The sequence below is a fragment of the Suncus etruscus genome, chromosome 7 (genome assembly GCF_024139225.1).
Source record: "Suncus etruscus isolate mSunEtr1 chromosome 7, mSunEtr1.pri.cur, whole genome shotgun sequence".
Lineage (NCBI taxonomy): Eukaryota > Metazoa > Chordata > Mammalia > Eulipotyphla > Soricidae > Suncus > Suncus etruscus.
In genome coordinates, this window is record NC_064854.1 from 43,843,923 (window position 1) to 43,916,011 (window position 72,089).

At 43.1% G+C, this 72,089-nt stretch overlaps 2 pseudogenes; both read right to left on the reverse strand.

Annotated features, from left to right (window-relative positions):
- Positions 1-26,555: 26,555 nt before the first annotated feature.
- LOC126014243 (uncharacterized) lies at positions 26,556-33,541 on the reverse strand (annotated as a pseudogene).
- A 2,161-nt stretch (positions 33,542-35,702) lies between these two features.
- On the reverse strand, positions 35,703-37,165 carry LOC126013552 (ferritin heavy chain-like; annotated as a pseudogene).
- Between the last annotated feature and the right edge of the window lie 34,924 nt (positions 37,166-72,089).

Sequence of the window (72,089 nt, forward strand, 5' to 3'; positions counted from 1 at the left end):
TTGTTGGACATCTAGATTGATTTGAAGTCTTAGCTATTGTACTTTGCAATAAATTGCAGTATAAATTAATTTTTTTGGATGAATGTTTTTCTGTCTTGGAGATAGATTGTTGGATCATATGGCAGATTATTATTATTATTTTGAATTTAGTGAGAACCCTCCATACTGTTTTTCATAGGGATTGGACAAGAAAGCATTCCTACCAGCAGGGAATGAAAGTTTTTCTCACCACATCCCTGCCAATAGAGATTGTTCCCAGAATTTTTGATATGTGCCATCATCACTGGTGTTAGATGATATCTCATTGTCTTGATTTGGATTTCCCTAATAAGGAGGTGGGATTTGAATAAGTTACTCTGTCAATAACCATAAGACTGCCAGGACTCACCTTGTGGATACTGGAAGGAAGTCTGATAAGCTATTTATCTTGTACCACTGCTGGCCCAGAGAAGGTTGGACAAAGACAAGAGACACTCCAGCAGGAAAAAGGCCAGGTATGGTTTCTCAAAGAAGACCATCAACTGCTCCCAACTCTTCCCCTGACAACCATACTAACAATGGACTCTTACATACGTAGAAAGCCCCAGGTGGGCAACTTGAGAGAAATCATATAAAAGCCAACTTGGAACAAAGAAGGTATATGTATGTGCAGTCAAGTGCATGTGTTGCCTGAGTTCACGGTGCCCGAGCACTTAAGGCCCTCATTTCCTAGCCCAGGATGTGTACTTATATATATATATATATATTTTTTTTTTTTTTTTGGGGTTTTGGGTCAGACCCGGGGGTGCTCAGGTGTTACTCCTGGCTGTCTGCTCAGAAGTAGCTCCTGGCAGGCCCGGGGGACCATATGGGACACCGGGATTCGAAACAACCACCTTTGGTCCTGGATCGGCTGCTTGCAAGGCAAACGCCCCTGTGCTATCTCTCTGGGCCCTGTACTTTCATATTTTAAAACAGAGATGTGTACTGGGAGTCTCTGTCCATCCTAGAGAAGCCAGTATTCTCTCTTGAGCATGATTGTCTCTCCCTTTTCCCTCTACTTCAGAACTTTCAACTTTATTACTTCACTGCTTGCCTCCTCCTGAAATTCTTCTCTGAGAGGGAAAGGTGAGGACCCAAAAGACTGAGGTCAGTTCTAGGGCTGACATTTTTGCAAAGAAAAAAAAAAGGCTCTTTGCAAGATGACCTTGCAAAGACCTTATCAATCCTAGATTTCTCCAGCTACTTTCCCAGGAGGCAGAAATGAATAGAAAGTGGTAGATTTCCTTCTCAAGATAGTCCCCTCTCTCCTCATTTCATCTAAGTCGTCCAGGGACCTCCACCGACATCACCTGTATTATCTCTCTGGCCCCAATTCAATTCTATTTTAAGAAAAGCAAGTTTGGGAAGTTCAAAGGTTTCTCCCTAATGCCTCTGGAATCTAAATTACTTTTAGTCAGTCAGTCCATTTAATTAGGTGCCAGTGGAAATAGAGTTGCACCAAAATCTGAAGCCAATGACAAGATAGTTGAAAATGGGGGCTGGAGAGATAACATAAAGGTAAGGCATTTGCCTCGCATGCAGAAGGTCGGTGGTTCGAATGCCAGCATCCCATATGGTTCCCTGAGCCTGCCAGGAGCGATTTCTGAGCATAGAGCCAGGAATAACCCTGAGCGCGGCCAGGTATGACCCGAAAACAAAAACAAAACAAAAAAGATAGTTAAAAATGATCAGTCTGGTGGACAAAACTGTGTGCTGAAAGGAGATAAAGTGATATTCCTGATACCCCTTCAATAACAATATTGCAAACCACAGTGTCTAGAGAGAGCAGAGAGCAAGTGAGAAAGAGAAAGAGAAAGAGAGATAAATAGAGAAAAAGAGAGAAAAAAATGTTTCGCAGAGGCAGGCAGGAAGGAAACTGGGGACATTGGTGCCAGGAAATAAGCACTGGTGAACAGGGTTATACATTGTATGACTGAAACTTTGTAACTGTGTGTATCTCATAGTGATCCATTTAAATAATTTATTAAAAAATAACTTGGGGGCCAGAGATATAGCACAGTGGTAGGGCGCTTGCCTTGCACAAAGTAGACCAGGACAGACCTAGGTTCGATTTCCGGCATCCCATATGGTCCCCCAAGCATGCCAGGAGTGATTGAGCACAGATCCAGGAGTAACCCCTGAGCGCTGCAGAGTGTGGCCTAAAAACCAAAAATAAAAACAAAACCCAAAACCCAATAACAACAACGTGAAGTTGGAGGGTTCTTCAAGGAATTATGTCCTGAGAATACTTTAGCTCCATCTCATTTCAATAATGGGAATTTTATTAAGGATGTCCAACATAGTCTGTTTATAGGTGATCTGTAGAGGTCCAGGCCAACTTGAGTTTCTTAGAACAATACATATCTGAGTCTGAACACATCGTTAGAAAAATCAGGCCCAAGTACAAACCAAACAAAAATGCAAAGGAAGTTCTTTCTCTGTTTAGTGCTTGTGTTCAATTTCTATGCATGTAAGTAAATGGCACAATTTCAGGCAAAGAATTCATCTCAAATAAATTGGATTGAAGACCATCACTGCTCTATAAAGACCTGGTGGTGCTCAGGGCAGTGCTTGGGTAAGCACATGAAGTGTTGAAGATTGAATCAATTTCAGTTGCATGTTGGGTAAGAACCCTACCCACTATACTATCTCTCTAGAACACACCTAGATATAAAAATTGTAGAAAAAACTAAAGAGTATATCTGGCCTGGAAGATAACTCAAAGAGCTAGTGCATGCTTACATGCTTTCCATGTGGGGGCCTGAGTTTCATCCTGGTATCTTTTTTTTTTGTTTGTTTGTTTCTGGGCCACACACAGTGACGCTCAAGGGTTACTCCTGACTATGCACTCAGAAATCACTCCTGGCTTGGGGGACCATATAGGATGCCAGTGGATGGAACCAAAGTCCATCCTAGGCTATTGCACACAAGGCAGACGCCTCATGCCCTGAGCCACTGCTCCAGCCCCTCATCCTGGTACATTTTTGGTCTCTTGAGCATCCCAACTGCAACTCCTGAGCATTGGATGGATTTTGTCTTTTTTTTTTTTTTTTAACCAACTGCATAGCTCCATCAAGTCTATATACTACAGCGTCTCTCCAGTCTTTTCTTGATAGATATTTAGGTTAATCACATGTTGCATTTATTGTTTTTAAGTTTCGTTTTTGAACCATACCTGCCAGTTTGGGGGATTGTCCCAGCTTGGTACTCAGGGTTTACTCCTGGCACTGCTCAAGGACTATGGAACTGGGATGGAATCTGGGCTTCCCACACACCAAGCATGTGTGTTAGTCCTCTGAGATCCCTCTTGGTCTGGGTTTTTACTTTTGTTTTAGTTGTTTCTATTTTTGTTGTTGTTGTTGTTGTTGTTGTCGTAGGTGCTCAGGGGTTATTCCTGGCTCTGTGCTCAGAAATCGCTCCTGGCTAGCTTGGGGGACCTTATGGAATGCCGGGATTTGAACCACCATCTGTCCTGGATCAGCTGTGTGCAAGGCAAATGCCCTATCACTGTGCTATCTCTCTGGTCCCTAGTTGTTTCTATTTTTGAACCCTATCATGTTGTGCTTAGGAGTTACTTCCTGTGCAGTACTTGGGGTTGCTATGGGAGCTTCTCAAGGATTGGAATCAAAGCTTCCATTTGCAAAGCAGTGCTCTAACTCTATGGGCTATCTCCCTGGCCCCTGATTCCATGATTTGGCAATTGTGAATGGTACAACTATGGACAGAGAGTTAGAAATTTTCTTTTGCATTATGTTTTTATGTCCTTTGAATAAATGCCAAGAAGTAGAATTGTAGGATCAGATGCAATCTCCGCTTTCATTTTATTTTTTAAGGAATTTTAGACCATTTTCTGTAGAGGTGATACTAATTTATGCTTTACCAGCTATGCACCAGGTTCCTTTCTCTCAATATACTTGCCAACATTTGTGTTTCAACACCTGTTCCCCACCCATCTTGGCATGACTGGGAGTTTATCTCTGGTTATCCATATGGGCCAGGAAGTATGTGCCAACATATTTTGTATATGTTTAAGTCACAAAGAAAAGCAATCAGTAATTTGAGCAACAAAATGGGTTTACTCAAAAACAAACAAGAGATGAAAGGACAGATTGGAAAGTATTCTGTGAGACTGAGGCACACTTTTTGTGACCCAAGTCTAACACCCCCAACCAAGCCTCTGGGAAATTTCTCATCCTTCCTCCAGATGGAGGACCTGCTTCATCTCCCAAGGGAGATGTGACACATATGGGCTTCCCTAGTTTGCAGATATGTGTTGTTGCATTTTTGTTTTTTTGGGCCACACCTGCAGTGTTCAGGAATATTCCTGCCTCTTCACTCAGAATATTCCTGGAGCAAACCTTCATATTGGGGATTAAACTTAGGTCATCCCTGTACAAGACAAGTGCCCTACTTGGGTTCTCTCCCCAGCCCCAATGAAAATGTGTATGTGTGGGCAGACATTTGCTAGCCTCCTGATCTCACTTAAATTGGGCTTTAAAATAAGGCTTTCATATACTACTGAAATCAGGTTATGTACTCAATCTCCATATTGGGCTTGACCAGGGCTTGAGGGTTTCATTCCATGGCCTGGAAATGAGTTGTGTTACTGTCCACTAGATGGAGTGCAACACACACGTGCCCACGCATCATTGGAGGCATGTAACTGGCTCTGATGTGAGTGATAGGATGTGGTGCCTGTTTGGTCTGGTTTCTGGCAGTTATCTAACAACATGGAGATGTGCAGGAGAGGATGGGTCTTTGTACAGACCACTAGCTGCACCATGGAGAAGAGGGATGTTTACAGGACTGGAGGCAGAGACAGTTCTGATGGGGGGATCATTTAAGAGGTAAAGGGGCCTATTTCTGGGGGTTAGTGAAGGAGAGAATGGGATAGATGCATGAGGCAGAAAAGCTAGACTGATAACTAACTTTGAGGATTTTGAATTTACTCATTTCAGTCTTGTCCTTTGCCAGCCACATCCAAGTGGATGAAGAAGCAGGCATCTCGGTAGCACCACATCCTGAAGTGCAGAGCCTCTCTGGACACCTTTTGCTAATGCTGAATAAAATAACTGATAATCATTGAGTGCTTATGTGAACCCATTGAAACTAGTTTTCTTGTTTTTTTGGGTCACACCCAGCAGTGCTCAGGGGTTACTCCTGGCTCTGCCCTCAGAAATCACTCCTGGCAGAGTCAGGGGACCAAATGAAATGCCGGGATTCAAATCACTGTCTGTCCTCGATCAGCTGCATGCAAGGCAAATGCTGTGCTATCTCTCCTGCCCAGAAACCTAGTTTTCTTAATTTTTGTTCAAAATAAACATCATGCTTTGCTTGCTCAGATAAAAATCTTTGGTAGAGAAGGGGCTGAGCCAATATTTGGAGAGGCCCCTTTTTCCCCCTAAAGGAGGACCAATGTGGCTTGGGCAGGTTATCTGTGAGGAATCTGGGATGCTACTGCTTCTGGTTTTAGGGCCATACCTGGAGGTGTTCAGGGCTTACTGCTGGCTCTGCACTCAAGAATTACTCCTGATGGGCTCAGGGGACCATATGGGAAGTCGTGGATGAACCCCAGATTGGCCACATGCAAAGCAAGAGCCTTACCTGCTGTACTATCGAGAGAGGCCTGCTTCTTGTCTCTTGAGACCTCTTAAAGACCTCATCTTGTTTTTTTCCCTACTTTTTTTTTTTTTTTTGGTTTTTGGGCCACACCTGGCGATGCTCAGGGGTTACTCCTGGCTGTCTGCTCAGAAATAGCTCCTGGCAGGCACGGGGGACCATATGGGACACCGGGATTCGAACCAACCACCTTTGGTCCTGGATCAGCTGCTTGCAAGGCAAACGCCTGCTGTGCTATCTCTCTGGGCCCCTTTTTCCTACTCTTATCTTCTTGTCATTTCATCCTGCCAATGTGTGCTCTTTTCCTTTCTTGTTTTCTCTTGATAAAACTGCCCAGACCCCAGACCCAGTGAGTTCCTTGCTCCTTATCTCTCCTGTAATTTTGCATAGCCCTGTGGCATCATCTACCAATGCTCCTCAAACTACGGCCCGCAGGCCACATATAGTATTTATTCCCATTTTGTTTCTTCACTTCTAAATAAGATATATGCAGTGTGCATAGAAACTTGTTCATAATTTTTGTTTTTACTATAATCTGGCCCTCCAACAGTCTGAAGGACAGTGAACTGGCCCCCTGTTTAAAAAGTTTGAGGACCCCTGATAGACCCTCATGTTTGAACTCTATTTGTTGTCCTCTGAGGGGTTGTCCTTGCCCCTTGGCTTCTGGCCCTCCGTGTGTGTGTGTGTGTGTGTGTGTGTGTGTGTGTGTGTGTGTGTTTTGAATCTCCCTTTTCTTCAGGACCTCAGGTTCCCTTCCTAGCCTTCCTCATTCCTGGGAGCAGGGAGCCTTTGCTCTGTATCCACCCTGTCCTCTTGTTTGCTGGTGTAGGACTTTTGCAATATGGATAGTCTAACACCCAAGTCCATACTTTCTGGTCCCCTACTCCCAGTAGACTTTTATGAGCCTCTGGACATTGTCTCTGGGTAATCTTTAGAGTCAGCAGAAGAAGCTTTTGCAAACTCCTGCTAATATTTTATTTCATAGGTCTGTGCTGGGGCCCAGGCATGACAGGGCTCCTGGCAAATCTCCTGTAAGGCCAACTGGCCTTACAGAGCTAGGCCTCAGCTGGGCCACATGGCCCTTTCCCTGGCTTCTTTATGCTGCTTTGATATCTCCAGGCTGCCTTCTCAGTAGTTTCCCTAAGTGGTACATCTTAGCCCCTTCTGTACTAAAGGCTGTACACATCTTTGCAGAGAGTTGCCATGAGAATGACTGAGGCCAGAGTTGTCAAGACATCGTCTGGCAAATAAATAAAAGCAGTCAATAATTCACCTCAGAGCCATGGCAAGAGACTCTAGGTCCCTAGAGAGAAAGATGATGAGGGGGAAGGAGTAGGGAGGGCTTTCAGGGTACTGAGCTCAGGATGGGGGAGATGTGATAACGGGGGAGAGCTAGCTTGCATGGGCTGCTTCTCTGAGATGCAGGGAGGCCCATGATGGAGGATGCCCTTTCTTGGAAAGAGGTTGTCATGAGAGGCATATGTGTTGGCAGGGATGGATGGGGAGCTGAAGGTTGGCTTAGATTGCAGGGTGGGAGATGAGCTGTAGCCAGGTAATACTAGGGTGTTTGAATGTCACCTTCTGTAGCAGTTCTTTAGGAAATCACCTTTCCCTGGGAACAGAAATTCTGCCCTTCAGCTTTATGGACATGTACAGCAGTTTTTTTTTGTTTGTTTGTTTGTTTTCTTTGGTTTTTGATTTTGAGACCACACCCAATGACACTCAAGGTTTACTCCTGGCTATGTGCTCAAAAATCACTCCTGGCTTGGGGGACCATATGGGACACTGGGGATCGAACCTAGGTCTTTCCTGGGTCAGTTGCATGCAAGGCAAATACCCTACTGCTGTGCTATTGCTCTGGCCCCTACAGTGGGTTTTTTAATTTATTATTTTATTAATTTATATGGGGGGCACAGGTTAGGCCACAACTGGCTTTCAGGGCTTACTCTCGGCTCTGTGGTCAAAGACCACTCCTAGTGTTACTTGGGGGACATTAACATGAGACAGTTCAGCTGGGTACTGAACTGAGGTTGGCCATCTGTAAGACAAGCACCCTAACTCCTGAACTTTCTCTCCATATCAAGTGTCACAAAATATCTTATTGTCATCATATGAGTCACAATTGACTACAGGTAATTGAAATGGCAAAGCCAGCCATTGATTATGGGTGACCAGTATATATTACTGATTAATTTCCCCAAAGCAGCTCTAGCTTTGGGTTGAAGACAGGGACTTGATGTGGAAGAACTCAGTACCCAAGTGGTGGGGGTCTCAGTGTTTTCCACTGAGTCACAAGCTCATGACAGAGATGAAGAGGTTCTTGCAAGAAAGAGGGTGAGTAGTAGGGGTGGGACATTGGGTTTGCACAAACCAGGTCACATCTTTAGGAATGGTTCATCTTTAGGAATGGTTCTTTCTCCAAAACTAAGTGCTTGGGCCTTTGTCCAAAATTGCCTGTGGGGACACCAGCTCTTGGCCATAGTTCCTATCAAGTGGGCACTCCTGCCTTGGCATCTCCCAGATGAGAGAGCTGTTCCTTGACCATGGATGGTCAGTGATGGGCCTGGACCCTCAGTCAGGCCTTTTCCACTTCCCAGGTAATCAGATGCCTAAATGCCATGTTTCAAGCCAGCAGTGTTACTGCACTCCCAGGCTAGCCTTTTTTTTTTAAAATTATCTTTATTTAAACACCGTGATTACAAATATGATTGTAGTTGTATGATTACAGTCATGTAAAGAACACCCCCCTTCACCAGTGTAAGATTCCCACCACCAATTTCCCAGATCTCCCTCCTCCCCACCCCACCCACACCTGTACTCAAGACAGGCTTTCTATTTAACTCATTCATTCACATTGTTATGATAGTTTTCAGTGTAGTTATTTCTCTAACTGCACTCATCACTCTATGTGGTGAGCTTCATGTCATGAGCTGCACCTACATGGGTAAATGGGGAGAAATAAGGGTTGGGACTGAGGCAGTAAAAGATTAGAAATGAGCTTTGTAGGGCAGTATCAAGGTCACAATACAAGATGGATATTATGCATATATAAACTATATGCATACAATACTATCAATATATTTTGTATGAGTGGGGGCACTAGCCCCCACATGGTTTTTGGAATGGAGACCAAGGAGAATAAATTTCCAGTGACTGTCCCAACATAAACCAGTGCTAGAATGGCCTGCCCTTCTCCCAAAGCGCATTCCCATTAGTGTAGGGAGAGGTAGGGGGAAAGCCTGATGACCCCTATAGAGTCCACCTGGACTGAAGCCCAGGGAAAGCCTGGAATCCAGGGGAGAAAGAGGGAGATGGCTGGGGGCCTGCCAAGCCTCCCAGCACTCCCCAGGCTAGGGAGAAGGCCTCTGGCACGGGGCCCTCCCTAAATCCCATACGTGGTAAGAGCTGGTCTCCAGAATTAAAGGGGAAACCAGTAGCCAGATATCTGCCTGCCCTCCTCCTCATGTACCTCCCCCCAGGAGTATGGAGGGATGGGGGAAGCCTGAGGACCCCTAAGAGTCCATCTGAACCCACTTCTGGCCATCTGAGCTGGCACTCAGGGAGGGCCTGGAGTCCAGGGGGGAAAAGGGGATGTCTGGGGGCCTGCCAAGCCTCCCAGCACTCCCCAGGCTAGGGAGAAGGCCTCTGGCATGGGGCCTCCCCAAACCCCATACCTGGCAAGAGCTGGCCTCAAGAATCAAAGGGGAAACAGGAAGCCAGATATCTGCCCGCCCTCCTCTCCATGCACCTCCCCTCTAGAGTACGGAGGGAGGGGGGAAACCTGAGGACCCCTCAGAGTTCACCTGAACCCACTTCTGGCCATCTGAGCTGGCATCCAGGGAGGGCCTGGAGTCAGGGGAGTAAGAGGGGGATAGCTGGGAGCCTGCCAAGCCTCCCAGCACTCCCCAGGCTAGGGAGAAGGCCTCTGGCATGGGTCCTCCCCAACCCAGGCTAGCCCTTTGAGGATCCTCAGCTCTGCTTCTGGGTGGTCCTGAGAGGCAGTGATAATGCAGATACAAAACAATATTGCATTTTTTTCTTTCTTTTCTTTTTTTTTTTTTTTTTGGTTTTTCAGCCCACACCCATTTGATGCTCAGGGGTTATGCCTGGCTAAGCACTCAGAAATTGCCCCTGGCTTGGGGGGACCATATGGGACGCCAGGGGATCGAACTGCAGTCCTTCCTACGCTAGCGCTTGCATGGCAGACACCTTACCTCTAGCACTACCTCGCCGGCCCCACAATATTGCATCTTGACAGCAGGACTACCATGGTGCCCATGGAAAGATGGCTTGGTTAAAGTACTGTTGCAGCACACTCAATGTCTCACAGCACACATGCCAAAGTTTTGTAATTGTGGAATTGCATTTCTCCACTAATTACACCTTATGTAAGAAGTTCTTAAAAAGCAAGAACTTCTTACATAAGTGAAAGGAAGACATAGAAATCTAACTGTAAATGGGGGCCGGAGAGATAGCATGGAGGTAAGGCGTTTGCCTTTTATGCAGAAGGTCATCGGTTCGAATCCCAGCGTCCATATGGTCCCCCATGCCTGCCAGGAGCATGGAGCATTTCTGAGCATGGAGCCAGGAGTAACCCCTGAGCACTGCCGGATGTGACCCAGAAACAAAAACCACAAAAAAAAAAAAAAAAAGAAAGAAAGAAAGAAAGAAACACACAAAGAAAGAAAGAAAGAAAGAAGAAAGAAAGAAAAAGAAATCTAACTGTATATGGAGAAACAGACTGTTCAAAGCCTCTGGCTGAGAAATTCAACAAAGTCAAGGTAAACAGTTCATTGAACCAGCACACATGGGAGGCCTGGATTCTAGCATTGTTTGGTTCCTGAGCTCCAAGTATGACTCTGAGAACCTCCAGTGTGGTCCCAATCGCATCCATATTCTCTCTCTCTCTCTCTCTCTCTCTCTCTCTGTATTTTTTGTTTTTTTGTTTTTTGGGCCACACCTGGTGGTGCTCAGAGGTTACTCCTGACTGTCTGCTCAGAAATAGCTCCTGGCAGGCATGGGGGACCATATGGGACACCGGGATTAGAACCAATCACCTTAGGTCCTGGATCGGCTGCTTGCAAGGCAAATGAGCCCACATCCATATTCTCTTACCCAAAATAATTTGAACAGAGGGCTGGGGATATGGCTCAGATATTGAACATTGCTCTTTCTGTCTGTCTGTCTGTCTGTGGTCCTGGATTTGATCCATGCAAAAGTAAACATTTAAAAGTGTAAAAGTTTAAAAGGCAGTAACAGTAAAATAGAAGGAAGATAAAAATTTAGCCACAACGTCTCAAGATTAGTACATTTGGTAAGAAGCTTGCATGTAACTGGCCCTAGTTCTATTCTTAGCACCATGTGTAGTTCCTGAGCAGCACCAAAAATGATCCCTGAGCGGAGTTAGGAGTAAGTTTTGAACACTGTCAGGCATGGCCTAAACCCTGCACACACCTTCCCAATACCTTGGAATTGAACTGGGGTCATGACTTCACAGTTAGTGCAAAGCTAAGATTGGACCCTCCCCAAACTCAAAGACCACAGAGGCTTCAGGAGTACCTGGAACTTGGGAAGGGAAGTTATCAGAGCTTTCTCTCTGGCAGCCATATTTGTTCTGCATCTGCTCTATAAGGACACCCAGTAGCCACATACTCAGAAAAAAAGAAAAAAGTGGAGGCTCACCTCCTTCCGTGTATGAATGGGATTGTCTTCTAGTCACAAAGGCTGGTTTCTCTGAGTTTTGCCTTCCTCAGGGTTTAGGGCTGTGTCCATCCAGAGACATTGGGCAGTATTCTGCAGGCTTGAATCTTGGAAACCAGTTGGTTTGAGGAAACACTGAAAGAAAAAAGCTACTGGGCTACCAGCTTAGGTGCACAGTTGCTGGAATAGGCCCAGGGGTTTTTATTTGGTGATACCTGTTTTAGAATTGTGGGACCTGGCAAAGGAAATGGTTGGGGTTGCTTCTCATCTGGAAGCATTGACCAATGCTGCTTCTATCCAAAGCAGTTGCAGAAGACGATCATAGAGCCTATGATGGTGCAGAGCTGGGGACACAGCCCAGGGTGAGGAGTTCTCTGCTGCCCGCAGTGTCTATTCATTAATCCTGCTGGAGGCTGCCATCAATTCTCAATTAGCTGGAGGCTTGGCAAGCAGCTGCAGCCTCCAGACTTCCCCACATTAATGAAGGCAGCAGCCCTGCTGGAGACAGTACGGAAAGAGAAGGGCAGTCAAATTAGGTTATCCCTAGAGAGACATCCAGGCAAGGGTTTGGGGCTGCTGGTTTAACTCTGCATTCTATGGGTATTTCTCTGGACTCAGGGAGATATGTTGAGTTCTCTCTGCTCAACATCATCCTCTGGTTTGGGTGCTGGAAGTGAGGGATTTTCACCCCTGATAAGACCCCTGGATCTTCCTTCTGAGGAGCAAACAGAAGCTGTGGAGAGAGCTGAAGGGGGTCTTTTTAGACTTGTAGTTAAAGAACACAGGGTTCTCAGAGGTTGAACCTGGAGCCTGGGTATGTATGGCAGGACTGAGGGGGGCAGGGGAAATGAGGTACCTGTCTCTCTAGTGCAGATACTGCATGGGCACAGAAGAGGCTGCTACTCCTTCCTGCAGAGCAATGAAGGCAGCTCTGAATCCATGATGTATGAGCCCAAGCCTCAGGTTCCAAGTAGACAGGGGCCTGCACACAGGAAGAAGAGAAGAGTGGGAACTGTTGTCTCTGCACTCCAACATGGATGGTGGCAGCAGATCCTGGGCCTGGAGCAGTTGCCTGTGCTCCTTGGCGGGAAGCCCAAGCTCCATCAGAGGTGAAGTTGCTGAGGGGATCTGCTTCCCTTATCTTTTAGGGGCAAAGAAGTTTTCATAGACAGTAATTTAATGGACAATATTGTGTTCTTGTGGAGATCTTCCAGATAGTTTCATTCATCTTCCTCTTCATTATCTGCTTAGAGAGGGCTGAGATACCAGAGAGACTAACCTGGGTCCTACAGACTCCAAGGAGCAGGCCCCATTTTCCTTAGAAAATTGTTTCCTGGGCCCGGAGAGATAGCACAGCGGTGTTTGCCTTGCAAGCAGCCGATCCAGGACCAAAGGTGGTTGGTTCAAATCCCGGTGTCCCATATGGTCCCCCGTGCCTGCCAGGAGCTATTTCTGAGCAGACAGCCAGGAGTAACCCCTGAGCATCGCCGGGTGTGGCCCAAAAACCAAAAAAAAAAAAAAAAAAAAAAAAAAAAAAAAGAAAATTGTTTCCTTCCAGTTTGGCTCTTCCTAAGTTCACTGGCAGAATGGGGTGGCCTAACATGGGCTTAACTTTATAAATTGTCCCTTTTACTGAAACAGAGACATCAAGAAAGGTAGAAAAGGAATGATATAGTCAAAACACTTCCTCAGTGAAGACTTGAGACTATAGAGCCTAGACTTAGGCTTCATTCAGGGTGGCCTCTGGTACCACGTCCCCAAGACTTGAGCAAGGAAGATTCTAAGAGAAGCTTGGTGGCTCACAGACACAGAGAGATGGGTTTCTATACCCAGATACCATGTGTCCTGCAAAAAAGGCCTCTAAACTGATCAGTCATCCTTTCTGTCAGTGGGTTCCAGCTAAGTGAAGTTCACAGCAGGACAGGTATGGTGATGTTGGGGTCATCATTCTGTATGCAAGGACAAATTGTATTCTTTTTTTTTTTTTTTTTTTTTGGTTTTTGGGCCACACCCGGTAACGCTCAGGGGTTACTCCTGGCTATGTGCTCAGAAGTTGCTCCTGGCTTGGGGGACCATATGGGACACCGGGGGATCGAACCGTGGTCCGTCCAAGGTCCAAGCGCAGGCAAGGCAGGCACCTTACCTTTAGCGCCACCGCCCGGCCCCACAAATTGTATTCTTATGGTGCTTAGAACGTAGGAGAACCTTGAGGGTGAAGACTAATAGTGACAACCAGCAGGCCTTACATCTAGAACATCTAACAATATAAGGGAACAGGGGCCCGCTAGTGTTCATTTGCCAGTCAGCTAAAGATGCAATGGATGGATCTCCTGGTTACCCATTGTGAGTCCAGTCTGAGGTTTGGCCTTTGGATTTTCACCAGTTCTGTTCTTCATGGACCAAGGATTAAGATGAGAAAAGAGCAATAGTCACTAAAAATCTCTATTCTGTGTGACAAACTAAAATATCTTAATTTCTCAAGATAGAAACAACTCAAAATATCCTGAACAGGGGCTGGAGAAATAGTATAAGGGTTACCTTTTACTCAGGAGTGATCCCTGAGCACAGAGCCAGGAGTAAGCCATGAACCCTGTTGGGTGTGGCCCCCAAACAAAACAGAAACATATCCTCCCCCCAAAAGCCCACCCCAAAACCAAGCTTTAGGCTCTCAGGGGCATAGCTTTAATCTCAGATATGTCGCAAAAAATTCCTCAGACTTCAAAGAGACCCCTCTGCCCATCCCTCCACTTCTCGCCCATTTCCCTATGGTGCCCACTCTACATTTACTGATATACAATATTTAGCATTATTTAATATTTCAATATTTAATGCCATTTCTTTACTTAGTAATATTTCATAAAATATTTAGTATTTATGTCCTAAGGTCCACACTAATTGGGCTCTGGGGTGGGTGGATTTCAGGGTTCTTATCAGCCCTTACTGTGCTGGCCTCACTGCAGGCAGCTCCCAATATGACATCTGGGATGAAATTCTAGGCTCTGGATTAGCCAGTTCACCTGCAGGGACTAGGGGGTCAGCTAGAATGTTCCATGTTAGCATTCAGCCCTACTGCTGGGCCTCTGTGGAAGACATTCCATAGAGGGACCATCCTTCAAATGCAACCACAAAGTCCTAGCCAGCCAATTATTAGTTATTATTAATTAATAATAATTATTAATTAGTCTGGTGTTGGGGACTGACTTGTTTGAGGACATTTTGCTGTTCCTTCTGCCATAGCCCAGTTTTTCACCTAAAAGCAATATGCAATCTTGCTGTAAATTTCTGAGCTAAGAGAAAAGAATGTAGCTGCAGGACTTAATTTAGCTATAAGCCCGGAGGAGAGAAAAAACTGCCTGGTCCAGTTATCAGAAACTAGGCCCCATTCCTTAAGACCACATTCCGGAGTAATTTAGGCTGTTATCAATAAGTATATGCTATATTGTCTGTTCAAGATCACTAGGCAAGCACATATTGCACCATTTCCTGATAGTCAAGCAATTAGGAATGCAGCTAGAAGGACACTAGAAGTTTCCATTGAAACAGCACGTTCAGTATAGCTTAAAGGTCATCCAGCCCTAGCCCACTGCCCACTTCCTTATGAGCCTTCGCGCCAAAAGTATGATTGACAACACCTTGTACTGCCCCCTTCTCCTTCACTATAAAAGAAGGGGTTACACCTCAATAAATGTCTTTGAGCAGTGAGACGCTGCCTTGGATCTTTTATTATTAACCTCTCTCAGATTTTTTACAGGTGTGGTTGTTCTTCTACTCAGCAAAATAGGAGTGCAGTCGTCTGAGAAGCCTTCCCAGCTAATTCCTGCTGGCCGGGTCCCCCCTGGGGGGTTTCTGGACCCTGCATTTTGGCGCCCAACGCTGGGCTCGAAGACCACCACCACACCCCGAACGACTAAAGGTCGGCGTGTCCGGAGCTCCTTTCGTAAATCGCAGGAAATTACCTCATCAGGGTAAGCGTTGAAACGAGTTAGCCTTAATCAAATATTTAAACTGCAGTTTTTCCAGTCGTTCTGATCGCCGCCCCTGATTGGCTTTTGGGGCTTAACCCATAGGATACGCTACCATGGGTAATTCTTTGAGTATTGAACTTAAATTCATTAAATATATACAGTCTGAGTTGAAAGCCAGACATATAGAGGTTACCAAAAAAGATATTTGTAATTTTTTAATATTTGTTCATGATGTTTGCCAAAAATCTAGTGTTCCTGGGCTCCCTCTCGCTCTAACTCTGTCTCTCAGTTTCCTTCCTCTTCTGACCCTTCATCTTTACTTCTGCCGCTGCACCCTCTGTGCAAAATCCTAAACAGCCCTTCACTTCCCTAGCTTCAGCTCCGTCCCTGTTCCACCAACTCCCCTCCTTAACCAGCAATTGCAACAATACAAAGCCTTTAATTGGAAAAGCCTCACAGCTGTTTCAAGCCGTGTGACCCCAGCCCCTTACACGCTCTCCTGCTTGAAATCTATTGGGGGCGGCGCTGTCTCCCCCGCTGAAAAGCTGAACTCTTGCAAAGTTAACTTTTTCTCCGCAGTAAAATCTTTCCTTCCAGCAAGCAAGCACAGATTCTAATCTCTGAGCTCATCGCTGGCTTCACCTTAAAGGGACAGCGCCCATTTTCCAAATCCCAGCTTAAACCCGGTTCCACACGCGGCAACAAACTTTTGCTACTCCCCCCCCCCCCCTCTTGGCCATGCGGCAGCTTCAGCAAAATTCAGCGAGCAGGGCGAAAACCTCCCATCCCTTACTATACAAATGCCTATCTTCCCTCAGGCTTTTATAATTGTCTCTCTGGTGCTACAACTGTTCCCTTTTCCTGAGTTGGGATGCCTAAGTTGAAATGTTTTTCTAAGTATAAAGGCCACAGTTGGTAAAATTAAAAAGTCTTAAATGTGTTACAAAATGTCATAATAAGTTTAACCTACGCAAAGGTGACGTACCTGTTTTTAAAACAGGGTGCGCGCAGAGATCCGAATTATGCGATGTAGCCTTTTAGGGCCGTGCCCTAACTGGGACCTTGCTAATCCCGTCGTAGGTGTCTCCACAGCCGAGAGCACAAGTGCCGGAGCGAGCTCCGTCTGTTAGCTATGCGCTCTATCTCCTGGAAACTTAGTGGCTGGAAAGGCGGCTTGGTGACTAAAGCCAAGTTTTCACAGGAGTCACGCGGGGTTAGACGCTGGTAGTTAACCTGAATAGAGGTTTTTGCCTTTTCATCTACCTGGTTTTTAATAAAGGCAGTAATTTTGCGGAAAATCCATGGGCCAAGAGAAAAGAGCAGCATGAGGCTAATAAGAGGGCCCAAAATAGTGGACAAGATTGTGTGGAACCAAGGGGAAGAGAAAAACCAATCCTGGTACCAACCTTGTTCTTCATCGAAATGTTTTTCAAAATCTTTTATACCATCACCAATGTGTTGGACGCTGTCCCTAACTAATCCAGTTTTGTCTTTAAAAATACAACATTGTTCCTTAAGGGCTACACAGACTCCCCCTTTCTTCAAAAAAAAAGGAAACCAAATTAAAGCATGGTGGTTTTGCTGCACTATCATTGCTAGGGATTTAACAATGTGCTTTAAGTGTTGTAAACTTAGTTTAAGTTTGTAAACATTATTAACAACAGTTATACTTAAGGCATTGACAGATTTTAGAGTATGAACCAATGAATAAATTATTGTGCTTACAGCGGTAGCACCCAGGCCTATGATTAAGGCTAGGGTGAGAGCAGGTTTGACAGGTAAGTTAGGCATTAAAACAATGAAAACACAGTAGTTTTAGGACTGAAAAAACAAATGTGAAACAACGGGGGAGATAAACCAGTGAAACAGGCAAGAAACGTTAAATTGGGGGCAATTATGAACTAAAAGGAGGAATTAATGACAAGAATTTGATTACAATTTTCAATAGGGGGAATCATATTGGGTACCAAAAGGCAAAGTATAAGTTTCACCATCTGTTCCAAGGTGATGCTGAAGTAAGGCTTGGGGCTGGATTGCAGAGCGAAGGGGTCAGAGACAGGCAGGAGGTTGCCAAAGCAGGCAGGGTCGGTGATGGTGGAGGCGTTGACCAGCTATAGGATGAGGTTTGAGGTGGGTGAATAGCAGGTACCGAAGGCGTTTGCATCTGGGCGGAGGGCGGAAGCGTTGATCATGACAAGGATGAGCTGAGAAGAGGAGGGGGGTCCGGAAGACCGCGTGGGCTGGAAGGGTGGGGAAGCAGGCAGAGTCCTGAAGAGCTCAGGGCATGGGAGAGGTTGAGCTGACATAGCCAGTGTGTTCTGGGGAATGGGTGAATGGGCCAGGTTGTGGCAAAATTGATTGGGGGTGGCTCACTCTTCCTTAGCACCCATGGTGAGGGCACAAAGGGCTACTTCCAGGATGGGTTAGGGGATGCGTGGGAGGGGTTTGGCTATGTATGCGGCACCATAAAAGGGGAAGGGAAGGAACCAGAGGTGTTGCCATTGTCTTGCAAGGGAGTGAAGTGGAGCAAACAAATTAATGAAGCCTTGGTTCGAAGGGGGTGGTTGGTGGCAGCCAGGCAGAGTACCATTCAGCATTTCCTTTAGGCAGAGTCAGTTAGAAACAGGTCCGGTAGGAATGGTGGGCTAGCAGTGGGTGAAGATAGGACTGCAGGAAGCTGTAGGAGGTCTATAAGAAAACAACTTGGCAGGAGGTAAAATGATTATTTTTGAATGCCACAGAAATGCCTTCTGACTTTTGCCAGACTTTAGCACTTTTAAAAAATCTTATAATTAATGATAGCCAATTGTTCAAAAAGCCTTTAAACTGAACTTAAATGATTTTTTTTTTTTTTTTTTTTAAACTTCTTAGTTATTATTTTAAAGCTAGATGCTTCTTTTTCTAGCCACATTTGGCCTTATAGTATTGGCCTTAACTACACACAGCAGAAAAACTGGGGATTGCAAAGTCCAGAAATTCTCCAGGAAAAAGTTATTCCTGATGGCCATTTGAGAAATTTTTGGGGTTTACCATCCCCTACCTTTTTTGCCATGCTGATAGAACAAAGCTAGCTGAGCACAGGATTTTTGGCAGGATTTCACAGTTTATAGATGACGAGACTAAGCCAGGTAAAAAATTAATTGAAATTTTAAAAATGGATAAGGCTTTAAAAATTGTATTTATTATGAAATGCAAGAATAACAAATAGACAGACAGAACAAACAACACGAAACACAACATTGTGGCCACTTTCACGCATAACACACACACATGAACAGACAAGAGGACTTATTCAAAATTTGCATTGGAAAAATTGACAAGCGCTTTTAAATATTTAGCCGGCATGTTTGTAAAAAAATTGTTAACGTAGCTGGAGTGGAACTGCTGAAAATAAATTTTAAGGTTTAGCTTTAACACAAAACATTTTTAAAACAATTGTAATTTAAAGTTGAAAACATAAAGTAAAATGTTAGCAGTTAAAATTTTGTTAAGTAAATTGCTTAGTGAGCACTGTAGAAGGAGTCTGCACTCTGAAGTATGATATCATTTGCTGTAAAGGAACAGGTTTGTTATAAATTGGTTTTACAGTAGAATAGTAAGACAGCTGTAAGAAAGTGTTAAAATTTTTATGATTAAACACAAGAGCATGAACTATGATTATTAAAGGTATAAAAAACTGACTTTAAAAAACAACTGTTTTTACTTTGAAGACTTAAAGTGAATAATTTGTAAAAAATATTAGATACCAAATTGACAAAATGTTTAGACATTATAAAATATAGTTAAAGACATTTGATGCATTTACACACCTAGAGCTTAAGACCAAAATTATTTTTAATACTTGTTAATTTGCTTATAAAATTTAGTTACTTTTATGATACTAATTAACAATATTATTTTAAAAAGGGCTAACCACAACATGAACAGAGACAACTTAAGATTAAACTTGGAAAATGCAAAATTATTTGTACTTACCTTTGAGTTTAAAATTAAGCTTGAAATTAAGAAAAGAAATAAAGCTACTTAAGGTTTAAGTTTATGAACAATAATTTATGAACAAATTTATTTAACTAGTTATTATATTGTTTTTTTTTTTTTTTTTTTTTTGTTTTTTTTTTTTTTTTTTTTTAAATGGCTTTTATGCCACTATTTGAACTGCCTAACCACTTTTAAGGTTTAGATTATTTGGTTTAAGTTTTTCAAATGGCAATGCTATTTTGCTATATTTATATGCATTCAAAAGAGCTTAGGCTTAGCTTAGAGTTTTGGAATGTTTATACATTATTGTTAAGGAAAGCTGACCAACTTATTTTGCTCACTTGTATTATTTTAGTTCTTAAAAAATTAACTTTCTAAACATGTGCAGTAATTTTAACAAAGGAGTTTTGCTTTTTTTCCCAATGCAGAGGTTCTTAAAAACAAAGTTAAAAATGTTACAAAATGTTATTTAACTATTAGATTTGAATGGCAAACATGGGAAGGAAAGAGCAATTAAAAAGACAAAATATAAGAAATATTTAAATGCAGATTAAGGAGCCTAAGCTACTAAAAAATGCCCATGACATGAACTATTTTACAAACTTCATATACTTTTAAGATTTAAAATAATTTTTAATAGAAAAAAAAGACTTAAATTTTAATATTTGTGTGTTTGTTTAAGTTTTAAAACACGAAAAGGTGTTTTGTTTACTGATAATTTGTTATTACAAGTAACAGAATTATGACCTTGCTTTAAAATTTTTGAGAGGCATGAACAAGGGTGTTTATTGCTGTTATTTTCCTGTTGCTGTGACACAGACTTTGGAGAGTGACTCAGGCACAGAGCTGCTGACAAGCTAGGGTTTGGAAAATGTACACTGCGCCTTTAAAAGCTTAGAGGCCGAGCTTACAGCGCAGGGAAGAGAGAAAAAAAAAAAAAACGGCGGGCTTTTTTTTTTTTTTTTTTTTGCATTTTAGCTACATAGAAACTTAGTTTTAAAAACAGGTACGTCACCTTTGCGTAGGTTAAACTTATTATGACATTTTGTAACACATTTAAGACTTTTTAATTTTACCAACTGTGGCCTTTATACTTAGAAAAACATTTCAACTTAGGCATCCCAACTCAGGAAAAGGGAACAGTTGTAGCACCAGAGAGACAATTATAAAAGCCTGAGGGAAGATAGGCATTTGTATAGTAAGGGATGGGAGGTTTTCGCCCTGCTCGCTGAATTTTGCTGAAGCTGCCGCATGGCCAAGAGGGGGGGGGGGGAGTAGCAAAAGTTTGTTGCCGCGTGTGGAACCGGGTTTAAGCTGGGATTTGGAAAATGGGCGCTGTCCCTTTAAGGTGAAGCCAGCGATGAGCTCAGAGATTAGAATCTGTGCTTGCTTGCTGGAAGGAAAGATTTTACTGCGGAGAAAAAGTTAACTTTGCAAGAGTTCAGCTTTTCAGCGGGGGAGACAGCGCCGCCCCCAATAGATTTCAAGCAGGAGAGCGTGTAAGGGGCTGGGGTCACACGGCTTGAAACAGCTGTGAGGCTTTTCCAATTAAAGGCTTTGTATTGTTGCAATTGCTGGTTAAGGAGGGGAGTTGGTGGAACAGGGACGGAGCTGAAGCTAGGGAAGTGAAGGGCTGTTTAGGATTTTGCACAGAGGGTGCAGCGGCAGAAGTAAAGATGAAGGGTCAGAAGAGGAAGGAAACTGAGAGACAGAGTTAGAGCGAGAGGGAGCCCAGGAACACTAGATTTTTGGCAAACATCATGAACAAATATTAAAAAATTACAAATATCTTTTTTGGTAACCTCTATATGTCTGGCTTTCAACTCAGACTGTATATATTTAATGAATTTAAGTTCAATACTCAAAGAATTACCCATGGTAGCGTATCCTATGGGTTAAGCCCCAAAAGCCAATCAGGGGCGGCGATCAGAACGACTGGAAAAACTGCAGTTTAAATATTTGATTAAGGCTAACTCGTTTCAACGCTTACCCTGATGAGGTAATTTCCTGCGATTTACGAAAGGAGCTCCGGACACGCCGACCTTTAGTCGTTCGGGGTGTGGTGGTGGTCTTCGAGCCCAGCGTTGGGCGCCAAAATGCAGGGTCCAGAAACCCCCCAGGGGGGACCCGGCCAGCAGGAATTAGCTGGGAAGGCTTCTCAGACGACTGCACTCCTATTTTGCTGAGTAGAAGAACAACCACACCTGTAAAAAATCTGAGAGAGGTTAATAATAAAAGATCCAAGGCAGCGTCTCACTGCTCAAAGACATTTATTGAGGTGTAACCCCTTCTTTTATAGTGAAGGAGAAGGGGGCAGTACAAGGTGTTGTCAATCATACTTTTGGCGCGAAGGCTCATAAGGAAGTGGGCAGTGGGCTAGGGCTGGATGACCTTTAAGCTATACTGAACGTGCTGTTTCAATGGAAACTTCTAGTGTCCTTCTAGCTGCATTCCTAATTGCTTGACTATCAGGAAATGGTGCAATATGTGCTTGCCTAGTGATCTTGAACAGACAATATAGCATATACTTATTGATAACAGCCTAAATTACTCCGGAATGTGGTCTTAAGGAATGGGGCCTAGTTTCTGATAACTGGACCAGGCAGTTTTTTCTCTCCTCCGGGCTTATAGCTAAATTAAGTCCTGCAGCTACATTCTTTTCTCTTAGCTCAGAAATTTACAGCAAGATTGCATATTGCTTTTAGGTGAAAAACTGGGCTATGGCAGAAGGAACAGCAAAATGTCCTCAAACAAGTCAGTCCCCAACAGTCTGGCCCTCCCAGAATCTTCATGAAGTTTAGACATGCTCTTCCCTCTATGATAGGAGGGTGCAGATCAGGCTTTCATTTAACTTGACCATGTCTATGCTTTAGCTAGATGGGCCTACACCTATACGTTCTGTACACATCTTCATGAATTATAACTTTGCACACTGAATCTGTCTAATGGGGAATTCCTGGTTACAACTAAGATTGTGACCTATGAGATTTACAGTGAAAGACAGATAGGATGGCAGAGGGTCAGAGAAGAAAGCCACACCCGGTGATCTCAGGGGTTACTCCTGGCTATGCGCTCAGAAACTGCTTCTGGCTTGGGGTACCATGGGACCCCAGGGGATTGAACTGCGGTCTGTCCTAGGCTAGTGCTGTCAAGGCAGATGCCTTATCACTTACACCACTGCTCTGGTCCCTCTGGAGATGTTTTGTTCTGTGATGAGTCCTGTTTTCTACTGACCATATATATGACCCTATAACTTATCATTTTTCTTTGGGTGCTGGAGCTAAAACTCTTATACTTAAGGTATGTGATCTGCCATGGCAATATCCCCATTCCTAACAAAGTCTTCCACTTTCAAATTTTTGGGTCTTTCAAGTGGTACTCAGAGGTTTGGGTTCCCTTCCTGTGATTCTTGGTTAACTGGGCTGGTAGTTCAATGCAAGGACTTGGTGATGCGAGGCTCTTTGGACTTATGGTGATGGGGATTACCTAGGTGCTAGGTAAACCTAGGTCCTAGGTCACCTTGATGGAGTTTGAGGGCCTCAAGGGCTGCATCTGGTGGTGATGGAGGGACTCAATAGTACTGGGTCAGACCAATGTTGGCCTATTCAAGGCCACACTTAGCAGTGCTCAGGAATTACTCCTAGCTCTGCTCTCAGAAATTGCTCCTGGCTCGGGGGACTATATGAGATTCTGGAGATTGAATCCACATCCATCCTGGGTCAGCAAGGAAAATGCCCTACCGCTGTGCTACCACTCTGGTCCCAAGCTGCTTCCATTTAATATTAGTAAAAAATTAGATAAGAGTTTCTGTAATTGGTTTATGTGTAATGTTGGACTCACAAAGGTTTGATTCCATTGTTACTTGGGGCCATTCATATGAGAGCGAGCGAGCGAGCGAGCGAGAGAGAGAGAGAGAGAGATATCTCATGGATAACATGCTGGCAGGTTGGACAATGGCAGACTCATGTCCTCAAAGTCTATCCTTTTGTCTATATAGTCACAGGAAGGGATTTTTTGTTTTTAATAGATAAAGGGAACAGGGAAGCATATTTTTAGTAAGAGTTGGCTAGCAGACCAAAGGGCTTCAGAACAAACAATAAATCCCCTCTTGGGTTGTCCCCAAAGACACACAAGTTTTTTATTTTATTTTATTTTTGGTTTTTGGGTCACACCTGGCGGCACTCAGGGATTACTCCTGGTTCCGAGCTCTGAAATTGCACCTGGCAGGCTCAGGGAACCATATGGGATGTCAGGAATCGAACCCTGGTTCGTCCTACTGCTGTGCTATAGCTCTGATCCCCTGACACACGAGACTAATACTTAGCCAATTGGACCAGTATTCAGTACAATGGTCTGAGAATGAGGTGCTGTTCAAACTCTCATATGTGCTGGTGACTATATGAGCCATTCTGGCAGTGTTCAGGGACCATGCTTCACCAGGGATCGAACATGTAAAACATATACCTAATCCTGTACTGTTCCTTCTAGTCCAGGGACAGCTTTGTTTTCCAGCTCATACCCCATATTCTTCATTACTATACTTGAGAGGTGTTTAGGGGCCATGTTTACCTCTTATGATACTGTATTCCAGAAAAAGTCTGAATTAATCTCTCTTGGAGGGATGAAGAAGGAATCCAGGAGTCAAAGATGAGGCCTTGGGTAACTTTGGAGCTGTCGGGCTAGCTTTTGATGACATCACTTTTGCTTCGCCCTTACCCCAGAACTTCCCCATCCGTCCCCAGTCCAGGAGAAGGTCTCCCACCTCATTGGCCATCCTATCTTTCCTCTACTGAACACCAATTCCTTGGCCAAACTGTTCTATGTAAAACTCTAACCCCTATCCACCGGAACTCATCTTTTAGCTCACGATTTCCTCCCCTTTCCTTTATTTTTGGTTTAAAGAGGCTTTATGAAGGGGGAGAAAATGAAGTTTCCTGAATTTTATAATTAGAATTTGGCTTTGAGGGTCCTTCCAGCAACACTGGCTCTAAATCTACACAAATAAATGGCTGAAAGAGATGAACTTACAAGGAATCCAAATCAGCATGTTGTTCTCTCTGGATAACCCTCCGACAGGCTGTGTTGCATCCTGATTGCCTGTGGTAATGAGAAACACAGTGCAACTGTTTAAATATTAAGGAGATCTACCTTCCTGTCAGTTTATAGTTAGGGTGGGAGGAAGGAGACCATTCTTTAGTGTCACTGGCTATTTCTATCAATCTCTATTTTTTAGTCAAACCCCGCCCCCCCCCCCACACAGTGGTACTCAGGGGTTACTCCTGGCTCTGCATTCAGAAATAACTCCTGACAGCTCAGGGGACCATATGGAGTTCCAGAGATTGAACTCAGGTTGGCCACATGCAAGGCAAATACCCTATCCATTTTGCTATTGCTTCAACTCCGAAAGAAACATTTTCAAGGGAGAATATAAGCTTCTCCAGAGGGAAGAGAGCAGAAGGTATACAACCCAAGTTGAGAAGCTGATATGTGGGTGACCCCCTAAATGAGGAATGCAACCTACTTGTTTTTGCAAAGTTAGTTTCAGGGGGTTTTATGAAACTGCCTCTACTTGCCGCTTTCTCTGTAGCTAAGAGTCTGTTGCTACGTTGCTATTGAGGAGCTTTGAACTTCGGTGTTTGTCTGCATCCATCTTTTGTTCCTGCTGGAGCTTCTCCTCTCAGGGGGTCTGGGCTGATGCAGGTAGCTTTAGTTTCTGCATTCCAATGAGTTTCCAGATTTTTGCTTTCAGCTGGTGACTGAGTAACTTCTTTAGTCCATGTTGCCAGGGGCCCTTGTCTGTCTGCCTGTCTACCTACCTACATGATAATCAGACCTTGTCCTAGAGTTGATGGGAGTTTCACTTTCCCTGAAGCCTGCCTGAGAAGATACCTGAGATAAATTGGACTTCTGGTAGGAAGTGGAGGGTGCTGATGTTGGGTAGGCAAGCAGCAATGTTACCAGAGACTGAACCAGAGCAACCTTTTCACTCCTGGTTACCCGTTACCCTTCTCTCTCTCTCTCTCTCTCTCTCTCTCTCTCTCTCTCTCTCTCTCTCTCTCTCTCTCTCTCTCTCTCTCTCTCTCTCTCCTCTCTCTCTCTCTCTCTGTTTTTTTTTTTTTTTTGTGGGGGGGGCTCACACCCGGCAGCGCTCAGGGGTTACTTCTGGCTTTACACTCAGAAATCGCTCCTGGAAGGCTGGGGGGCCATATGGGATGCCCGGATTCAAACCACCGACCTTCTGCATGCAAGGCAAACTCCCTACCTCCATCCTATCTCTCCAGCCCTCTTCCAAGTCTCTTGATACAATTGGCTTTGATTAGCAAAAACAAGTTGCATACACAGAGGAGATGGAGTAGGGAATCATTCTTGGACCTCTTAGAAAAAATTTTCAGTGATATATTTTATATGTTAATTTACTCAAAAATTTATACACACAAGGCTGGAGTAGTACAGTGTGTACCTTGTACAAACCTGTGACTTACCTAATGTACTATCTCTCTGGACTACCTCATTAGATAGCCACCAGTTTGAAAATCTAATGTTAACTTTTTTTTTAGTTCACTTAACCTATACTCCTTAGGAATTGGTATACTGCGAAACTCATCCATTAATATTTTATTTTTGTTTTTTCTTTTTTTGGGGGGGGGCATACACAACAGCACTCAGGGGTTACTCCTGTCTCTGCATTCAGAAATCACTCCTGGCAGGCTCAGGGGACCATGTGATGCAGAGAATTGAACCCTAGTCAGTGGAATGCAAGGCAAATGCCCTACATGCTGTACTATCACTCTGGCCCTGATATTTTGTTTTTCAGAATCTGTTCTTTATAAAAATAAATCTGCTCTATCTGTAAATTTGTGGATATACAAATATCATTTTTTGTTTCTTTGTTTTGGGACTATATTTGGTGATGCTAAGTCTTATTCCTGCCTCTGCACTGAGCTGTCTCTTCTGACGGGATTCAGGCGGCTATAAGTGATTCCAGGGATTTAAGATTTAAGATTTTGTAAGAAGTCAGAGTTTTTGGAGAGGTAATCTGGTTTGAACATCTGACCTGTGTTTTATGATTCATCTCACTTTGTCAGCTAGATAACAATAGCAATGTGACTCTAGGACATTAGTTTCATTTCATACTTACTGATCTTCTTAATTCAATTTCCCACATAAATTTTCCTACCAAGAAGGCAAAGCTCAGAGAGGTAGAAAAATTTTTTGATTTTCCTGTCAGTTCAGTATTGAACACTGTATTTCTACTTTTTTAAATTTTTTTAATTAAAGACTGAATTCTTTATTTGAAATGAAATAACCTTGTCTTACACAAAGATAATAAAAAAATAAAGTATACATTTTTCACCATGAATGAAAAGAGAAAACCAGTACAAAATGCAGCAGAGAGTATATCTCTAACATTTTGCAAAGCCTAAAACCAGGATAATACTACTTCAGAAAAAAGACCACAAATTGGCTAATATGTAAAAACAAAGGAAAATGTGTTTAAACGGTGCAGAAAATTTCCCAGAATCTGACAGAGCACATGCATCTCTGCACCCAGAATACACTTAGAGAATAATTTAACCACGACAATAGGGACTACAGAAAATGGTATATTTTCTGGCCTCTCTAAATGCCTCCTTATGTGCCTGCAACTTCTTGATGTTGTTCATGTTTGACTGCCAAAATTTCACATATCCTCCATGATCTGCTGTTAGCATCCACATGTCATTGTGTGACCAAGTCATAGCACTCACAAGGCTATCATGAGCCAATGAAAACAAAATATTTGTAAATTGTAAAACTTCTTCATATGAAAGAGTATGAATTTTTACAGGCATATATACACTCAGTGATGATTTGTCCAATTTTAAGTTAAATATGACATTATATAGGCGATTTATCATGCTCTTCCCAGGCCCACAGAATGTAGCTGCAATCTGAGATTAATGTTACCTGTAATATTGTTTCCAAATTGAAAGTGAGTCCATTCCACAAGGTGCACTCTTCACTCGAAGCTTCAGTGGGCAACTGTCTTCCTTCTGGAGTTCAACTAACAACAAATATTGGACACTTTACTTTTTGATGTCAGTACAAATTGTTGTTACTGCATTCATAGAATTATTCAACATCCCTATAGGTGGGGCCAAAATATTATAATAACTTGCATGAGGCTGAATTGCCTGCATATCTCTCTAATCTCTTTGCCATATTCTATTCTCCAAATACTTAATTACAGATAATTTATAATCTATGGTTTTCCGGTTTACAGCTTTTCTCATTCTTTCCCATTAAAAGTAAGCTCTTTTGGGGCCAGAGAGATAGCACAGTGGTAGGGTGTTTGCCTTACAAGTGGCCCATCTAGGACCAACAGTGGTTCGAATCCCGGCATCCCAAATGGTCCCCGTGCCTGCCAAAAGTGATTTCTGAGCAGAGAGTCAGGAGTAACCCCTGGCCGGGATTCAAACCACCATCCTTCTGTATGCAAGGCAAATGCCTTACCTCCATGCTATCTCTCCAGCCCCTGTATTTCTACTTTTAAATGATTAAATAGTCATTCTGTTTCCTTGAGTAATTTCTCTGGATTTTCCACTCATAGGTTTGAAACTGGGGTCACAAATAAAACCAAACAAACAACAATGAAAGCCAAACACCGTCTCTCATTTTCAGTTTAATTTGCTGAGGCCTGATTATCTCTGGAGTACTGAAGACACTTAAAACTCCTAATCCAAGTAATCAAACTCTTGGTAAATGTCTAGATAAGTGCAAATATGTCTTATTATTATTATGATCTTGACAAGGTTTTTATTTATTTTTGGGCCACAACTGGTGGTGCTCAGGGGTTATCTGCACTCAGGAATCACTTCTGGTGGGTTCAGGGAACTGACTCTATGGGATGCTGGGGATCAAACCCATTATAATCATATTTTTTTCTGGTGGTGTTAGGTGTTAGGACACATTGACCACTCACTGGGTGGATGCATTCAGAAAACATTGTTCTGTTTTCAATTTGACTGCATCAAGCAAATTTTTCAATACATAGGTGGACAAGCATGTCAAGAAACATCGGAACCTTTTCTAGATAGACAGTTCAAAAGAGTGAGTGAGAGAGAGACAGATAGAGACAGAGAGAGAAGGAGGGAGGGAGCTAAAATACACACTTTATAAATTTCTATCCTCTGGCCTGGTCTGGTTCCCTGGAATTTGCCTTGGAAAGTGTAAGAATGCTGAACATAAAGGAAATGGGCTTCTATTGTCAGTTCTGATAAGGGAGCCATTGAGCATTCACACATAAGGAGTGCACACTAGGTGAACACAGGAAACAGAAAATGGTAACATGAATTCAAAACCATCAGGTTTTCAAATGTGTGGCTTTGAAAGAGAGGCCATACTCTTATAAATAGAAAACAGAAAGGGTGCTGCCATTTTATCTAGACCAAACAAATCTCTCTAGGCTTTTCTCTGTTTATCTAGCCCAGTTCACTCCAGCTTATATTAAAATTTTTTTTCCTTCCCTTTTGTTGTTGGTTGAGAGTCACTCACAGGCTGAACTAAGGAACTCAGAAAGTCTCTAAGAGTCTCTTCATAAATTATGCCAGAAAGGCCAATGACTGGCCTTGATTAATTCACGTATTTTTCTTTTTGTTTGTTTTTGTTCTTCGGATCATACTTGCTGATGCTCAGAGGTTACTCCTGGTTCTGTAGTCAGAAATTACTCCTGATGCTTGTAGGACTATATGGGATGATAGAGAACAATCTTAATTGATTGTGTGCAAGACAAGTTGTACTATTGCTCCGGCCCTTTTCTAAAACAACCTCTATAGTTGAAAGACTAGTCGTGATGATCAGCCCATTCTATGCTTGTTCTACTGAGCCCTGAGTATCATAGGGAACATAGTCTCCATTTTCATCCAACCACTTGGCATCTCTGTGCCCTTGTTTGCAGATGTGACCCTCCCACACTCCAGATGTTTACAAACTATCTCTGGCTGGAAAAAAATAACTTAAAATTTGGGCTCTTGCCCATTCACTCAAAGGCTTGTTGAGAAGGGACAGATGAGACCAAGAGAAATGGAACAGCCCTAAGAACTCTGGTTGTGCTCTAAGGGAGACCAAGTGCATATGTGTAGAGTGAATGAGTTATGTGACCTCGAGGAGCTATGTGACCTTGGGGAGTGGCTAAAGGATGAGTGTTAAAAGCACCTGCCTTGCAAGCTTGACAGTGTTTGACCCCTGACACTACCCTCATGCACTGCCTCCAGGGGCTCTGCTGTTTAGGACCCTCCTCCCCAAGCAGAAGAGTATGGTCTCTGGCACACCACGGTTGCAGTGTGAGAGCACAAATTGGCTGAAGAATAGGTACTTGCTTTGCACATGGTTGACCTGATCCTACATATAGTCTCCTTAATTACTACTGGTGACCTCTGAGTATGGAGCCAGCCCTGAACATTGCTGGATGTGGTTCCCCCATTCCTACAAATAATGCAAACACCTTGGCTGACTGTGTGGGCACCACAATCAGAGAAGAAACCCCTGTCCATCAACCAACTCCAAAGACATGTTTTATTAAAATGGTTTTCTATTTTATTGTCCCTTCTGCCCTTTCCTGTCTTAGTCATGGTTGCAATGGTGGGAGTTGCACATGCCTGACTGTGTTTGGCATATTAGGACTGTGCTGCTTGCCAGTCAGAGCAGACTATAGTGCTTGCACAGTGTTCCTGGTGCTTAATAAAATTGGCACTTCTAAGGCTGTGGTACTTGGAAACGTGCTTGCTGGGTTCACCCTTTCAGTTGAGGCTCACCTGTCTGAGTGGTGAGTTGGTTGAGTAGGTAAGGTTCTTGCCTTCTACAGAATTGCAAGGTTCAAATCCTGGGATTCTACATCATCCTCTGTGTCTTGCCAGAAGTAATCCCTGAGCACAGATCCAGGAGTGATGCCTAAACAAAGCCAGGTAGAGCCTAACCTCCCCCATTCACCACCAAATATGCTATGATAGTGGTGCTCACCACAGACTGTTGTATTTAGGCACATCCTTGCCAGAACTTTCTAGAACATCCTTTTTGGTGCTTGTCTGGGCCTTTTCATCCTTGTACTGTTTGCACACACCTGGGTCAGTGTGACCAGTAACTGTTTTGCAATGCTGGAATTATAGAGAGCAGAGCAACCTGGGCCAGGCTGGGCTCATGCAAACACAGGGGGCTTGAACTATGATCAAGTGATTGCAGGGCATTCTGAGACACTGCTATTCTTCTAAGACTTTGTGTCTTTAATAAAAAGGGCTCAGTTAGATGATGTTCTATAGGATAAACATTGATGTTTAACAATTCTATAACCAATGTAAGGAATTTGAAGGGGCTGACTCTGGTTGGTTTCCAAGGAAGATACTCTGATTCACTTAGATCCCACATTACATCTTTTGGGGAGTGAGGAAGTGAACATCATTAGCACTTCCAGGGGAAACTGAGGCCCATAAAATCAGGGCTGAGAGTGTAAATCCAACCATGTTCTCCCAGAGACTCAGGAAGCAGCACCCCCAGATTTTGTAGGGCTGAGGACAAAGCTATGGCTTTCATATTTGCTCTATGTCACCAGCAAAGGACAGTTTTGGTTACTTTGTGAAGCCGCTACTCAGAAAAGCTGGAGTCACCGAGAAAGCCCATCCCAACTGTCCTCAAAGCCTGGTAGAGAGAAGTGGAGGGATGGTTGTTTCAGATCCAGGCACATGGGTGAGGGCCTTGGTCACAGCTCTACTGTCAGTCCTGGGGCATACGCTGAACTGGGTCCCAAGTTATTTCTGCCCAGCAGGGAGGGAGGAACCCCATTTGCAGCAACCAGCCTTTTATAGGAGATCCTAGGATCAGAGTGAAACTTCCAAAAAGCAAAAAAATAGTCTGGTCTTAGTCAGAGCCTGCTCTCATCAACACAGGGTGCACAAGGGTGCACCTCCTTGAGACCATTAGCAGTGCTTTCTGGCCCTGGGACCCATTAGTTCACAGAGTGGGAGCTGCAGGGGAAAGGCAGGTAGAGTTCAGCTTCATGAGCTTCCCCCATCTCTTTGTTAGAATATTAGGGCTTCCAGAAGAGGATAAGCACAGGTTAGGGCCTGTTAGAAGGGCTATTTTTAACTTTCCCCCATTAGCTTTTAGACCTGCAGAGCCTTTGCTTATAATAGTTGTAGCAATAATCCTAATGCCAGTAGCTTGCCAGTTTGAGCAGCCCTTTGTAAGCCACCTGGTGTCCATCATCTTGTTTAAATAACTTCACTAATCCTATCTGAGTCCTCTAAGAGGATCTATAGGGAGCCCTTAGAACTCTCTGGGGTGTTGGGGAGAGGGTGTCTGATTTAATGAGAGAAGAATCTTCTCCCAAACTCTCTCCGCTCAGCCCAAAGCCTTCTGCTGATAGATGGACCAACTTGGAACAAGCCAAAAGGATCTTTCTTTATCTCTGAAGTCCTTCAGGGTAGAGATTGTGTTAATTTCCTTTGCTACTTTGGTAGTTGATGTCTTTACTCTGGGTCACTTTTGATTCTGCACTCAGAAATCACTCCTGGAAGGCTCGGGGGACCTTATGGAATGCTGGAAATTAAACCCGGGTCAGCCATGTACAAGGCAAATACCGTACTCACTGTACTATTGTTCAGACACCCAAAATGTGGAATTCTTGAAATGCAGGCTAAGCAGTAATAAATATAGGTGGGAGGGACCGTGATTAAGCCTGGATTGGGGGGACGATGTCATGAGGGGTTCCAGTGAGTCCACTGTGGGGGTGACAGCTAGAACTCAGTTCAGAACCACAGCAGGGCTGGAGGACAGGTGTGTCCGGAGGACACAGGGAGGAGCAGGGGCAGGATCTGGGGGTGGAGTGAAGAGCAGAGATACTCAACTCTGTGCGAGACATACCAGGCTAATGAGCAGACAAAAAACATTCATTTGATGAATGTCTTTGTGTGTTTAGGGGGTTTCTTAGCAGCGCTAGGGAGCCTGAGGTCCTCTCCTGGATAATTCAGCCTGGTAGAGCCTGGTGGTTGGAATTTGGATCAGGAATGCTATGCTGTTAGATCCAGGAGTGATGGTGGCATTCGGCATGAACCCCATGGTACCAGGCTTGACCTTGGGCCTCAAGCATTCCAGGCCAATGTTATATGCTCAGAGCCACAGCTTCAATTCCGAGAAAAATCCTTGTGAGAGCAGGGGCAACAATGGAGCCCAGCCTGGCTGGGGGCGACAGGTATTGTTGTGTCTGTCTCTCTAGGTTCCAAAGTGGCTCCTGCACAAGGTCAGCTGCAACTAAGCTATCGCTGACATCAGCCATTCAGTTTAGAATTCTCAGGAAGATCCCAATTTTGGGTCAGTGAGGTGCTTTCAGGTTCTACTCAGATTCCTCATGAGGCAGAGCAGCTGGGCGGGCAGGAGGCAGGGCCCAGCAGATCTCACTACTCTCAGAACTCACTGCTACATTTGGGTAGAGACTTCAGGGGTCTCAAACTCAATTTACCTGGGGGTCGCAGGAGGCAAAGTTGGGGTGATCCTTGAGTGCAAAATCAGTAGTAAGCCTTGAACATGGGGGGTGTGTGACCCAAACAACTAAAACAAAACAAAACAAAACAAAAAAAGATTCCTCTAGGGCAGGGCCACAAAATGTTGTATGGAGGGCCGCGAATTTGAGACCCCTGCCAGGCTCAAAGAGCACTCACTTCGGAGTCTGAACATGTGGGCTGGGGTCCAGACTCACTATTTCCAAGCTCAGGGTATGTTTAAGGGAGAGAGGAGGAGGATATTGCTTCATTCCTTCCCCCAGCAACTTGAAAGAACAGGGACTCAAAGGAGTCTCTGCTGCCTCCTTTTCCTGAAGCCAGAAGAGATTCGAGAAAGGTGCAGAATCCTGCAAGTGCCCTGGACTGGCTGTTAGAAAATTTCCTTGGTCAACTTCCCACCTGCTTTTAAGGAACAATGAAGGCAGTCTCAACAGCAGGTGTTAAGAATAGGCTTTTGTGCTCAGCACCACTATCTCATCTAATTAACTTAATTTTGTGAGTCACACTGACTGTTGCTGTGGGCTAGTCTGGGCTTGGAGCTAGGAGGTCCTGTGATGCTAGGGGTTGATCTAAATCTGCATGGACATTGTGTGCTAGCCCACGGAGCCGCTCATATGAAACGGTCCTCACAGTAGCCACAAAAACTGGCCAGTAGGAGTGGCAGGGCAGCCCTGCAGGTGCCTTATATTACATCACATCTAGTCCACATAACTCCTCCACATCCCCCATTCTCTCAGCTTTTCCTGCCCACCTGGATGCTGAGCAGCAGGAGCCCAATTTGTCAGATGAAGAAAATAAGATTCAGAGGACTTAAATGTATTTGATTCATTCCAATATTTTTCTTCTTCATCTATTTGGTTTTGTTTTTGTGCCACACCCGGCTGTGCTCAGGGGTTACTCCTGGCTCTGTGCTTAGAAATTGCTCATGGCAGGCTCAGGAAACCATATGGGATGCCAGGGATCAAATCCAGGTTGGCTGAGTGCAAGGCAAACACCCTACCACTGTGCTATTGTTCCAGCCCCATCTTCTTTTTTAAAAAGAGAGAGATAAATAGGGCCAGAGAGATAGCATGGAGGTAAAACATTTGCCTTGCATGCAGAAGGATGGTGGTTCAAATCTAGGCATCCCATGTGATCCCCCGAGCCTGCCAGGAGTAATTTCTGGGCATAGAGCCAGGAGTAACCCCTGAGCACTGCCGGGTGTGACCCAAAAACCAACCCCCTCCCAAAAAAAGAGAGAGATATATAAATAAATCAATACTAAAAGTCACTTGCCCAAGTCAATCCTGTAGACTCCTGGATCTCTATGGTCATACCTGGAGCCAGACAGCATCTGAAGAAGCTCTTACGAACACAAGGGGTAAATAATTGAGGAGTAATGACTCCCTGGGCTCATAGCTCTTGCAGGGTATTGGGAGGATCTGACAGAGTCCCAGTGGAATCTCTAGTCACTCCTTTTCTGGAGCCCTAATTCCACTCCCTAGTCACTTACAGAACCCACACTTGTTGCCTCCCACCACTCCCATTTTACCCAGTTCCTTTTGCACTTAATCTTTTGAGTTGTATACTTAGTGCCTTCTCAGTCTTAAATACCTAGTGTTCCTAAGTGGTATTCATTGATCAGTAGAAGATCGGTAGAAGATAATACACATGAAAACCCTATCGTGTTCTTTTGGCCAGAAAGACAGTACAGCAGGTGGAGCCTTACATGTGGTCAACCTGGGTTCCATCCCTTGAGCCCTGTCAGAAGTGATTGATCCCTGAGTGCAGAGCCAGTAGGAAGCCCTGAGCACCGCTGAGTGTAGTCCCCCCGACCCCCCCCCAAAAAAAATCAAAACAGAGCTATCATTCTCTGAGAGCAACTGTGACCATTTTGAGATGAGAGAAGTTGACCAAAAGGAGTGCTGGAAGAAATAGGAGGTCTTGGGGTCAGAGAGACAGTATAATAGGTAGGACACTTACCTAGCATGCAACTGGTTCAGGTTCAATCTTGGCACTGCATATGCTCCCTGAATCCCAACAGGACTAATTCCTGAGCACAGAGCAGGAGTAAACCCAGAGTACTGTTGGTCATGGCCAACAATCAACCACAGGGCTAGGGCACCATGTCAGTTTCCTTGGCTGGGACCACTCTGTTTTCCCTGCCGTCCAGGCAGCTATTTGCCTCTGCTGTAGCTACCACTTCATCATGAGGGCATTTTCCTGCAATTTTCTTTCCTTCCAATATATTTCTTTTCTGGGGTGGGGGATAGTGTCAGGAATCAAACCAAGGCAAGTGCTCTGCTTTGGAGTGCTCTACCCCTCTTTCTGTGGTTCAGTATTGTGTTTCAGAACAGTTTTACTGAGATCTTACATTCATTTACAGTGGTTTTATTTGAATGGTTTTCAGTCTATTCACAGACATTCAGCAGCACAGTCAATTTTAGAACATTTTATAACATAGCAAGAAATGCTAGTTATCACTCCCCCATCCCCAGCCTCAGCCCTGAGCAACAAAGAATTTATTTTGTATTTTGAGACTAGAAGCAACAGGGTTTGCCAGTTCTGGCCTTTCATCTATCTACTTGGTATCCTTTGTGGTGTCCATGATGGGGGATTTCTTATACTTAGCAGAGTGTTGGGGGGTTCATATCAGCTTTCATAGAATAATTTCATACTGTTCATCTATGACATGTGCTTGATTCATTTGATGAAGATTTGCCACACACACCCCCGCCCAACTAGGTGTTTGTTTGCTTTTGCTTTTGAGTCAACCAAAGCTTTTTCCCTCTGTGCTAAAGACCAAACTGGCAGGGGTGAGGATAAGTTGTTCATTCATGACAAAGTTCAAGGGACCATACTGTGCCAGGTGTTGAAGCCAGGGTTCCTGAATGCGAAGCACGTACTCTAATTCTTTTTTTTTGGGGGGGGTACCAAATTACTTTATTTGAAGGTCTGATGCAAATCAAAGACTGAAGTAGTTGTTTTGGATTTTCTAGAAAAGGTAAAGGTCACCCCAACATGCAAGCATTGCCCCCAGGGAACCAGATCACTGTGGCTCCAGGAAGCCAGTGCAAGACTTAGCTCTCGCTGTGCCCCAGAGTGTGCTTGTCAAACAGACACTCTGCCATGCCCGACTCAGGGGCCCCTGCGCAAGTTGGTTCCATAGTCACCCAATTCTTTGATGGACTTCAGCTGCTCGTCCAGGTAGTGAATCTCCAAGAAATCACACAAGTGTGTGTCATTTTTGTCCGTGGCCAGTTTGTGGAGGTCCAGTAGTGACTGGTGGACGCTTTTCTCCAAGTGCAAAGCGCACTCCATTGCATTCAGCTTGTTTTCCCAGTCATCGCGGTCTGGTTTCTTGATATCCTGCAGGAAAATCCGGCCACCTCGCTGGTTCTGCAGCTTCATCAGTTTCTCAGCATGTTCCCTCTCCTCATGGGATTGGTGAAGAAAATATTTGGCAAAGTTCTTCAGAACCACATCGTCGCGGTCGAAATAGTAAGACATCGGGCCCGGAGAGATAGCACATTGGCGTTTGCCTTGCAAGCAGCCGATCCAGGACCAAAGGTGGTTGGTTCGAATCCCGGTGTCCCATTGTAGCATTAAATAATTAGCAATGGAGCTGGATGGTGAAGGATGGAGGTGGATGGATGGAGGGATTTTTCTCTGCCATCCCAGGCCACGTGGCTCCGCAATCCCCATTCAGTTGGCGGGTCCCAGATTTAGGTGAACGGCGGAATCAGACTCATCCAGAGACAGGCATCAGGAAGCATCAACTTTATTCATCCCTATCCACCACATGTGTGGCCTCTATCATAACCTTTTAAGCACCGCCATTCTTTGCTAGCCCTGCATCTTAACTTCTTTCAGCCATCTTCCATTTGACCTCCATGCTGGCCAAAGACCAAAAGCACGAAAAGGCCCTAATCCCCTCTTGTCAAAACCTTATCTACCTTTTCCAAGACCCCTCCCTGGAAATGGGCGGGGTCTTGCAGGTAAGGTCAAGTTACCTGGAGGGATGAGGCTTCATCCCATAGGGTCCCCGGTGCCTGCAAGGAGCTATTTCTGAGCAGACAGCCAGGAGTAACCCCTGAGCACCGCTGGGTGTGGCCCAAAAACAAAACAAAAAAAAAAAATAGTAAGACATCAACAGGTAGACGTAGGAGGCGTAGAGCTCCAGGTTGATCTGGCGGTTGTGGTGGCCTCCGAGTCCTGGTGGTAGTTCTGGCGCACCTGCGAGGGGGATGCGGTCGTCATGGCGGCGGCGAGAAGGCGCTGAGGAGGAGGAGGAGGAGGTGGAGAAGAAGAGGAGGCGCGGCTGCCGCTGCTGCTGCGGTGTTGGTGTTGATGGGGTTCAAGGGGTTCGGCTGGGGCGAAGCGGGAGTGAGCGCCGGGTTCCGTCCAAGCACTGTTGAAGCAGGAAACCACGACGTCTCTCGCTCCTCCGCCTAGTTTGTGTATACTCGAATTCTTTGAGTTAGCTCTCTGGCCCCTTAAGATCCGCTTTTTCAAGAAATCATTCCTTTTGAGACGAGAGCCGGTAGGGTGTTTGCCTTGCAGGGTTTAATATCCAGCCTCCCAGTATCCCATAGAGTCCCCTCAAATTCCTCTAGGAGTGAACCCTGAGTGCAGAACCAGGAGTAAGTCCTGAGCACCGCTGGGTGTGGACCAAAATGATACAGAAATAAATAAAGCAATTCCTTTGTTTATTTATATTTACATTTTATTTCTATTTGCATTTATATTTACATATGGTTGATGCCATTAGAACTGTTTCTTAGGTCTTGATATTGCAAACTTTTTATTTTATTTTATTTTATTTTATTTTGTTTTGTTTTGGGATCACACCTGGCCCCGCTCAGGGATTACTCCTGACTGTGCTCAGAAATCACTCCCGGCAGGCTCAGGGGACCATATAGGATGCTGGGATTTGAACCACCATCCGTCCTGGATCAGCTTCGTGCAAGGCAAATGTCCTACAGCTGTGCTATCTCTCTGGCCCATGCAAACTTCTTTTTAAGATAAAGATTTTGTAGTTTCTCCTGAAACACCCTTGGCATGGTTCCTTCAGAGTCCAAACATCTGGGTAAAACTGCTGGCAACAGAACCTTCTGTGATGATGGAAATAGTCTGTGTTCTGCTGTCCACACACCCAGGCTGATAGTTACAATGCTCCTGAGTACTTAAAATGTGGTCAATGTGACCGAGACATTGGATTCAAATTGTATTTGATTTCAATTTAAATATCCATTTACAAAGCCCAAGTGATGTATTTGATAGTGCAGCTGCCTCCAAATGCTTGTTTCTTTTTTTCTTTTCCTTCCTTCCTTCCTTCCTTCCTTCCTTCCTTCCTTCCTTCCTTCCTTCCTTCCTTCCTTCCTTCCTTCCTTCCTTCCTTCCTTCCTTCCTTCCTCTTTCTTTCTTTCTTTCTCTTCTTTCTTTTCTTTTCTTTCTTTCTTTCTTTCTTTCTTTCTTTCTTCTTTCTTTCTTTCTTTCTTTCTTCTTTCTTTCTTTCTTTCTTCTTTCTTCCTTCCTTCCTTCCTTCCTTCCTTCCTTCCTTCCTTCCTTCCTTCCTTCTTTCTTCTTTCTTTCTTTCTTTCTTTCTTTTTTCTTTCTTTCTTTCTTTCTTCTTTCTTTCTTTCTTTCTTTCTTTCTTCTTTTTTTATAATTATCTTTATTTAAACATTGTGATTACAAACATGATTATAGTTGTATGATTACAGTCATGTAAAGAACAACCCCCTTCACCAATGCAACATTCCCACCACCAATTTCCCAGATCTCCCTCCTCCCCACCCCCCCCACACCTGTACTCGAGACAGGCTTTCTACTTCCCTCATTCATTCACATTGTTATGATAGTTTTCAGTGTAGTCATCTCTCCAACTGCACTCATCACTTTATGTGATGAGCTTCATGTCATGAGCTGCACCTACCAGCCCTCATCTCCCTTGTCTCTGAGATACTGTTAAAAATGTCTTTCATTTTAGTTAAAGCCCATAGATGAGTGAAACCATTCTGCATCTTTCTCTCTCCCTCTGACTTATTTCACTCAGCATAATAGATTCCGTGTACATCCATGTATAGGAAAATTTCATGACTTCATCTCTCCTGATGGCTGCATAGTATTCCATTGTGTATATGTACCACAGTTTCTTCAGCCACTCATCTGTTGAAGGGCATCTTGGTTGTTTCCAGAGTCTGGCTATTGTAAATAGCGCTGCAATGAATATAGGAGTAAGGAAGGGATTTTTGTATTGTATTTTTGTGTTCCTTGGGTATATTCCTAGGAGAGGTATAGCTGGATCGATGGAAGCTCAATTTCCAGTTTGTGAAGGAATCTCCATATCGCTTTCCATAAAGGTTGTACTAGACAGCATTCCCACCAGCAGTGAAAAAGAGTTCCTTTCTCTCCACATCCCCGCCAGCACTGCTTGTTTTCCTTTTTTGTGATGTGTGCCAATCTCTCTCTTTCTTTCTTCTTTCTTTCTTTCTTTCTTTCTTTCTTTTTCTTTCTTTCTTCTTTCTTTCTTTCTTTCTTTCTTTCTTTCTTCTCTTTCTTTCTTTTCTTTCTTTCTTTCTTCTTTCTTTCTTTCTTCTTTCTTTCTTTTTTCTTTCTTTCTTTCTTCTTTCTTTCCTTCTTTCTTCTTTCTTTCTTTTTCTTTCTTTCTCTATTTCTTTCTTTCTCTATTTCTTTCTTTCTTTTTCATTCTTTCTTTCTTTCTTTCTTTTTTCTTTCTTTCTTTCTTTCTTTCTTTCTTTCTTCTTTCTTTCTTTCTTCTTTCTTTCTTTCTTTCTTTCTTTCCTTCCTTCCTTTTTTCTTCCTCTCTTTCTTCTTTCTTTCTCTTTCTTCTTTCTTTCTTTCTTTCTTTCTTTCTTTCTTTTCTTCTTTCTTTCTTTCTTTCTTTCTTTCTTCTTTCTTCTTCTTTTCTTTCTTTCTTCTTTCTTTCTTTCTTTCTTTCTTCTCTCTTTCTTTCTTTCTTTCTTTCTCTCTCTTTCTTTCTTTCTTTCTTTCTTTCTTTCTTTCTTTCTCTTTTTTTCTTTCTTTCTTTCTTTCTCTTTCTTCTTTCTTTCTTTCTTTCTCTTTCTTTCTTTCTTTTCTTTCTTTCTTTTCTCTTTCTTTCTTCTTCTTTCTTTCTTTCTCTTTCTTCTTTCTTCTTTCTTTCTCTCTCTTTCTTCTCTTTCTTTCTTTCTTTCTCTTCTTTTTGTCTTTCTTTCTTTCTCTCTTCTTTTTTTCTTTTCTTTCTTTCTTTCTTCTTTCTTTCTTTTTTTTTTCTTTCTTTCTTTCTTTCTTCTTTCTTCCTTCCTTCCTTCCTTCCTTCCTTCCTTCCTTCCTTCTTCCTTCCTTCTTCTTTCTTTCTTTCTTTCTTTCTTTCTTTCTTTCTTTCTTTCTTTCTTTCTTTCTTTCTTTCTTTCTTTCTTTCTTTCTTTCTTTCTTTCTTCTTTCTTTCTTTCTTTCTTTCTTTCTTTCTTTCTTCTTCTTTCAACTAATTTCATTCATTTATACTTGCCCTTAAGAATCCTTCCATTGCTGCACTGGTTTCTCACCACCCCAACCCCTTCTCCCCTTTCCTGTCTCTAGCTTTGTAGGAAGACAGCACAAAGTTAAAAAAAAAAAAGTTTCTTGGCACAACATGCAAAAGAAATCTTCTCTCTAAGCTATGAGCAGTTCAGAGGGAAGGCACTACTGAACTCTGACTTCTGTCACTGGAAAGTGAATGCTAGTAAGAGTGGTACCAATTTATGTTTTATTTAGGCACTACAATTTACAAGGCTATTAATTAATTACAGGGTTTCAAGCATACAACAATCTAACACTACCCTTTTACCACATCTGTTAGCAATTGTATGAATATAGAATATTAGGTAAATAGATTAAACAAGCAATATAGAGAAGCTTCGATTATTTAAGAAAAATATAAATTCATGGTTATAATAACTTACTTTCATAATTCCTTAACTAATGAAAGGATCATAATAAATTTACAAGCATCATGAAATACAATATTACCTTTATTTTATGAAAATGCCATTCACATGCAAAGCATTTTTCCAACCAAGCTATAAAATTTTCTTTGATAATGGTGGCAGGAAATATAAACTAGGAATTGGACTCACATTCAAGTTATACAAAGTAGATAAACTCTACAGACCTACAAAGCAACATAGTGTAGGCTTAATGAGACTGTGCTCTAGCTATGGAAATTAACTAGAAGGAAAGATCTAACATGAAGTGTTCTTATAAGAAGAAACAATAAAATAAATATGTCAGAAGGAAACTTTGAAAACAGTGGCTATACTTATGGCATAGACTGTGATGATTTTAAGGATGTATGCTTATCTCCAAGCACATCAAGCTGTGTGCGTTAGATATAGATTTTTGTATGTCAATCATGTTTTATAATAAAGAGCTTTTTTTTTTAAAACTTATACAAGTATAAGACTTCACCACATGATGTACTAAATACATAGTTAGGGAAGTTGGACATGTCACTGAGAACTATCTGAAGAGTAATGAATCATTTTTTTCTGCGCGCAAAGCACAGTTACAAACTCTGTTTTTCTTTTTTTTTTAGTTGAGGTAACATGATTTTCAATGTATTCATATTAATTTTAAGACATACATTGTAACTGCACTACCAGAATTCACCACAAGAATGCAAGAACCCCTCCACTGGCTGTCTGTCTTGTCAGCATATCTGCCTGTAGACTCTGTTCTGTTTGCAAATTCTCCATGTCTGTGTTTATTTTCTATTCTTCTTTTAGCTGCTGTTGCTCGTTTTTGGACCACACTGACTGTGCTCAAGACTTACTCCAGGCTCTATATTTAGATATTACTTCCTAGTGGTGTTTGGGGGCCATATGGAGTGCTGGAAATAGAACTTGGGTTCTACTGTACTATCTCTCCGGCCCTGCTTACTACAGTTTTTATATTCCATAAATAAATCCTTCTTCTAATTCACTTTTTTGGGGGAGGGGGCCAGACCCTATAATGCTCAGAGGTTACTCCTGGCTATGCGCTCAGACATCACTCCTAGCTCGGGGGACCATATGGGATGCCAGGGATCAAACCCAGATCCTTCCTGGATCTGCCACGTGCAAGGCAAACACCCTACGCTGTGCTGTCGTTTTGGTCCCATGACCCACTTTTGTTATTTTGCTATACCTGCTGATAGCAATGTTACTTATGGCTCTGCATTCAGGAAATTACTTTTGGAGGTGCTCAGGGGACTAAATGGGATGGCAGGGATTGAATTGAGGTCGCTGCATAAAAAATAAGGCCTTTACTTGCTGTGCTATTGTTTCAGCCCCTGACTCAATTATTTTATTTTTTAAGATTAATAAGAATGAAGTTTTATATAAGCATGAAGTTTCTAAACTAGGCCTCGGCCTAGGATTTGTACAAAACCCAAGATCTCTAATCCCAGAGGCTCTATCCTAGGATCTGAGCAAAAACCAAGTCCACTAATTACAGAAGTCTGATTACAATAATAGTGATGGAACTGATATCCTACAACTGTAAAGAAAAACTCTCCCCTACCTTTGCCCTATGACCTATGTAAATAACAAGATCTCCAGCTACAGAAGTGGGATGTCATCACCTACATCTGAGCAAAAAGATTTCTGGCACCATGAAAAGACCTTGGGTGTGTAAATCAGTGAGTATGGAGCCTGTAGTTATTCCCATGGCAGTATGCTTCAAAGGCAGAGAAACACTGTATCTCTTAGGCCAAGGGAATTCCTGTTCTAATTTCCCCAATATTTACTGTGCCTATGCAAAAGAAAAGAAAAGAAAAGAAAAGAAAAGAAAAGAAAAGAAACACAACCCTTTTTTTAAGAAGTTGCTGGTCTGGTTTTTGTTGTTGTTGTTGTTTTTCTTTTGTTTTTTTTGTTTACTTGTTTGTTTCTTTGTAGCTGATGGTTTTGGTTTTCGTTTTTTTCTTTTTGTACTTTTGTTGTTACTCCCTTATTGTTTTATTTTGTCTTGTCTTTTTTTTTTTTTTTTTGGTTTTTGGGCCACACCCGGTAACGCTCAGGGGTTACTCCTGGCTAGCGCTCAGAAGTTGCTCCTGGCTTGGGGGACCATATGGGATGCCGGAGGATCAAACCTCGGTCCGTCCAAGGCTAGCACAGGCAAGGCAGGCACCTTACCTGTAGCGCCACCGCCCGGCCCTATTTTGTCTTGTCTTGATTCATTTTCTTTTTTTTTTTTCCTTTCTTCTTCCAAATATATATTTACAACACCTAGACAGACTCCTCCCATATCTTTTCTTATATCTCCAATAGAGCCACATTACTGAAATCATCTTAATCAGCCTCATAATTGGAGGGAGAAAAATGAATGGTACAAAGACCAAACAGTCATATGTTCATTTGGTGGAAATAAAAATGATCAGACTTGAATACCAAATCCAACATCAATGACAACAGAATTGACACCCAATCTACAACAAGCTGTACAAGGGGGGAACAATTGCACTAGCATTATGGGGGTTACCGGTAAAGGAGGGAGAAGTGAGATGCATGTTGGCAACAGGGGTGGAGGGAGGACAACACTGGTCATGGAAATGCCCCTCATTCACTATCACTATGTGCCTTAAATATTACTATGAAAGATTTGTAATTCACTTTGACCACAATAAAAAATTTTTAAGAAGATTAATAAAGTTTTATATAAGCATGACATAAATACATCAGTTGGGGAAGAAAAATTGAGGCAAATGGGGTAAAACAAGTGCCTACAAGCACTTGGAGATGGCATCCTTCTGCTATTTTTTTTTTTTTTTGGTTTTGTTTTTGGGCCACACCCAGTGACGCTCAGGGCTAAGTGCTCAGAAATCTTTCCTGACGTGGGGAAACCATATGGGATGCCGGGACATTGAAACACGGTCTGTCCTAGGCTACCACGTGCAAGGTAGACGTCCTTCCGATTGTACCACTTCTCTGGCCCCCTCCTGCCAATTTTAAAATCTGCAAACACTCCAGAGCTTGGGTCCATCGATCTAGAGACATTACAATGGCCTTACACGCCCACCTCTAGTGCTGGATCATCTTAAACTCATAGAAGCTCTGACTTGGGCTCATGTGCCCTTCAATGTTCAACGCACAAACACTCACGATACACATAGGAAAAAGCATGCATTGTTTCTCTTCAAGGACTCAAGCTCTTCTGCAGTGGAACAAGGTCTCTTCTTGGTTACAACCTGCAGAGCTAGTTTCCTGCAGGAGACGCTGGAACCTTTCCTTTTTTCTTTATTTGTGTGTGTTTTTAAATTAATATCTTTATTTAAACACCTTGATCACAAATATGATTGTAGTTGGGTTTCAGTCATGTAAAGAACACTCCCCTGACCAGTGCAGCATTCCCATCACCAATGTCCCCAATCTCCCTCCATCCTCGTACTGCCTCGAGTACAGGCAGTGACGCGCCTTTCCTTTGTGACGCCCCTTGACGTGTCATAATTCCAGGCGTTTTTCTCCTGGACCGCGCCGGTACGAGAGTCAGAAATTGAGAAAGCTCTCTCGGTTTCAGACTCGCTTCTCCGGTTTTCGGACACTTTTCTCTAAAAATGGGCAATCTCGTTTGCCGATTTTTCCTGCTGCTGAGCCGCTGCTTTCGCCGCCAGCAGTGTCCTCCTCCCCAGACACTTGGTCGCTCTGCCTCTTCACGGCAACCTCTAGAACCATCCGTGGCCCGGCCTCGTCCTCCCCCGGCAGCTCCGCTTCGTCCTCCCCCGGCAGCGCCTCGCTCTGCATCTCGACGGCAACGTCCACCATCACTTGTACAACAAGTCTTGGCCCTGACAGCTCCTCGCCCTGCGCCTCGACACCCTGCATGGCCATGGTCACGACCACGTCCACCACCACCAGTCCAGTCTATGATGCCTGGACAGCCTAGTGCTGTCCGGATCCCCGCTCCCGGGCCACGTCTTGGGTCTATTGGCCTCGATACCCCAGGCCCGAGTTCTACTGATGCCTTTGTGCAGACGAAAATGAAATGGTGCGTGTCTCACGACCGACGTGACAGAGGGGAAGAAAGGGAGCCTAGCGAAGGAGGACACGGCAGAAGATATGCTTTCATCCCACTGTTCTCCATCCCGATGTGGCCAGACACAGTTACTTCTGCTCTGAGCCGCCCCACCTCGCCTCGCCTGCGCACCTGGACTGGCCTCCCCAACTACAAGGTGAAATCTGGCCTCAGCACCCCCGTGCCTCGCCCCAAGAGTGGCCTCCCCAACTACAAGGTGAAATCTGGCCCCAATAACACCCCCAATTCTTGCCTTCCCAACTATGGGAAGAAAACACCCTCAGCAAAGAAACTACTCTCAGCAGTCTGCAACTACACACGTTTCGGGCATCTTCGGAAACTTCGCTAGAACCTGGTCGGAGACTCAGCTTGCCTGGCCTACTGAGACCCACGAATGCTGATAGCGGCCTGCACTGGTCTCCCAGATTCCTCAGCCATGTTATAAGGAATCATAATAAATGAGGATTGGTTTAATTCGTTTTATCATGAGTCCTCCACTTTTATTCTACGAAGTAAGAGAATAATAAATTAGAGAATAATGCATTATTACATAATAACATATCAAAATAATATTGAAAATAAATTTCCAAATTGCAGGGAAATGTAAGATTTTATCTTATAGTTGGGTAACATATATTGTGTATATATATGTGTGTGTGTGTGTGTATACACCAGAATTTCTTCATTCATGTTTTGTTGGTCGCTTGAATTGTTTCCAGGTTTTTGTAAGCAGCACTTAAGTGAACGTCTCTCTCTCTCTCTCTCTCTCTCTCTCTCTCTCTCTCTCTCTCTCTATCTATCTATCTATCTCTATCTATCTATCTCTCTCTCTGATTCTCTATTTCTCTTGATGTCTTTGTCTCTCTCTCCAGATAGGCTTACTCTAGCTCTGCACTCAGGGATGACTTCTAATGAGACTCAGGGACCATATTGGGATGGCAGGAATCAAACACTAGTCTGCAAGCCCCCTACCTGCTCTACTATTCTATGGCTCCCATTTTGATATATCTTTTTCCTTCCAGCAGGTCCTAGGAAAAGCAGACTAGTTATTCTGATCCCTGCTTTGCAAACTTAAAAAGATCAAATAGTTCCCACATTTATATGCCTTTTACCCTATGATTTTATTTCTACTAATTTCAAATTACAGTATGTTAAGATACAAATCTATAATAACATAATATTGACTATTCAGCCCTTGGGATGAGTTTGCATAAAATATTTTTCTAGTCTAATGGAAAATTGAACATTCTGGGATCAAATTTCTTTTTTTTTTTTCTTGGGCCACACCCGGCGGTGCTCAGGGGTTACTCCTGGCTGTCTGCTCAGAAATAGCTCCTGGCAGGTACGGGGGACCATATGGGACACTGGGATTCGAACCAACCACCTTTGGTCCTAGATTGGCTGCTTGCAAGGCAAACGCCGCTGTGCTATCTCTCCGGGCCCAAAGGCTTGTGTTCTTGTCAGGCTCCTGGCAGGCACGGGGGACCATATGGGACACCGGGATTCGAACCAACCACCTTTGGTCCTAAATCGGCTGCTTGCAAGGCAAACGCTGTGCTATCTCTCCGGGCCCAAAGGCTTGTGCTGCTTACAGACCCACTTCTCCATATTGTTTTTTTTTGTTTGTTTGTTTGTTTGTTTTTGTGTTTTTGGGGGGGATTATTCCTGGCTTCAGGCTCAGAAATTGCTCCTGGCAGGCACGGGGGACCATATGGGACGCCGGGATTCGAACCGATGACCTCCTGCATGAAAGGCAAATGCTTTACCTCCATGCTATCTCTCCGGCCCCGTGATCAAATTTCTAATGTAGCACTTTGGAACTAGTCCATAAAAAATGCTGTGTTCAGTAAATTTCACTGTGAGTCACACAGATTTTAATGAATCTATTACTTCACACAAAATTTATCTAATGAAGAGGACAGAGAACTAAATTCATGCCAAAAGTTTCCAACCCTTTCATTGGCCAATATCTTCAAATCCATTTACTATTGTACCTAACTAGTATCACATCCCTCTTGCAAGGGATATCTATTCATTCAGTTGACCTTGGATACTACCACAGAATATAAGCTGAGATAAGAGATTGGAAACCATAATGTAGGCTATAGTTTATCTTTTCGAATGTATCAGACACTCCATTCCTTAAGTCTCAGATGCAAATGCCATCTTTTCCCTATAACCAATTTGTGAGTTTTTATTTTATTTTACTTTATTTTATTTTTGTTCTTATCTTTATTTTATTTTAGGTCACTTTCAGCAGTGCCAGGACTTACTCCTGGCTCTACGTTCAGAGGTCACACCTGGTGGGCTCCAGGGACTGTTTAGAACATTGGTGATTGAATCAGGGTCTGCCACACATGAAGCCAGCACCCTATCCACTGTACTATTTCATTGCTCCAGGCCAGATGGATGGAGGCCTTTGTGCTTAGGCCCCAGCCACGGGGCTTCATCCCCATCCAGCTGGCGGATTTCAGGCCCAGGTAATCGGCGTAATCAAGACTCACTCACAGGCAGGCTTCAGGAAGAATCATCTTTATTCAAGCCCTAGCCACCACGTGTGTGTGGCCTATCTCATAACCTTTTAAGCACTAGTTATTCTTGGCCCTGCATCTAAACTCCTTTCAGCCATCTTTCCTTTGGGCTCCATGCGGCCCCAAGATCCAAAAGCCAGGGAGCCGAGCCGGGCAAAGAGAGGAACGGCCAAAGGGCCGAATTCCCTTGGTCCAAGCCTTAACTAACCTTTCCCAGACCCCTCCCAGGAATGGGAGGGGCTCGCAGGTAAGGTTACGCCTACTATCCGGTTCCCAAGACCCCTCCCAGAAGTGGGTGGGTCTAGGGTCTTAAATAGGTACACCCACATTTCCTCCTTTTCTTAATATTTTTATGCACCAACGTAATAGAGTGAAAATTAATATACCAGCCCTTTTCAAAAACATATTTTTGCAAAATATACTTTACACCTGTAACCTAAAATTCTATTAATGCTTTTTTACCAAGCACTATTTTGGAACTTTCATGTTGTTCACTTAACAAATTTCCAGGGAATAGATTTCTAGAGAGGCACTGAGTATTTTTTTTTTGTAGGCCAAATAAACTTTGGACCCTTGATGTAGTAGAGCATCAGATTTTCTGCAGAGAAAATTCTAGATTGGTTGGTAGATTCAACTCAACTTAGTAGAAAATACTACATTGGCTTTTCATGTACAAGGCTTTAGTTTCTGATTTCTTGAGTGCCTAGGGAAGGTTTTTGTCATTGGAAATGAAAGCTTGATTGATTAGAATATAGAGGCACCTTTTAAAAGATTGAATCTCTGGCCTTAAACTTTAGGGCTTAAAGGATCAAATACAGCTCGCATGGGAAAACTGCCCTTATCATTCTTTTTATTTTCCACTCTGGGCAGCTTTGATGCTTTTTTTTTTTTTTTTTGGTCACAACTGGCGGTGCTCAGGGGTTACTCCTGGCTGTCTGCTCAGAAATAGCTCCTGGCAGACATGGGGGACCATATAGGACAACGGGATTCGAACCAACCACCTTTGATCCTGCATCGGCTGCTTGCAAGGCAAACACCGCTGTGCTTCTCTGGGCCCTGATGCTTTTCTTCATGCCTTGAAATGGCAAGTTGTAAACCATGTACGAAGTCTTGTGTAAGACTTCCCTCAAATCTGGATCTGGAGGTGATTATCTATTAGGAGGAAATGCATTCACAATCCATAACGTATAGGGAAAGCAAGAGATGTCTCCTTATTTCTAATGATATCTGCTGGAGTTCAATCTTTAAAAATTTCTACTACAATTATGCTAACATGTTTCCAATGTTCCTGGCATTGGTGGTCTTGGTATACACAGGTACCTCACCTTACCACCACCATAGTGTTCAGGACTATCTCTCCATCCCAATCCCTATGTCACTTCCTGTACACCTCCAATTTCCTAATCCAGTATTCTAGTTGTACCCAGAGTTTGTTATCATTTGATATTTTCTATGTCCTTGTTATGTTTCCGCAATACAGTACAGGTGAGTGGAATCATCTGGGACTTGTCTTTCTCCCTTTGCCTTTTTTCACTCAGTGTAATTAATACCCCATGTTTGAGGACAATCTCAAGGGAAGGGAAAATTTTGATAGGAAAGTAAAATATTGGGGCTTAGGATATTGGCTAAAGAAAAATAAAGAAATTTCATTGTGTGTGAGTCACAGATTTTAATGAATCTTTCTATTCACACAAAATTTATCTAATGAAGAGGACAAAGAACTGAATACATGCCAATAGTTTCCAACCCTTTCATTGGCCAATATTGTCAAATCCATTTACTATTGTACCTAACTAGTATCACATCCCTCTTCAGTGGATGAGCGAATCCCTTATGTGTGTGTGAAGCCTTGGGTCTGATCCTGGACATTTGAAGCAAACTAACACAAGAAACCCTGAAGTGCTCTCCATAATAGCTTTACAGATAGGGCTGGCATGCCCCTAAGTTTAACTTTAATATGATTTAATTCATGTCTGATGGACATGCTATGAGTCGTGGTCATTCTCTCTATTGATCAGGCAGTAGGAGTCTGGCCAGATCATTTTGAATTCAAATGTTCCTTTCTTTGCAAAGTAAGTTCTGTATGGCTCAAAGCCAAACTGAAGTCTGAGCTTTCAATGAGACACAGAGAAAAATCTACTACTTGAGATGTTCCAGGTAGGGAATTACTATGTGAGACTTCTCCTCTCCCTTCCTGTTCGGTTTTTGGGTCACACCAGGTGTGGCATTGTGCTCAGGAATCACTCCTGGTAGGCTCGGGGGATCATATGGGATGCTGGGGTTGACTTTTGCAAGGCAAATGCCCTACTCACTGTGTTATCACTCCGGACCTCTCTCCTCCTCCTTATAAAAGGTACCTGCATACTAGGTCAACCAATCAGTGTAATTACTTTAGTCTTTTATTCACTTTAATTAAAATTTTCTTCTAATTTTATAATTCATTGAGGTAACAATGAAATATAAGAGTGTAAGGGGTACAACATTGCCACATAATACCCACCACCAAAGTGCCAGTATCCTTCTACCAGTGTCCTTAGAACTCTTCCCATTCAGACTCTTGTTTTTCATCACTTTTTAATTTTAAGGTGGTGCTCCCCAGTGGTACTCAGGACCTGGGGGTGACTCTTAGGAAAACATGATCCAGATGTGGTGGGTGCTTTGACCCCAAGATGCTGTCTTGCAGTATGGTGGGTGCTCAGACCTGAAGACTCTACACAATGGTGTTCAAAAGGCTGAACCTCATTCATGGTTCCCATACACTCTAGCTATCTCTAGCACTGATTTTTTGTTATAAGGTAAGGATCTTATTCACTAGACTATCTTGCTGGCTCCTCTGCTAGCAATTTTTGGCTTCCTGGGACCAGAGAAATGCCTGTGAGGACTTCTGTTAATTTATTTAAACTAGGAGTCATTATTTTTTAGGGGGGGGAGGGACACCAATGGTCCTCAGGGATGACTCCTAGCTCTGTGCTCAGGAACCACTCCTGGCAGGGCTCAGGAAATTATATTTTGGGTGCTGTGGATCCAACCCGGGTTGGCCATATGTAACTATTGTTGTACTATTGCTCTGGTCCAATAACTCACTTGTGTTTGACCTGGACCCAAGTTTCTCAAACTGCAGGATCAACAGGTACCTCTGTTCTACTCCTAAGAAAACACTCGAGTTCATTTTAATATTTGTGTCTATATAGGCTTAGTATGAAGTAAAATAAAATTTGTGATTTTGGGGAGCAGCAGTCCTCCCAAACAGTGCTTAGGAGGTTTGGGGGTCCCACTGGTGATTCTTTTGTTTTATTTTGTTTTTGATTTTTGGACCACACCGAGAATGCTCAGGGATTACTCCGGGCTTTGGGCTCAGAAATCGCTCCTGGCTCGGGGGACCAAATGGGACACCAGAAATTGAATGGAGGTTTGTCCTGGGTCAGCTGCGTGCAAGGCAAATGCCCTACTGCTGCGCTATCACTCCAGCCTCCACTGGTGATTCTTAATCAACTAGACTGATGGTTCAGTGCAGGGGCTAGAAGATGTGATGTTCTGCCCTGCAGTGCTGGGAATATCCCAGGCACCCCAGCAGTGCTAGGGAGCCTCCACGGTTTTCCAAGCAATGTTCAGGCAACCATATGGGTCCTGGGAATGAAACCTGGTTTGGGAACATGTTAATTACTGTCAGTACTCTAACTGCTATACTGTCTCATAGTAACTCCTCATCATTTTTTAGGCCAACAGCAAACCTTAGAGAGATTTTATTACTTTGTTTTGGGGCTACACTAATGGTACTGGGGGACCATATGGTATTTAGATCAAACCCAGTTCTCAGGAGATCATAAGCTATTGGGATCAAACCCTATAAGCAATTGCTCCAGCCCTTTGAACCAACTCCTTTGCCCCATCAGAGATAATTTTTTTTTTGTGTTTTTTGGGTCACACCCGGCAGTGCTCAGGGGTTATTCCTGGCTCCATGCTCAGAAATTGCTCCTGGCAGACACGGGGGACCATATGGGACACCGGGATTTGAACTGATGACCTTCTGCATAAAAGGCAAACACCTTACCTCCATGCTATCTCTCCCGCCCCATCAGAGATAATTTAAGGCTGCACCCAGCTGTGCTGAGATACACAACAATACTCAGATCAATATCAACAGTCTCTGCCTCCTGCTTTTAGGTCCTTAGAGAAAAGGCAAACACATTGTATGGAAATGCTCTGTGAAGAGAATGCTGAGAGCTGAAGAGATTGGTTGGTTGGGACTTTTTATTGTGCCTAGTCTGGGTACTGAGTACTGGATGTCTGGGAGCAGAGTTCCTTCCTTAAGCTTCTCTCTCTCTCTCTCTTTTTTTTTATTGGGGGGGGGGAGTTTGGGCCACACCCAGTGTTGCTCAGGGGTTACTCCTGGCTGTCTGCTCAGAAATAGCTCCTGGCAGGCACGGGGGACCATATGGGACACCGGGATTCGAACCAACCACCTTTGGTCCTGGATCGGCTGCTTGCAAGGCAAACGCCACTGTGCTATCTCTCCGGGCCCAAGCTTCTCTCTCTTTCCCTTCTCCCTGTCCAAACATGCGTCCACATAAATAAATGACGCGATGTTCTCAGAGCCCTAAATAGAAACATTCCACTTAGAGAGAAGGACAAACCTGGCACAGACATCACATACCTGGCAGAGCACTAGATATAACTTAGCAACGTACGTGTGTGTGTGTGTGTGTGTGTGTGTGTGTGTGTGTGTGTGGTCCCAGACTACAGAGCTCATGGGACTTGCAAGGCACACAAAGATAGCATTAGAAATCAAAGTCATGGCCTCATTCTTGCAACGCAAGTACTTTTGGACTTTGGACCTTCTCTGAGTAAAATAGTTCCTGTCTGTACAATCTACCTGGCCAGCAAGAGCTCAGGCCATAAAATAGGAGCGTTGGCCTTTCTCCATCCTGCATGGGAGCTGAGCAGAGATGTATTCTCAGACTTCTTTCTTCTGTGGTAACAAGTTTACAAAGACAGAGGGCATATCCTAAGTGATTTATTCTGGTCATCAGGTGAACTGTTAAAGGACTTCTGGATTATTGGGGCCAGAGAGATAGCGCAGCAGTAGGGCGTTTGCCTTGCAAATGGCCAATCCAGGACCAATGGTGGTTTGAATCCCAGCATCCCATATATGGTTCCCCCGTGCCTGCCAGGAGCGATTTCTGAGCAGAGAGCCAGAAGTAACCCCTGAGCACCGCCAGGAGTGCCCCATCCCCCCAAAAAAGGACTTCTGGATTCTTGAGTGACAAGTACAGAATGCCTTCCTGTGCTGTTTCCCTCCCATTAACTCCTGCCACTTTCTCCTCCACTCGACCAGAAAACAGAAAAATAACATCATTCTGGGACAAGGTGAGGGGCCAATGCACCAGCTGCACAGGATTGGTGTGTAGCCTTTCTGGGTATGCTTTCAAGGTAAGTAGGTCCTTTTATCCATCCTCCACTCCCAAACCCCACAGTGATCTACAAGCCCATCCCATGCCAGGAACCTCCCACACCCCTCCAGCACCCTACACATTTTGCATTTGTAGTTGGCATATAATTAATCAAGAATCCATCGTTCCCACACCTAATTTTCACGTGGTTATTGTACTTAACGTAATTTAATTAATATTATATAAACTGACAAAATGAATGCTAAAAATTTCTTCTAAATACTGCATGTTTTAGAGGTGAGTCATACCAAAAAAAAACAAACAAAAAACAGAAATAAAACTAGATATGAGTGAGAGCATCAAAAAAAAATGGAGATAGATCTGTACTCTATAGATCATGAACTCAGGGCTTCAGAGTGACCTTTCTATAAAGAAATGAAGCTAAACATCTTCTCAGTATAGGATAGTCCTCCTACTGGAAGGGCTCCTGGTACCACATGGTGAACTCTACAAGCAAAGAAAGGACTTGGTTCCACACTGAAAGATTGGAGGAATATTTATGTAATTTTATAAGAATGAAGTGTACAAGACACACATAATTTAAAATGATTATTCATTTTGCTTGAGGCATGCTCACTGCCAAGTTTGATTGTTTTATTAGGGATTTGGCCAATGAGACTGGAGAGACAGTACAATGGGCAGGGCTCTTGCTTTCATCGTGGCTGGCCTTGATTCTTACCCCAGCACCCCATATGGTACTCTGAGACTTCCAGGAGTGATTCCTGAGTGTAGAGCTAGGAGTGAGTCCTGAGCAATGTCTATGTGACCTTAAAAAAAAAAAAAAAAGGGAATCTGAGTGTTGTTCTGTTGTTGTTTTTAGTGACGTGGGGCCAACTTGCCAATTGCCCTTCAGAGAGTGAGGCTCGTGAGAGATACTATAAAGTCTATAGAACTTGGACTTGGTCTTAAAGAAAGGGCAGATCAGGCAGATTTTGTGTTGTGATGTACACAGCTCTAGAGGCCACACCCTCCCAGTGGAGTAACACCAGTCTCCTAGAGCTCCGCTCCTTTTGTTCCCTCAGTGTAGTATCTCTTCACCCACTCAAACAAAAGCAGCTGTGAGCAGGGACTAGACGGCTAGAGGCAATGACTCCAAGGATCAAAGCACACGCTATGCCCATAGTTCAATTCTCCAGTACCCCTAGTTCTCCAAACACTGATGGGTATGCCCCCTACCACTCCCACCTACCCCAAAAAGCAAAGACTAGGAATTTCTGTTTCTGTTGCATTTCCTTAGTTCTGGCATACCATAAGCTCTCAAGTAATATTAAACTGTGAATAAATAAGGGCCTTGTAAATCCCAAGAGATTTCTAGGTGTGTGGGGGGATGGGAGGCGCTCACGCAACTGCGCGTGCTCCTGCCATCTTCATTTTTTTTGGGGGGGGGCACACCCGGCCTTGCTCAGGGTTTACTCCTGGCTGTCTGCTCAGAAATAGCTCCTGGCAGGCACGGGGGACCATATGGGACACCGGGATTCGAACCAACCACCTTAGGTCCTGGATCGGCTGCTTGCAAGGCAAACGCCGCTGTGCTATCTCTCCAGGCCCGATCTTCATTTTTTCAAGGGAGCTTTAGTTTCACAGAAAACTTGAGTGGGAAGTATTGAGCTTGTCCTCTAGACCTTCTACTCTCACATAAGCATATCGTCCTCGTTATCAGTTTCCCCCTCCGAAGGAGTGCATTTGTGACAGTTGAGGAAGGTTCAATTGTTATACTTATCCAGTCCATAGGTGACTAGTGATGTATCCATACATAGTAGTGTACATGATATGGGTTTGGAAAATGCATAATGGCAGGTACTCCTCATTATAATATCATGCAGAGTATTTTTCTTTCTTGACAAACCTGTATAGTCTGTAATATATGTATTTCTCCCTCTTGGCAATGCTACTGATCTTTGTCTTGTCACCATAAAGCCTTTTTCAGAATGCCATAAAGTTGGGCCCGGAGAGATAGCACAGCGGCGTTTGCCTTGCAAACAGCCGATCCAGGACCAAAGGTGGTTGGTTCGAATCCCGGTGTCCCATATGGTCCCCCGTGCCTGCCAGGAGCTATTTCTGAGCAGACAGCTAGGAGTAACCCCTGAGCACCGCCGGGTATGGCCCAAAAACCAAAAAAAAAAAAAGAAAAAAAAAAGAATGCCATAAAAGAATGCCATAAAGTTGGAATCACAAAGAATGAAATCTTTTTTTTTCTTTTTTTCTTTTTTTATTTTATGGGTCACACCCCGCAGCGCTCAGGGGTTACTACTGGCTCCATGCTCAAAATCGCTCCTGGCAGGCTTGGGGGACCATATGGGATGCCAGGATTCAAACCAATGACCTTCTACATGAAAGACAAACGCCTTACCTCCATGCTATCTCTCCGGCCCCGAAAATGGAATCTTTTAGGTCAACTTATTCACTTAGAAAACTCCATTTCAGAGCAGGAAATCCTAAATGGAGCAAGGAAAGCCTCTTCAACAAGTGGTGTTGGCACAATTGGATAGCCACTTGCAAAAAATTGAACTTAGACCCCCAGCTAACATCATGTACGAAGGTAAAATCCAAATGGATTAAAGACCTCGATATCAGCCCCAAAACCATAAGATATATAGAACAGCACATAGGCAAAACACTCCAGGACATTACAGGCATCTTCAAGGAGGAAACTGCACTCTCCAAACAAGTGAAAGCAGAGATTAACAGATGGGAATATATTAAGCTGAGAAGCTTCTGCACCTCAAAGGAAATAGTGCCCAGGATACGAGAGCCACCCACTGAGTGGGAGAAACTATTCACCCAATACCCATCAGATAAGGGGCTAATCTCCAAAATATACAAGGCACTGACAGAACTTTACAAGAAAAAAACATCTAACCCCATCAAAAAATGGGGAGAAGAAATGAACAGACACTTGGACAAAGAAGAAATACACATGGCCAAAAGACACATAAAAAAATGTTCCACATCACTAATCATCAGGGAGATGCAAATCAAAACAACGATGAGATACCACCTCACACCCCAGAGAATGGCACACATCACAAAGAATGAGAATAAACAGTGTTGGCGGGGATGTGGAGAGAAAGGAACTCTTATCCACTGCTGGTGGGAATGCCGTCTAGTTCAACCTTTATGGAAAGCAATATGGAGATTCCTCCAAAAACTGGAAATCGAGCTCCCATACGATCCAGCTATACCACTCCTAGGAATATACCCTAGGAACACAAAAATACAATACAAAAACCCCTTCCTTACACCTATATTCATTGCAGCACTATTTACCATAGCAAGACTCTGGAAACAACCAAGATGCCCTTCAACAGACGAATGGCTAAAGAAACTGTGGTACATATACACAATGGAATATTATGCAGCTGTCAGGAGAGATGAAGTCATGAAATTTTCCTATACATGGATGTACACGGAATCTATTATGCTGAGTGAAATAAGTCAGAGAGAGAGAGAAAAACGCAGAATGGTCTCACTCATCTATGGGTTTTAAGAAAAATGAAAGACACCCTTGTAATAATAATTTTCAGACACAAAAGAGAAAAGAGCTGGAAGTTCCAGCTCACCTCAGGAAGCTCACCACAAAGAGTGATGAGTTTAGTTAGGGAAATAACTACATTTTGAATTGTCCTAATAATGAGAATGTATGAGGAAAATGGAGAGCCTGTCTAGAGTACAGGCGGGGGTCGGGTGGGGCGAAGGGAGACTTGGGACATTGGTGATGGGAATGTTGCACTGGTGATGGGTGGTGTTCTTTACATGACTGAAACCCAAACACAATCATGTATGTAATTAAGGTGTTTAAATAAATTAAAAAAAAAGAAAACTCCATTTCAGTTCAGTTTCCTCTTTTTTCTTTTTCTTTCGTTCTTTCTTTCTTTCTTTCTTTCTTTCTTTCTTTCTTTCTTTCTTTCTTTCTTTCTTTCTTTCTTTCTTTCTTTCTTTCTTCTTTTTTCTTCTTTCTTTTTTCTTCTTTCCTTCCTTCCTTCCTTCCTTTCCTTCCTTCCTTTCCTTCCTTCCTTCCTTCCTTCCTTCCTTCCTTCCTTCCTTCCTTCCTTCCTTCCTTTTTCTTTCTTTCTTCTTCCTTCCTTTCTTTCTTTCTTTCTTTCTTTCTTTCTTTCTTTCTTCTTTCTTTCTTTCTTTCTTTCTTTCTTTCTTTCTTTCTTTCTTTCTTTCTTTCTTTCTTTCTTTCTTTCTTTCTTTCTTTCTTTCTTTCTTTCTTTCTTTCTTTCTTTCTTTCTTTCTTTCTTTCTTTCTTTCTCTTTCTTTCCTCTTTCTCTTTCTCACTTCTTTCTTCTTTTCTTCCTTTCTTTTTTCTTTCTTTCTCTCTCTTTCTTCCTTCCTTTCCATCCCTCCTTTCTTCCCATTCTTCCTTTCCATCCCTCCTTCCTTTCCATCCTTTCTTCCCATCCTTCTTTCATTCTTTTTTTTTTTTAGGCCGCACCCGTTTGACACTCAGGGGTTACTCCTGGCTATGTGCTCAGAAATCGCCCCTGGCTTGGGGGGACCATATGGGATGCCAGGGGATCGAACTCGAGGTCCTTACCTCTAGCGCCACCTTCCCAGCCCCCCTTCTTTCCTTCTTGCCTTCCTTCCTTCTCATCCTTTCCTTCCTTCCTTCCTTCCTTCCTTCCTTCCTTCCTTCCTTCCTTCCTTCCTTCCTTCCTTCCTTCCTTCCTTCCTTCCTTCCTTCCTTCCTTCCTTCCTTCCTTCCTTCCTTCCTTCCTTCCTTCCTTCCCTCCTTCCCTCCCTTCCTCCCTCCCTCCCTCCCATCTTTCCTTTCTTTCCTTCCTTTCTTTTTTTTTTTTGGGTCAGACCCAGAGCCACTGTGCTACCACTCACCCAGTTTTTCTCTTTTTAAAAAAGTCACTCTGAGGGTGCTCAGGTGAATAGGCAGTGCTAGGAAGAAGCCTGGGTTTTTACATTCAGGAACAGTTTAGACCTTCAACCATCTTCCTGACTCCCCCTCACCCCCATGCTTTTCATGAATATCCTAAAGGTAGAACAAGAGGGAATGTTCTGAGAACTCTCTTTGGGGGCTGCCTGAAAACTAGCTGATACGTAGTGGTTAATATTTACTTTGCCTGCTCTATTTCTTTCTTCAGATCAGATACCTCCTTGATTTATTTCAGCCTTTGTTTTGGTATGTATCCCTGCTTGGGATGTGTCTTTGGGCATTTTTCATACTAAGAAACCCCATGTTCTCTGCCACTGTTCCTACATAGTTATCTGCCTAGAAAACAGACATTTTGTTTATGAGCAAAGTAACTACATGGGCTTAATCCAAATAGCCCCAATTATAAACTAGATTAGCTTTGTTTTCAATAATAAGCTTTATTGCTTTTTATATCTGTGTCACTTTGGTTTAATAAATAATTAGATATTGTTACATGATAATTTGCATAAAACTTTAAATCTTTTAATATATAAACTTTCTGAAGGGGTTCAATTCCTGGTATCACTTTGATCCTCTAAGCACTGACATGAGTGATCCTGAGTCAGAAGTAAGTCTTGAGTGCTCCCAGATGTGGTCCTCCCACTAAAAAGAAGAAAACAATTTCTGCCTTTTTTTTTTTATTATCTTTTTCTTCTCTGGGTTTTACTCTGAGGGAGAAAGAGAACCTGTCTTTTCTTCCTCTCTGCATAACTTAGCAGCACCCCTAAGCATTGCTGGTATGCTCCCAAAAAACAATTCCCCCAAAAAGCCTGTGCAGATGACCGTTCATCCCACTAATCAGATCTTTGATAAATCATCTTTAATTCTAAGATAGTACAGTCATTTAGAAGTCCAATCAGGGGCCCGGAGAGATAGCACAGCGGCGTTTGCCTTGCAAGCAGCCGATCCAGGACCAAAAGGTGGTTGGTTCGAATCCCGGTGTCCCATATGGTCCCCCGTGCCTGCCAGGAGCTATTTCTGAGCAGACAGCCAGGAGTAACCCCTGAGCACCGCCGGGTGTGGCCCAAAAACCAAAAAAAAAAAAAAAAAAGAAGTCCAATCAGGATTGCTGCAATAAGGGGTTGGGTGTGTGTGTGTGTGTGTGTGTGTGTGTGTGTGTGTGTGTGTGTGTGTGCTGGTAATGTATGTTGGGAAAAAACATTGTCTGGAACCTAAACCTGCTCAAAGGCCTTTAATAAAAGAACATCAAAACTCACTGAAATGCAAAATTCCAGGTGAATGGCTTCCTGAGAAGTGGGGATTGACCCCCTGGCAAAAAAAAAAAAAAAAAAAAAACTTCTGAGACAAAGGCAATGTGAAGAATATCAAAGAAGATCATTCACTGTTCCACGCTCTCCCTGTTGGCAACTTCCCATAAACTAACTTGGCAGAGGAAAAGGGGCCTCTTGGCCTGTATCTTTGTGCAAGGCACAGGCCCTACCGACTGTACTATCTCTCTGGCCTGCAAGGTTGGGAATCTTACAGAAACTGTGAATCCTTTCCCTCTGCAGTCTCTGTCCCTGGGTAGCCTCCTGCAATGCTGCCTCTGCCCGCCTTGGCCTTCTTCCTACCTGATTAAGAAAGTGTTGACCAGTTTCCTTCTCCACAAAGGAATCTAAACTGGTCACTGTTTCCCTTCAGTTACAGTTTTGAAGTTGAGATTGAGGTTTTAAGGGTAAAACAGAATTCTAAATGTTTTAGAAAACAAAGTTAATAGAAATTCAAGAAAAAAATAACAGAGTATCAGGAGAACAAAATATTCCTTTATGGTGAGAAGGAGCAAGAAAATAAAAACCTTTTATTAAAAGAATTCTGCCTCAAGATCAAATTGATCATTTCTAAGAAAGGTCGTGGTAGGGGAGAAAGATAAGACAGAATGTTATACAAGACAGTTAAAGGAACATTTAATCTTCAAACTAAATTCAACCTAGGCCATCTAAAACTTCATCCCTTTCCTCTCAGGGGTCCTCAAACTTTTTAAACAGGGGGCCAGTTCATTGTCCCTCAGACCATTGGAGGGTCTCACTATAGTAAAAACAAAACTTCTGAACGAATTCTTATGCACATTGCATATATCTTATTTTGCAATGAAGAAACAAAACAGATACAAATACAGTGTGTGGCCCGCGGGCCATAGTTTGAGGACCACTGCTAGGTTGTGTTTTCAAAAGTGGCCTTTGAAAATCTTCTGAAGCAAGGTAAGTTTTGTTTTGGGACTACAGCCAGCACTTAGGGGTTACTCTTGACTCTGTGCTAAGAAATCTATCATGGCAGGCTCTGGAGATCTTATGGAATGCTGGGGATCAAACCTGGGTTGATCAGGTGGGAGGCAAGTGACCTATCAACTGTGCTATCGCTCCGGCCCTACAAGATAGTTTTTATTGGGATTTATTTAGAAAGATGTGAGAGGAGAAATAGGGAGAAGTGTGTCCAAGAGAAAACACAGGCTTCTCCAGAATGGAAATATGCAAACAAAGAAACATAGAGACAAATATGATATGTGATATTGGGAGAACACGGGCTTGATGAGCAAGCCACAAGGTTTTTTTTTTGGGCCACACCCGTTTGACGCTCAGAGGTTACTCCTGGCTATGTACTCAGAAATCGCTCCTGGCTTGGGAGGACCATATGGGACGCCGGGGGATCGAACCGTGGTCTGTCCTACGCTAGCGCTTGCAAGGCAGGCACCTTACCTCTAGCGCCACCTTCCTGGCCCCTGCTTTTAAGGATGTAAACGGAGTTGGAATATAAGATTTTGTTTTGATTATCTGAGCTGCACATATGACAACATGAAATAAACTTTTAAAATTAGGTAAAAATAATATTCTGACTTCTTTCCTAACAGTTGGACAAAATAAGGTCTCAGTAACTTTATTGAGTGTGATAATTTGATTGACTATGAAAAGTGAACTAGAGAGGAGACAGAGAAAAAAAAGAAGTTATTAAAAATGCAAAATACAGGTACAGGAGTGGTCAGGACATATTTCTATTCAGTCAAGATTGTTTCCCAGATTCTTCAATAATTTTATTAACAAAAATATTAAAAACTAAAAAAAAATTAAAGAATAAAAAATTGAGTTAAAAAGATGCCAGAAAACATAGAGAATAGAAAAGTTTATTAGAAAGTAGAAGGAAAAGTAAAAGAAACTCCCCAGCCAGTGGTCAATTAGTATAGGACTAAGTTACATATGGTTCATTTTGTGTGTCTCTGTTTGTGTTTTTAATAGAAAAACTGGGTCTTTGTGTTACTTGTCAAGTAACTAGAATGTTTAAAAAATGCAATTGATACAGAATACAGATGGATCTGGCTAATTTAGGTCTTTTGGGTTATCTATTTTGAACTTAGATATTGGCTACTATCTCTTAGTCTTTGGTGTACTCATGCTCTGGAGAAGAATTTTTGTTTGTTTGTTTGTTTGTTTATGGTTTTTTTGGTCACACCAGGCAGCACTTAGAGGTTACTTCTGGCTCTGTGCTCAGAAATTGCTCCTGGCAGGTGCAGGGATATGAGATGCCGGGATTCAAACCACAGTCTATCCTGGATAGGCTGTGTGCAAGGCAAATGCCCTACTGCTATGCTATCTCTCCGGCCCTTGGAGAAGAATTTATAATCTTGGGAAGTTGTTAACTTCCTTTTCTCAGGAAGAGACCAACACATTTCAGAAATGTTTGTTAATTTATTTGTTTTGGGGGCACACCTTGCAACACAGCATCAACTCCTGACTCCTGACAGACCCAGCAACTCCTGACTGCCTTACTAGAGAAAACTCCTGGTGGGCTCAAGGGGAACATATGAAATGCTGAGTGCTAGGGATCAAATTCGTGTTGGCACATGCAAGGCAAGTGCCCTATCTGCTGTAATATTACCATCATTCCATCCCCTAAAGTTTTTTAAATTCTTTTTTCTTTTTTTGGTTTTATTTTAGGTCACACCCAGCAGTGCTCAGGGCTTACTCCTGGCTAAGAGCTCAGAAATCGCTCCTGGCAGGCTCGAGGAAACATATGGGATGCCGGGATTTGAACCACCATTTTTCTGCATGCAAGACAAATGCCTTACCTCCATGCGATCTCTCCGGCCCCCTTTTAAATTATTTTTTGAGGGCCACACCAGCAGTACTTAAGGGCTGTTTTGTGCTTAGAAGTGATCTTTGGTGTTTCTTACAGGACTACATGTGGTCAAGGCTTTAAACTAAGATTGGTGGGATGCTAAGCAAGTTCCTTAAACCCTGTAGTAGCTCTTTGGACCTTAAAATCAAAAATTTAAATTAGTAATGTACATATACAAAGACAAATGTGATTTCTCTAATTTTCTGGCAGATAAAAAATGTTTTTTTTTTTTTTTTTTTGGTGGGGAGTATCATACCTGGCAACGCTCAGATTACTCCTGGCTCTGAACTCAGGAAACACTCCTGACAGTGGTCAAGGGACCATATGGAATGCAGAGGATAGAATCCAAATGCCTTAATTGCTGTACTATTTTTCAAGCCTCACAAAAATTATCCTTAAAGAATTTATTATTTTTTGGGCCAGAGAGATAGGGGGTAAGGCACTACTTGCCTTGCATGAGATCAACCCAGGTTCTATTTCTGGCACCATATATGGTCTCCCAAGTTCACCAGGAGTGATCCGTGCTTGAAGAGTCAGGAGTAAAGCATGAGCACAGCTGGGTATGATGCAAAAAATAAAAACAAACAAAAATTTTATGATTTGTTTAAGTTATCTGCCTTGAAAATTATATGTGCAATAAATTAATTTAATTATGTTAATCTAAGCTAAACCTTATTTGCAGTAGTAAGTTTTATTGCTATGACATCTGTGCTACTTTGATTATAGGGGCAATTAAATGTTTTAAATGTTGTTTCATGATAACTTATCAATAATTTTTCAACCTTTTTTTTTTTTTTTGGTTTTTGGGTCACACCCGGCGGTGCTCAGGGGTTACTCCTGGCTGTCTGCTCAGAAATAGCTCCTGGCAGGCACGGGGGACCATATGGGACACTGGGATTCGAACCAACCACCTTTGGTCCTGGATCGGCTGCTTGCAAGGCAAACGCCGCTGTGCTATCTCTCCGGGCCCATTTTTCAACCTTTTAATAAAAAAAGATAAAACTTCCTTGAAAGTTTTATGGCACTACATATAGTCCTCTGAGATGGCCAGGAGTCATCTTTGAGCACAGAGCCAGGAGCAAGCCCTGAGCTCTGCCAGTTGTGGATCCAAAACAAACAAAAATAAAAACAACAAAAAACATTTCTAAAGAATTTTTTTTTCAGAATTATTGCACCAGGATTATTTTCTGAGTACAAAGCCAGGACTAACCTCTGAACATTGCCGGGTGCTATCCAAAACCCTCCTCCAAAAATGTGTTTTAGTAATATTTGATTTTTTGGCCATAATACAGATCCCAGTCTTCTTTTTTCCAAAAATAACCCTAACTATATCCAATTTCTGGCTATGATTTTCTGAGCTGATTTTTTTTTACATTGATTGAGCACAGAGACTATCCTTTTCTCTAGAAACAGAGAGCTTTATATAGCCTACAAAATATTACCACAGTAATTATATCTGGACAAATTTTTTTTTGCAATTTTTTTTTAATTTTTATTTTTAATTATGAGAACAAGGGTGCAAAGAAAGAGGACAAGGTAAAGTTACAGTGGAAGGACAATCACCCATAACATAATTCTCAGAAGTCCCCTTGCTGATATCTTAACTTTGAAATTTCAGCCAAAGAACATTAAGATAAATAAGACAGAATCCATGTACAATTACTTTGTCCCTCAAGTCCCCAGATTGTAACACATTATAATATTTCTTAACAGTACACATGGCAATCTAAAGCCATAAAACTTACGTAACTCCTTAAACATTACAGGCATAGTATTTTCTTACATTTCCATATACATGCATATTAGCTTAAGTTAACCTCAAATTTTAAGTGAGTTCTTTTTAAGGATTAGAGTCAAAGGAGCACAGTAAAAATGGTGTTAGAGTGGCAATTGTTGTTTGCATAGGCCCACCAAAACATGAGGGACATGGAAAGAAATAACGTTGGCCTAAGTACAAAGAGACCAGACCCCTGAAGTTTCCTGGCACAAGACCAAGTCTAGGCTCCAGGCAAGCTAGATCGTCCAATCCAAGACATTGTCTGTAGTGCCAACACAGTCTCTGTTGTTGGTATCATGTTTCTGTATTAAAGATCCTGGAATCTGCATATCTTACATTGAAGTCAGGATGTGGAGCATCCTCTCCTTTCACCTCACAATCAAAGGGCAATGCAGGGAGCCCTGTCCTGTAAGCAGGTCACTGTTGTTGTTAAGTCTTCTCAGTGTTAAGGGAAGTCTCTTTTGAGCAGGTCGAAGTCTGAGCAGTGTAGGTCTTCCTTGGTAGAGGATTGCTTCCAGGTGATGTTATAGACCAGCCTGGATGTTTCGTGGATGGCTTTCCTGGTTCAGGGGAGAATGGAATATGTCCTTTCTTCTGAGGTCTGTGCCAGGTTGTTATGTCAATGTTCAGGGTGTAAGGTCCCTTTGCACTACAAGATTTGTGTGTTCCAATCTCTATTAGATAGGATCTTATTTGTATTTATACTATTTTCCCATTTTAATGTGCCTATGCAAATAAGAAGCAATGCCACATGCTGTTATTGGCGCATATGGGGGCCATAAGAACAATTACAATGATTCCCATGACATGGTTCAATCATAAGCATTAAACTGGGGGACTCTTCCACCAAAATTCCTTGTTAAACAGCTCAAAAAGAGAAGATAAAAGTGGTTAGAATCATCACTGTATAAGACAACATTTAGTAAGAATTATATCTGTCAGAGAAAAAACACAAAATATTCTAAAGAAATACGTGTCCATTTTATGTATCTTAAAACAGTTTGGGGTTGTCACACACAATGCACAGCTTTGGACTGTGATTAGGATTGTACACTACTGAAGTTAAAAAGAGTAAACTAGGTTAGTGATGTTTGAGAGGGGGTTAGAGAGTTAAGGAGTAAAAAAGAGCTTTGTACGGGTATGGGAAAGGGGAGAATACAAAATAAAATTCTGTATACGGAAAACATAACATAAGAATAAGGAATATTCTGAATACATGAAGTACATGAAGTACGCGCGGGGGCGGTTCTGTAGTTTCTGGATGCCTAGGGAGGAATTTCTCACCCCCTCCCCCCAGGGCCCGATTAACCAGGCGTGGCCCTGAAGACCCGCCTGGTGTGGGGGGAATCTTGTTCCCCTGGACTAAGTGGTCAGCCCAGGGGTCCTATGGCTAGCTGTCCTGCCCAGAGCCCCCAACATACCAGGCAAACACACCAAGAAATCCTGGCATTCGGAGTGTTCTGAGCCCAGCCAAGCCTCTGTAGTTTCTGGATGCCTAGGAGGAATTTCTCACCCCTCCCCCAGGGCCCCATTAACCCGGCGTGGCCCTGAAGACCCCCTGGTGTGGGGGAAATCATGCTCGCCTGGACTAAGTGGTCAGCCCAGGGGTCCTATGGCTAGCTGTCCTGCCCCGAGCCCCCATCATACCAGTCAAAAGCCCACGAAATCCTGGCATGTGGAGTGTTCTGAGCCCAGCCAAGCCTCTGTCTATATCTGGACAAATTTTGTGCTGTTTTCTGAGTATCAGTGGACACTGCAGCCCAGGAAAAAGTGTCTACTAAAGAAGCTTTGATTGATGTCTAGGAATATTCTCTACTGATTGTCCTCAAAATTTTCAGTGGGGATTTTGTCTTTTTCTTCTTTAGTCTTTGTCTTTTTCTTCTTCATTTCTATAAAACTGTCTTTTATTCTACATGAAGGATTTAGCCACAATTCTTTAATGATGACCAGGATTGAAGTACTAATTATATGAAATAATTGAGAAAATTTTTTCCTTCTTTCCTTCGTTCCTTCCTATCTTCATTCCTTCATTTCTTTGTTCCTTCATTTGTTTGTTCCTTCCTTCCTCACACCAGTGGCATTGATCAGAACTTACTTAATGCCTGAGCTCACAGATCATTCTTGGCAGGCTCAGGGGACCACATGTGATGTCAGGGATTGAATTTAGGTTGGCTGCATGTAAGGCAAGTTCTTTACCCACTGATCTATCTCTCTAGCTTACATTGAAACTTAGAAAGATGTGAGGAGGGGCCGGAGAGATGGCACTAGAGGTAAGGTGTCTGCCTTGCAAGCACTAGCCAAGGAAGGACAGTGGTTTGATCCCCCGGCGTCCCATATGGTCCCCCCAAGCCAGGAGCAATTTCTGAGCACTTAGCCAGGAGTAACCCCTGAGCATCAAACGAGTGTTGCCCAAAATACCAAAAAAAAAAAAAAAAGAAAGAAAGAAAGATGTGAGGAGAGAGGGAGAAGTGTGTATAAGAAAGAACATGGGCTCCAGCAGAATGGAAATAAACACGTCAAGAAACAGACAAGTGAGACACATATTCAAGGGAGACCATGAACTTGAAGATTAAGCCAGAAGCAAAAATTTTCTATCTCCAAATATGTGCTGGGTAAAAGTTTCTTTCATAGAAGAGTGCTAAATAGAAAACAGAAATTTCCTTGAAGGAATATTTTCCTCTCCAGGTCAGTTTGTTCTATCCCATCTTTCCTCTATACAATGACTCTTTCATAGGAAATAGCCAGATCTGAGTAGGTGCCTAACTTTTCATAAAAACTTTTCATAAGTGGACGAATGCCACCGGGGACTAAAATTAACATTGGAGGATAAGCACCAAACATCTGGCTACAAAAAAAAAAGTATTATTTAAAGGTGAATAAACCTAATTTATAAACCTTCTTTCTTTAATTCTGGCTGGAATCTAGTTGGTACTTAGTAGAAGCATCTGGAAGCTGAAAATAGCCTTCCTTACACATGTAAGAAAGAAGTTAGGGAAGTTGAAAAATTTTCATAAAAACAGAGGCAAAGAGTTATCTCCTGTATCATATCAGATATCATATCAGAGACCTTTTCCATTTCAAATTCCATTCTGACCCTATTTAGCAGGAAGTAGCCAGAATGTATTCAATGCCCAAGTTTCCATAGAAATGGAAGGAGGCTTTGACAGTGGAAAATTGAAAATAAGCATGCATCTTACTTATACCTCACATGTTACTTCTTATCATCTCTCTCTCCTCCTTGGGTCCTTGTTCTGTATCTCAATGGTAAGAAATGTTTTTATGCTTTCTGTGTTTGAGGATGAATCAAGACCAGTTATGATGGAGACAGGCTAGCGTTAGAGCAAGGAAGGAACAGAAGGCCAGAACATTTTTCTCACCCAGATCTGAGACTGGGGTTTGGGGTGGGAGTTGGTTTCTAAAGTTGGAAGTGCCAATGGGTATGTTGGAGCCTTAGTTACTTACTGCTCTTCTTTCTCCCTGATTATCTCCTAACCCTATCTCTGATTTTGAATTTCAGGATTCTTTTGGAAAACCACATAATTTAGTGGTGGAAACTGTCCTCACATAATTTAGTGGTGGAACTTACCCTCACTTCCTTGTGGAAGTGCTGACCGTCTACTATTAATTTCTTGCTTCTTGGAAAAGAGGCAATAGCTTCAAGGCTATCTTGCAGACTCTGGAAAAGAATGATTGCCTGAGTATGTCAGAAAGGACAGATCACCATCACTCCCAAAGATCCATTAATCATTGGTGTCCATCAAAATGGCCTCTAGACAGAACTTTCTTCTCTGGATACGAACATAAGTTTCTCCCATTTCCCAATCCCCTCCCCCCTACCTGCATATAAGGTCCTAGTCAGAACCCAGGAAAATTTTTTGAGGACATGAGACTGCCATCTTCTCGGGTTGCTAGACCCTCATTAATTATTTTATTCTTTAGTCAACTTATTTTATAGGGGATGGGCAGGGGAGTGGCACATTGCATGGTGCTCAGGACTTCTGGCTCTGTTCAGGAATCACACCTGGTAGTGCTCTGAGGACCATATGTGGTATCAGGTTTTAAACCTAGGTCAGCCATATACAAATTTCCTTAGGTGCTGTGATTTACTATATCTGACTTGCTCATCAGTTCTATTTTTTGGCCACACCCAGTAGTGCTTACGGGTTATACCTGGCTCTACATTCAGAAATTACTCCTGGCAGGCTCATGGGACAATATAATCCAGCCAGGGATCAAACCCTGTGCTTGTCTCTTGCAAAACAAAAATTCTACCCACTGTGCTATCACTTTGGCTCCACACAGAACATCTTTGATGGGCAGGGACTATTATTCTGTGTTGAATGATTGGAATGTTTAGAAAGGAAGCATAATATAGTGCTTTAGAGCATGGGATCTGGTCTCAGCAGATGCACAATTTCCCAACTGAGCTCTACCACGTACCAGCTTTGTGACTTTGGGCATGTTATTTATCGTCCCTCTGCCTCAATTACTTCTCAGTAAAAAGGGGCCGGGAAGGTGGCGCTAGAGGTAAGGTGTCTGCCTTACAAGCGCTAGCCAAGGAACGGATCGCGGTTCGATCCCCCGGCATCCCATATGGTCCCCCCAAGCCAGGGGTGATTTCTGAGCACATAGCCAGAAATAACCCCTGAGCGTCAAACTGGGTGTGGCCCCCCCCAAAAAAAAAACTTGGCCTCTGTATAAAAGGGGAAAATAATATCTTTTGCACAAGGTGTCAATTGTGAATAATTGGATAAGAGGATCCTGACAAGGGCATTCAGAGCATAGTCTGTTCGACCAGAAACTTTAACCACTGGTCACTGTAGATCACCATCTCTGAAGGAGCAGTTGGGAATCAGGTATGAATGCTATGTGGGCCAAAGCCTTGAAAGCTTTGAAAACTGAGACAGTCTCTCAACTCATCCCTGTGCCCCAGGAAGCCTGCCTTGCTAGCCCCCTGTATCAGCAGCTTCTCAGGGTGACTGACTAAAGCAATTCAGATGTAATGATTGTCACTGTATCCAGAATGGTCCCTCCCCTAAACAGAACTGCTTTTTCCCCTGGCCTAGGCATGGGCTAGAACATGACAGAGGGTAGTCCTGTCCTTCTTCCTTAGAGGATGCTGGAGGTTAGACACATGGGTCAAGGTAGTTGCAATTCTGTAATAGCAAGCACCAAGCTAATAAAGATCTCTTAAGGGGTACTGACCCAGGCTGTGTACCTGTGCAAGAAATTATATTCCTGCTGAGCAGGGCCTCAGTTTTGCAGCAACAGGAAGAGGCCAACAGGAAATCTGAGCAAGGGTTCCAGGACCATGGGGTTGTAGCATTCTTATGGCAGAAATAGGATATCAAGATTCTACAGGAAGAGAGTAGGAAGTATTGTATGAGTCAAGGATAGGTGAACTGCATAGAATAATAATGCCTCAATAATAAAGACTTGAAATATTTTTTTCTAATTTTACTAATTTGTTCTACAGTTGGGGCAGCCCAGGCTACCAGATCGATGGTAGAGTGAGGGCAGGGTTAAATTCTCCAATAAGGACAAAGTTTTCACCACTAAATTATAATTTTACAGAAGAATCTAAAACCCAAAGCAGAAAGAGAATTAGAAGATAATTAGGAAAAAAAGAAGAACAGTAACTAAAGATCCAACTAACTCACTAACACTTTCTACTGTCCTTTAGAAATCAACCCCTACCCCCAAACCTCTCCACCAAGTCTCAAATCTGAGTGAGATGTTTGCTTCTGTGTTTCTTTTTTCTTACTAACTTAAATTATAACTTCAATTCTTTCTTTTTTTTTTTTTTTTTTTTTGTTTTTGGGTCACATCCGGCAGCATTCAGGAGTTACTCCTGGCTATGAGCTCAGAAATCACTTTTGGCAGGCTCGGGGGGTCATATGGGATGCTGGTGATTCAAACCACCATCCTTCTGCATGCAAGGCAAACACCTTACCTCCATGCTATCTCTCTGCCCCATTAATTCAATTCTTATGCCAAACTCTAACCCTTAATTTGTTCCCTTTCCTCTAATCTTTTTATTTGAGAGGGGATGATGGTGGTTGTATTTGGTTCATAAGCAACAGTGCTCAAGAGGGGCTATTCCTGACTCTTGGAGGAGCCAGGGATGGAACGGGGTCAGCCCTTGGGCAGGAAAATCATGTTACTTCCTGTGCTATATCTTTGGATCTCCTAACTGTATCTTCTATCTTTTTGTTTTGTTTTATTTGTTTTGGGGTCACACACACTCCTGAATCTATGCTCAGAAATCACTCCTGGTAGGCTCGGGGGACCATATGGGATATTGATATTCGAACCACCATCCTTCTGTATGCAAGGCAAATGCCCTACCTCCAAGCTATCTCTCCGGTCTCTGTATCTTCTAGCTTAACTCTCAACTCTAAGCTTGGCCTACTCTCCTTCTGCCCCCTCGCCTCCCCGCTCCCCAGTGCTGAGTTGGGAGTAGCCTTCAAGGATATTTGATATGGCCCCAAATAACAAAATAAACAAATAAAAATTACAAAATATGTGACTCTGACTATATATTGTGGGATCCTGCTTTCTGAACAAGGAGGGATGCTATTTTTGTAAAGACCACATGCCAGGCTTCTCTTATGTTCTGAACAAGGAGGAGACACCATTTTGTAAGGACCATATGTTGTAAGCCACATGTCAGGCTTTCTCAAGCCTATTTCCATTAACACTGCCGCAAGCTACCTGGCCATACCAGGCAGCCTATTGAGAAAGGATACAAGGGAGCGATGCGAAGTTACCCTAGACAACAGCCAATTATATTAAAGATCACCAAAGCTAGAACCTCCTATATCCCCTCCCTATATAATCTGATTTGTGACCTTGGGCATGGTGGTCATCTCCTCTAGGGAGATGGCCCTGAACCAGTTAGTATGGGGTTTATGGCTGATGGAATAAAGTTTTTGTTCAGTTTTACTCCAATTATGTGGTCTTGTCCTTCAACTCTGTCCCTAATAATATATAAAAAGAACTCTGGGCCAGAGACATAGTACAGGAAGTTGGATGCTTGACTTACATATGGCCAACTTGCCTTTCATCCCTGTCACCATATATGGTCTCCTGGGCACTACCAAGAGTGATCCTTTCTACTCACAGAGCCAGGAGTAGCCCTTAAATATGGCTGGGTGTAGACTCCAGGGTATACCTCCCTTCCCCCCCAGTAAAAGTTCAAAGGGCTGGGCACATGTTTTGGCATGCATGTTTGATCCCTAGCACTGCAGACTCTTGGAGCATGGTTGAGAGCTATTGAAAACCACCCCAGGCACTGAGCTGGAGAGTACCCCAGGATACCTCTGGTGTGACCCTAAAAACAAACAAATAAAGAAGTAATCCATCACAAATTTCAACCCTAATTCCAGTTTTATAGGCTACAGTTCTAAAGAGATAGTACAGGGTTTTAAGTTACATATCTTGGCACTGGCTTTGATTTCCAAAACCACATGATCCCCTGAGCACTTCTGAAAGTAAACTCTGAAGCCCAGGGTTAGGGAGTAGGTGTGACCCCCCCCAATTTCTCCCCCCTACTAAAAATGTACCCAACTTGCATTCCCAATTGTCTCTATACAGAATCTACTTCTCCCTACTAAGACAACTCCTCCTGCATTAGTTGTTGGGAGGTAGGAGTCCACTGGTAGGGGAACAAAATGGACCCCAGTTCTCACATGGCTAGCCTGGCTGAGGGCAGAATGACTGGATCCCAGACCCACCAGGCAGCACTGAGAGCTGGTATTTGCTCTCAGCATGGTCCAAACTCAGAATGCATTTCAACTAATCTGGTCTTCCCATTGAGTTTTAAATACAATGGTAGCAAATTGGTGCTGATTTCTACTTCATACACTTAGATTCATTTTCTTAATGTATGTAAATTATCCATGCAGGTTCCAAACCCAGCAATTTGATAAGAGAAATCCCCCCCCCCCCTTTCTTTTTTCCTTTTTCTCTAAGGACTGTAATTTTGGTGGGAGGACTTTTTTGCCGTTCTTGCTAGCTAGTACTGGCTCACTGGGCATGGCCCAACAGAAGGTTCAGATGAGCTAATAAAAGAACATTCGTGAGATTCAACAGGAACACTCTTTACAGAGCAGAAGAAAGACAAGAATGGCCCAATTCTGTACAATTCAACATTTCTTTTTCATACATAAAAAACCAAAATCCAGGAACAAATAAGAGAATGCTAATGGAAACAGATAGGAGAAAGATGGCTACTTGGCATGGGAAATGGGAATATGAGAGAGAGAGAGGGGAGAGAGAGAGAGAGAGAGAGGAGAGAGAGAGAGAGAGAGAGAGAGAGAGAGAGAGAGAGAGAGAGAGAGAGAGATGAGTCCAAACCCACAAATCACTTCTAGCTCTGGTCACTCTGCCCCAGGTAGTAGCATTTCAGGGATATCTTGGAGTGAGATAGAGATAGATAGATAGATAGATAGATAGATAGATAGATAGATAG